Here is a 72,089-nt window from a genome sequence, read left to right on the forward strand (position 1 = left end):
GGGACTTAACTTTGAGTGCACCTTCCTTTGTGTGAAATTTCTGGAACCATCGTCTGGGGTGGAAAGGCTGAGCACTGCGCATAACATGAGGTTACCCTCTGTTTCGAACCATTTATATCATGAGAGAGACTCTACGCATGGCTAGCCAAGCCCTTCTTGAGGGCCAACAAAAAACACTAGTGCATCAAGGAGACCTTCTCGGTAACCAGCAGAGTTTCTCTTGTCTACAAGACAGCCCAAACATCAATTCTTTGTTTCACTGATTGCTGATATAAATGCCCGGTCAGCATTAGAATGTTAGCATTGAAGTAACAGGAGTTTTGGTTTAAGTGCGTGTTGATCTTGTGTGTTTGCGGTAATGCACAGATATTGTTCAAATGCGTTAGTATAACGTGCAATGCGTGGCACTTGGCAGGGCTGAGTCATATTCCGCGGTGACTAGACTTGGACTTTCATTTCCTCTCTGTTGGTCGTCACTTCATTTTGTAAATGCGGACGCATTCTTGGTTGACTTGGTCACTACCTCTGTGCTCTGTTAGCATTGTTCCTTTTCTCCTGATCACTCTAGGTGGTTGTGTCTAGAAGGGGCAGCTGAACTTGCCCCCACTGACTCAATTGCCAACCAGCACCAAGCCATCAACAGTAATCTCTGAATCATGCACGTGATGGGCCTTTCTTGCACAGGTACTGTTATTCTCCCTAGCTCCTCAGCTAGCATCCTCATCCAGCTGTGGTGGGGACCACAATTCTATTTGGGGAATCACGCCCCATGTGGCTCTTCCAAGCATGACATCAGCTGGAGATCGATGAGTGTTGCTAGTAGGTGTGCATCTGTATGCTCCTTCTTGACGTCCTCCAGCTGTTCGGTGCCTATTCTGACGACTTTGTTCTCATGAGTCTCTCAACATCCCCATTGGTCTCTGGCCCACTGGGATGTGATCCTTTAATGTGTCATGTTCTGGGATTCGAGAAAAGTTTAAAATCACTCCCCTGGAGTGGTGGACCATTGTTCATTTTCAATGTCCTTGGGAGCCCAAATATGGCAAAGATCTTGTCTGAGCAACAATTCATCTGTTCAAAATTGGTGTTGGCCACTATCTCTACCACAGGGAATTTAGGGAATGCACTGAAGACCATAAACATTCGGCGCTCATGAGGTAACAACCCAAATGCTACACTGATGTGATGCCACTGGGTTCCCTGGTGATGACAGGTGTGGGCCTCTCAGGTCTGCTGGTAAGTTTTCACCAGGGACTCCTTGCTACCATCTCCTCAAAGTGTATTTCCATTCTCTTTTAGCCTGGTTTTGGTTTTAGTCGCGCTTTGATGTCATGTGTGAGTTAGGCATAGTATTTGTGGTATGAGGGCGCAGGGTATGACTAACAAATTCCCACGAAAACAACTCCATCATCCATGGTGCTGAGTTTATCCCACACACAACACAGAGCCTTCAGCCTTCTGTTGCTTTCTCAGACACACTCACAGACACTACGCAGAAAATCTCTCCATTGGCTGGAATGTGCTGCTGTACATGTCTGTTGAAGAGAGGAGTCAGCCCTCATTGGTTCTGCAATGTTATCTAGTTTAATTGCCGAGGAAGTTTATCGAGACAACCCACTCTAAGTATTTACTCACTCCGGAACTTACATCTTTGATTACCATGTTAGAAGTTTGGGGGTGTCAGGAGAGGTAGCCGGCGGAGTTGGTGCAGACATGTTTATACCCAAGTGTGAATTGGTATTTTTGTAATTTGAGCACCCACTTTCTATCCATGGTGGAGGGTGTGGTGCAGTCCCAGCAAATAAAGGGATCAGTGGTTTGTGGTCTCTCGTGACTCTAAAGTACTATCTGTACAGTTAAGGGTAAAAATTGGTGCAATACATTTTATTGTGAGTCCCATTTACTCAATGTAAGCATTGTATCTGTGAGGGCTCTGCTTGTTAAAGCAATTGGCTTCCATTTACTGCTCTGGTCTGCTGCATTAAGACAGCTCTGAGCTCTATGGGGCTGGTGTTGACAATGAGTTCTGAACCCTTAGTGGGGTTAAAGTATGTCATTATGGTGTCTTGCAACAGGGCATTTTTAATGTTTTGGAAGGTGTCTTGCTCTTTCTTTCCCCAGGTTCAGGTTGTTGATGATGTTTTAGTAAGTTCTTGAAATGGACCAGCCAGTGTTGCCTGGTTGGCGATGAACTTCCCACAAAATGTAGTTTTGCCCGGGGCACTCCTGACCTCTAATAGAGATAGCAAGGGTTTAGCTTCTCTAATGCCTGACACTTTTGCTGTGTCCACTCGTATTCCTTCTCCATGGAAAATGTAACCGTGGAACTCTACTTTCTGCTGTAAGAAGTGGCATTTAGCTTTATTGAGGATGAGCCCCATGGCGCTAATTCTTTGGAGGGTGGCTTTCAGTCTGTTATTGTGATCTTGGACGGTGGGCACATAAATCAAAAAGTTGTTGATGTTTATGAAACTTTCCAACCAGGACAGAACTTCTTGAATCACATTTTGGAAAATTCCTGCTGCTCATGATACACCGATGTTAGGGCAGTAGAACTGCCAGAGGCCAACATGTGTTGAAAATGTTGTAATGAAATGGCATCCTTCACTGAGCTCTGCGTCCACCACTGGTTGAAGGCGAAAGGGGATACTATGATGCTGAAGAACAACAGGTTTGAGTTTTGGGTCAATGGAGAGTGACAAAGGAGGTATCTTTAGTCTGCCAAGCCCTGTGAATAGGTGAAGGAACTTCAATGCTACTTCATCTATGCTCCTCGAGTGGATCACGGTTGCAAATTGGCCATGTTTGAGCTTCTCGGTGATGGAACAGCTCAGCAGAGTTTCCATCCCTCCTGTGCAGAGTAGAACTTAGCTTCACATATCGAGCCAGCGTGAGAAATGGGGCACTCGAACACACCTTCCAGAGGAAGTGGTGAGGTCCCTTTGTTGGCAAATATTTTGCCTTGAGTGAGCAGTAACGAGGGCTGGGGTTGTAGTGTTTCAATCTGTAGTTTGCTAATTATGTTAACTAGTGCTGTTAGTGAGGTTACTGTCATCCTGGCTACTTGAATTTCGCATTTTGGTCTTGATCCTGCACACCATTCTTTGGTCTTTACTGTGCATGAGATGAGGAATATTTTCTCTTCTTCTTCCTTGTAAGCTATGTTGGCAAAGGTGGAGGACGAACCACGCAGGTGTTGCAGTGTCAATGTCAGTTCTGAGGGACCACTGTCCTTGGCACCATGTGGTGTGGACGGGTGGAGGCCTGTTCTGCAAACCTTTGCAAAATGGTTAAAGTGCTGACAATTTGGTCAGGTCTCACCCCTTGTGGGGCGTCCTTGGGGCAGGTGCATCGAGAATTCACACAGTCCAAAAGACCCCTAATCAGAAATTCAGCATTACTTGGCCTGGGTCGTGTACAAAGTATTTGTTTTCTAGCAATGGCTTCAGTTTTCATTGGCCTTGAGTCACAGACTTCCTGCTTGGTGGTGAGTTTGGTAAAGGCTAGTTCCATTTGCTTTGCTCAGTCGTTTGATAGTTTGTGTGAATATGCAAGTGTTAAGATTTCATCCAGGGTCTTGATAGTCTTCCTAGGAATATGATGTTTGAGAGAGGCAGTCCATCAGCCCTGGATTAGTTGCTCTGGCGCTTCTATTTGAGTGTCATCGTCGTCGGTGCAAGTGCTTGCCAGTTCATGCAGTCTAGCATAGACTGCGTTAATGGACTCCGCATTGTGTTGCCCTGCTTGGCGAAGTTTGATGCGCTCACAATCCAAATTCATCAGGGGATCAAAGTTTGTTTGGAGCGCTGAGAGCGCTATCATAGTCATCATCATCACCTGCGTTGGGTAGGTTCTTGAAGAATTTGAATATTTCCTCTTGGACACAATGTAACAGGACAGATTTCTTGACTTGGTGACCTGAATTAATTATTAAGGTGAGCAACTCATATGTGCCTTATACACAAAGCAAAGGGGTAACCCACTATCCCTCAGAACCTGGGCATGTACAAAATAAATAACAATTGGTTCTGTCGGGTAAGACAATTTCTTTATAATTCATGACATTTATGTAGATTAATAAATGTGAAAATGACACTAGAACACATATAGAGTGACAATGTGAATTGTGTTATCAAAATCATTTTTACTTTTGCTTGAAAGGATATTTTGGAGGGCTTTTTGGTTCCCACCACAAAACTACCAAAGAAACATGCTGTCTAATAATTATTGAATGAAACGGCGCAAGTGACAAATATTTACACTGAAAAAAGTGCCCAAGTGACAGAATCCGTGTATTGTATATGTAAGTGAAAAAATACACATTGGTAATACATTTACAAAGGGGAGAGGATTTGAGGCTAGGTCCTATTTCAACTGTATAATTCAAGTATCTCTGGCTCAAGAATTGATTACTTAGTAATTTGAAAGCTGCGAGACCTATTGAAGTATGGACATATAAAACCATCGAAGTTTCGACCCTGCCAGGAGCATTATAAAAGGATTGTCATGACGGGTCTTCTTCAGAACAATGGAGGTGAGCAGACAGCCGATTCCATGTATTAATGGATACCAATGAAAGTGCCAACGAATGTTCAGGTGGACATGGGTGTCCTGTCGGTAGGCCTAGACTGGTTGATTCCAACTAAACGTATTGGGAAAATGGATATTGTGATGAGGCTCCTGGTGGCACTGGGGAACCCAGGCGCTCCTAGGGGGCAAGACTTCAGCAAGGTTCAGGTAATAGTGTAAGGTTGATGAAATCAAAACCTCTTGTTATTAGAATGGGCAAAGTTGATTGAGTCACAAGCTAATCGTGAAAACAATCAATTACTCTTGAAGGCGAACCGCAAGACGGCAGAACTATGCTGTACATCGTAGGTTCTTAAAAATCTTTACTGGTTTCAAAAATACTGGTCAAACCTGCGAACGCTATTTTTAACCAGATATTTGTTCATCTGACCCCAGTTGTTCTAGTAAACCTTGTGAAATGTGAAATAAGTTTTGCACTACTTTTTTTATAAATAGCCATAGTGAAGGGCTTTCGATCTCTAAAATGATTGCGAGAGTGTTGAAGACAGAGATTCTCTGATCAGTTGCTAAATATTGTCAGATATGGACCAGCAACTTTACTAAATATGTTCCTTGTCAAATCTCTTTATCTCCATGTACCTCAGGGCTCACCTCAGTCAAAATAAAGTACTCACAGAAACCAGCTAAATGTGGGAATTATGTCCTCTACCTAAAACTGGTGAATGAGAGCATAGAAGGTGGTGCACCTCGAATATCAAATACAGAATATTGAGGCATACATATGCTGAGGACAAAATAAAAAATCCAAAATATTGAAAGATAACTAACTATAGATTTTCTATAGCTAACTTCACATATATATATGTGTATGGGGTGATGTATATATCTTCAAGGTATGTAAATATGGAGTTAGGGATAGTGAATCTATATTTCCTACATGCACTTACCTTTCAGTATTTTGTCCCTCCATATTCTGTCCATGATATTCTTGAATGTCAATCTGCTTGGGCTCAATATTCAGTAGAACAACCTCTGGAAAAAACTAGCGTAGAAATCTGGACTGTTGAAAATCACTCCTCTTCCTTATCGATGTGCTGTGCGTTCTTTTTTTTTTTTTTTTTTTTTTTTTTTAAATTTTTATTGAAACAATAAGTCAGTTACAAGCATGGGCCTACAACCACCAGGGCCGGCCGCTAGGTGCTGTGCGTTCTTGATGAGAACTCTAACTTACTCAGAGTTGAAGTAAAGGTCTTAGGTGGGGATTTATATATTCGCTGAAAAAAAACAAAGGTTATAGGGATGTTATAGTTAGAAATTAGCATTTAAAAAACCTTAGAGATTCACTGAAAAAAACAAAGGTTACAGGGACGCTATAGTTAGGCTCAGTTTCACTCACAAAACTAGAGAAATTCAGCAGTTATAGTTAGCTGAGCTAACTATAACTGGCACCCCCGCAATGCACTGCTTATGACCTCACATATTACATCACTCATGAGATAGTCAGTGACATCACAGGTGACATCTCAAATTATATCATTGATGACATCGCTATATATATATAAATCCCCCACATCCAGCGGGAGCAATATTCAGATTTGAAGCCTGGTGTCCCTGCTTACGCCAGTGCAGGCAGAGAAACCACTATCTCCCAGGATTGGCCACCCTGGGACACAGCAAGAGCCGGCCATGGGGGATCGGGTCCACATGACCATTAATGACTTCCAGATGGGGGCTGCATTCACCATTGAATGCACAGCTGGGCCCCAGAGGATAGGGTCCCCGGGGTCGAACGCAGCCCAGGGAGGTGGCTGACTGCCCCCCTTCTCCTTTGCTTTTATGGCCAGGGGATGGGGTCCACGGGCTGAAATTGGCCTGAGGATGGGGCCGTGCAGCCCACTCCCCAATAGTAATATGGCTGGGCCTCGGGGGATGGGGTCCCTGAGGCTAAAATTGGCCCAGAAGGGGGGAGGGCCACGTGCCTCCCTCCCTCTCACTTTATATTAAGGCCGGGCTCTGGGAATTGGGGTCCCCTCCCCATATGAATATCAGCCAGGCTCAGGGGAGGGGTCGGTGTTATGAGGAAAGCAAAATTGTAGCATTGCAGCTTGAGTTTACAGAGACAAAGCATCCATGTCAAGTCTTGACAAATCTGCCCCCAAAAAGGCCCACAATTATGGCATGGAACCAGAAACTTGAATTTTGATGCTTATTTTCACATGTCATTCCCCATTGCATATGGGGTTTGTATTGGGTAATGTAAAATCCTGTCACATAAATGACTGATGGTAACATCAGAGAGACCTTCATGACCAGGAACTAATAAAAGGAGCAACAAGCTGCTGCAAGTGAGACTGCAGCAGGTTGCAGTTTGTATTGGCATGAATGTCTTCCTCATTTTTTAAGGGCAGTGGCAAAGGACACACATAGCTGTGGAAGTGCCTTGTAAGTGCTTGCTAGTGAAAGCACCAGGCAGTCCTTGATTTCAGAGATGTCACTCTGGAGAGTCACTTGAAGGTAACTAGAAGTAGTATGAATGCAATATGTTTGAACAACCCACACATGATCCTCACAGTGGCAGTATCAGGGAGACACATCATTGGATTTGAAAGACCCCATACTATGGAACTCCTGAGCCCCTTCTTGAAAGTAAAATCCATCAAGCGCTAATTCAGAAGAATCCTGAAAAACAAACTTGTTAGGCTGGTGTTTATCTGAAATTCTGTGGTGGCAAGAGCAGCAATTGACGACTGTCGTAGAGAGGCTCACACAGCCGGTTGGACTACACATAATCCTTTGCGGTGGCTCACATACACCTTGACGCTTACTTCATTACTTAGGGACTGTAAGACAACGTGTGATTACAAAGCTCCACTAACCGCTCAAGGTGACAAATCTCCTTTCCGCATGGTTACCTCTCCAGACTTCCACATGTTAAGGGACTTGGTGATAACAATACAGAACGCATTAATTTGTTCACAAACACCTTGTGAGTTGCCACACTCCCCGGGGCTCGCGAATCATGAACAGCAGCATTAATAATTTGTTCATAACTGATTTAACTCAAACGAATCCAGGTGTGAATAACAAGAAGTGATTTCATCTGCATGATTAAAATTGATATTGTTCCATTGAGGTATCTTTTGTCAGTGCAACATTATGCTGTGTGTGAGGTGTTCCACAGCCCAGCTGCTGCAAAGCGTTCATCTTACCAAGAACTCCACAAAGTTCAATGTTAGTCTAAGGATTTTAAACTTTTTTGATGGCCAAAGAATAGAGGAGAGTTTCATTGGCGGTAAGCATACTTCTGGTATTTCCATCAACCCAAAGCAGTGCCCCTGCCATCAGTGTGTTGTATTAGAATAACCTTGTCAAGATTGTTCCTGACATAAATATTGTGTCCTACATATTGTTTACAAAAATATCAGTGTTAAAGGTATGTAGAAAGAGACCATAGTTTTGTAAATTATATTTATGAGTGATAGTCAACATTCTGACACAACCACATGCAGCTTCTGTGCTGCACCCAGGTTTTGTGGGATGATAGTGATACCCAAACCAGAGCAAGGAAAACTGCAGAAACCCCATGAGGGATGGCTGTATGGCCTCCTGAGAGAGTTGTGTTAGAGGGCAAAGTTTTACCCGAAATCTGAGTAATGTAAAAGTCATTCAATTGTATGAATCATCCTGGGAGATTCAAGCATTGTAGCAGACCGGACATCTTAAGGGGAAGTTCAAGTTTCTGCACAATGGACAATAAAACCCTAAGGCTGTGTTCATCGACCTCAATACAATAAATGGCCAAATCCAGCCGGCTGTCCCAGATATGCACCATGAATAGGTTCAAAAGCATTATCAAATGACATTTCCAGTGATGATTGCATATGTGTTGGTCATTCTAAAAAGTCAACTTGATTTTAGTTTTCCTGGGTCGAGTGACTCAGACTAGGAAAAAAAGTCCAGAACGTGAACCTGAAAGCTGGGGGTTATGAAGGCAACGAAAAAATTGATCATGGTAGGTTGCTCAGCAGGTTAAGATATCTGCTTTAATGATTTCAGTGTAACCTATAGGTCACAGATACAGAACTTAGGGGCATATTAACAAGGAACAGGGAAAATTAACGCTAAGGGCGCTTAGCGTTAATTTTTTTACCGCCCGCTATCGCTGGATAATATCGCCTGGTTATCGCATTATTAACAACGCTAACCGCCTAGGCGATAAAAAATCCAGCGATAGCGGCATTTTGGGAGGTTATCGCTGGTAATCCAGCGATAAAACTACAAGGATAGGGATATCCTTGTTGATAGCGCATGGTGGACTTAGCCATGTAATCAACCTCCCATTGGATTACATGGCTATGTCTGATAATTAGCAGACATAAAAAAGCAGCGTTAACCGTGGTTAGCGCTGCTTTTTTTTGTCTCTAACAGGGTTAGCGTGAAGTTTGATAATAGGAGAAATGTTGCTTAGCAGCATTTTTCCTATTATTTTTCCTATTATTTCGCAAGGTCCGATTCTCTGAGACCTCTTGGCCCCATATTTCAATCCATGGTGGGGCATCCTTCTCGGCCAGGCTGCCGAGTTAAATAAATCCCAAATTTGCCCTGAACTGCACCTACATGGGGAAACTTTTTCGCAAACAATAAACTACGGGTTCCAGCATGCCTGAATAATGACTCACCTGTGAGGGCCACGTGGGCAAGACTTGAGCATGCAGTAAATGGCGCCCTAGCGAGTTTGTCAGTTGGAACAAGTGCCATCCTCTGATGAAGGAGCCTCCCGGCTTTGAAACGCGTTAGGAACTTTGCTGTTGGTGTGTAAATGCCGGTTCTGAAAGTAAAAGCTTTTTCAGAAAGCACTCTTCTGAGTGGGCGTCCTTGCTTCAGGGCAAATTTGGGATTTATTTAACTCGGCAGCCTGGCCGAGAAGGATGCCCCACCATGGATTGAAATATGGGGCCAAGAGGTCTCAGAGAATCGGACCTTGCGGCGCAGCTGAGGAGAATGAAAGGGAATTGGCGTTTTCACTCCAGTCCACTTGGAAATTATTTTTAAAGAAAAGACACTGTTTTCGAACTGCACCTACATGGGGAAACTTTTTCGCAAACAATAAACTACGGGTTCCAGCATGCCTGAATAATGACTCACCTGTGAGGGCCACGTGGGCAAGACATGAGCATGCAGTAAATGGCGCCCTTGCGAGTTTGTCAGTTGGAACAAGTGCCATCCTCTGATGAAGGAGCCTCCCGGCTTTGAAACGCGTTAGGAACTTTGCTGTTGGTGTGTAAATGCCGGTTCTGAAAGTAAAAGCTTTTTCAGAAAGCACTCTTCTGCGTGGGCGTCCTTGCTTCAGGGCAAATTTGGGAGATATATATATATATATATATATGTGTGTGTGTGTGTATATATATATATATAGAAACACACCTGATCCTTAGTCTGCTAGCAGCTTCCTTTCCGCCGACTCAGCCACCAAGGAACCACGAACCACAGATTTAAAGCAGCAATATGTTTATTTCAGCTGTTGAGTCCTTTGAAGACGCGTTTCGGGCGTCACTCGCCCTTGTTCACATCAACGAGGGGAGGTAAAATTGCCATTTTTAAATTGTGATGCTACACCCATGTGACCACACATCGTGAATAGACATAAACAAAATACTACACACATTCGATTGTTAGGTATATACCTAAAAGGATACATCAGTCTTTTTGCTATATTATTACTTCCTTCTGTTACATTACAGAGGGTGCCCTTTGATTTAACATAGTTGCTGTTTTCATTTAACATCTTCTAAAAACGAAATTAGTGCATGTCAAACATTAAATGCATAAAGTGTCCTTAGGAATTCCTATTGGATTTCTTCTCAACATCGTTAACATCAGGTCCAGAGATGAATCTCATAAAGAAACATAGCTATGTAGACGGCAAATTGTTACAGCCCATGAATCCAATTTCATCTGTAACAAGGCAAAAATAAAACATATATAAATATATTAAAAATATTAAAAACTATTCAATAATATTATTAATAATACTTATGTGCAAAAAATGCTGTCAAGCCCGTCTTCAACCTATAGACAAGGACCCGGTAATATTGATATATCTGCATGAATGCAAGCTACCGAGCCAGATGTGCAAAAGTACTTTATGAAAGCAGAACTGTGACATATTTTAGCAGATGTGACCCATTTCTGCGCTCTTAATTTGACACAACACAGGACAGCAACCTCCCTTGCTGGATTGCGTTGTAGCAAAGTTTAGTAAATTATGCCCTCAATGCTGGTTGCTTTGTCCACGCTTTCGGTGAGTTGTATTTAATGCTTGGCTTAACACTTTAAGTCAGACGTACATATGGCATTTCGCCTAGGCATGCTGCAATTTCTGGAAACCACTGATGCTTTGGGGGGTGGCAGCAGATATTCTAGGGCCTTCTTGAGGTGCAGAATAATGGATATCTCATTGGCATCCTCTGCCGTTTATTGGGACATTATAGTAAAGAAATGATCTTTCTATTATTTCACAGATTAACTTTGACACTGAGGATAAATTACCCTACCATCTTTGAAGAACTCCCTCAACTCAGAATTTGATCTAATTTTGTCAAAGTAGCTTTTTGCTAATCCCCTACCACGCATGTTCCAAAAAAAGTCTGTCTCTCTGTCTCTCTCTGTCTCTCTCTCTCTCTATATATATATATATATATGTATATATTCAGCAAAACTTCCTCCCAAGTAGGAAAGTCGACGCCATGTCTTGTGCCTCAATATTTCTTTTATTAGGTCAGCTTGAAACGTTGGACGCGTTTCGCTTGTCCCGCAAGCTTGTTCACCAACATTTCACATAAAGTTTTCCACCATTTTAAGTACTTCATGCATGCGTAGTGCGTATAGAACTACTAGATCATAGAGAGTGACAACAGACTCGTAGTTCCTAGTATGACAAGACTACTCGTGAACTCAGAAAAAATATATATACACATTTCATCTTAATACACTGGATATGTCATTATCACTGAATTGAAAACAATTCTGTAAAGAAATTATTTACAATAAAACTGTATAATACAGAATCAGAGGAACAGAATAGGCTAATATAAATATAAGCGCTATTCCTCAGCGCACGTGCTGTATATATATTTTTTCTGAGGTCACGAGTAGTCTTGTCATACTAGGAACTACGAGTCTGTTGTTACTCTCTATGATCTAGTAGTTCTATACGCACTACGCATGCACGAAGCACTTAAAATGGTGGAAAACTTTATGTGAAATGTTGGTGAACAAGCTTGCGGGACAAGCGAAACGCGTCCAACGTTTTAAGCTGACCTAATAAAAGAAATATTGAGGCACAAGACATGGCGTCGACTTTCCTACTTGGGAGGAAGTTTTGCTGAATGTTACCGGACCGTGCTCGGGAGGTCCGTTCGTCGACGCGCCCCCTGGTTTGGAGGCGGTAGGCATACCTGAGCAAACGGAGGAGCAATATATATATATATATATATATATATATATATATATATATATATATATGTGTGTGTGTGTGTGTGTGTGTGTGTGTATATATATATATATATATACATATATATGTATATGTATATATATATATATATATATTATATTTTCACAAAAAAAACAAAGGTTAAAGTGACGGTATAGTTAGATGAATCTGTCAGTTACAACATAAACATTTTGAACTAAAAAAACACAGATATTCACCAGTTCTAGTTAGCAAAGCTAACTATAACTTGCACTCCGCCATGCACTGCTTATGACCTCACATATTACATTCCTCATGGCATGTTCTATGACATCATTTATGACATCACTGAAGACATCCAAAGGGCCATTAAAGGCTCAGGGAGTGCGGCCTCCTTGCAATTATTAAACACTTTGGGCCACGGAGAATGGGGTCCCCGGGGGTGAATACAGCTCAAGGAGGGGGTCTGTGCACCCCTCTAATTATTAAATAGATTGGACCCTTGGGGATTGGGGTCCTCAGGGCCTTTTTAAGGCTCAGGGAGGAGGGCTGTCGTCCCACTCCCCTTAATCAAAACATTGTTCCCCAGGTAATGGTGTCCTCAGGCCGAAAACAGCTCGGGGAGAGGGGGGCCACGTGCCCGCCTCCGGTTATTAAATAGAGAGGCACCTGGGGTGTGGGGTTCCTGGGACAGAAAATGTCTTCCCAGGGCCCCAAATGGGCATGAGGAGGGAGCTCTACTCACATCCCCTTCCCATACACTTAAAAAAAAGCAGGTGCCATTCTTTTTGTTTTTGCTATGATCCCGCTGGAGTCCCACGGGACCTTGGCAAAAACTCACCGATTTCTATTTTAATTTGGCCTCGGGCGGTCTCTTTGGGTTCCCCCCTACCTTGCCCCCTTATATTATAATTTTCTTTTAGGTTCAGGACAGGGTACTATGTCCTTGAGTCCTCTAATGGCAGCATTTTTCTCTCGTTGCTGGCAGCCAATCATCCTGCTCACTCCTGCTAGAGTCTGACTCCCACAAGATGTCCAAAGGTGAAAAAAAGGTTAGAATCTTGGGTTTGACTGTGTCAAATGCTGCTGATAGGTCAAGTAGGATTAATAGACAGGATTCATTTTGATCGAGTAAGCATAATACGTCGTCAATATCATGAACCATGGCAGTTTCAGTACTGTGACCCGGTCTAAAACCAGATTGGCAATGGTCAAAGAGTTGGTATTGAGCAATGTGATTGCAGAGATGCTGATGGAGACATTTTTCAAAGAGCTTGGCTAAGGTTGGGATGATAGATATAGGGTGGTAGTTGTTGGGATCAGAGAAGTCAGCATCGGGCTTTTTTAAGGTGGGGTGACTTGACCACTTTTTAGACAGTCAGGAATTAAACCTTGCGTAAGAGAGGCATTGATAATACTGGTCCATAATGGTAGCAGAGGTATGTAGTCTCATTGAGGAGTTTGGGCGAGAGGGTCCTTGAAGTGGTTGGAGTATTTTATGGAAGACAGTAGGTTTAAGATGTCAAGTTCATCAAATGTCTGAAAGATGGACCAAGAGGTATTGTTTTTAGGTTTGAGGAGATGGGTGCCAGGACAAACGTCGTAGGAAATGGAGGCACGCTATGGAGGGGTTTCAGTCGATAAGAGGTTCACAACATTTGGGAAGGAGACAAATGTTTTACAATTTGTAGTGTTGTGATGTCTGACGTGGTGGAATTGTGTTTCCTATTAATTTGGTTTTGACCAGCTCAAAGAATTTTTTGGGATGTTTGATGGTCGTGCCCACCTGTTGACGGCAATAAGATTATTTGGCACTTCTAAGGAACCTATTATTAGTGCTCCGTTTATTCCGCAAAAATTTAAGGCTCATCAGAGAGGGGGTCAGTCTCCAAGCTCATTCTGCAAGTCTAAGGTCACGTCATCCCTCATTGAGGCTACAGTTGAACCAGGGGTTGGATCTTCTTATCGGGACTCTCTTTAATTGTTTGAGGGCAATGGAGACATGGATGTTGGATAGAGAGCTACAATAGTGCTTAGTGCAGTCTTGAACATTAACCATGTCGAAGGGAGGGGACATGAGATTGTGGCTAATGGTGGATAGCATGCCAGGATTGAGGTTGAGGTTGTCTTTGGCCCAATGTTATATTTTTACAGGTTGACCTTTGAGGATGGTTGCTTTTTCAACAATGGAGTAGGTGATGCAGTGGTGGCTAGTCCAGTCACAGGGCTGTTGCAGGCTGGGGTCAGGTTGAGGTCATGGATAAAGGCTTTAAAACAGTTCACTAGCGGATCATTTGTGTCATTCCAATGAATGTTGAAATCACCTAGGAAAATCTGGTTTTTGTGTGGGATATTGTTTTTTTTTTTTTTTTTTTTTTTTTGAAAACCTTTATTGACAGTTCAATCAAGAACAAGTATGGGCCTACAACCCCCCGGGGCCGGCCGCTAAGCAATCAGAGCAAAAAAAGGCAAGTGTAAACACAGGCAGCACTTCGGGGAGCAGAATCGTAATGCTAATACTGTGAACAAAGTAGGTAGGGCACCAGGAGAAAAAGGTTTTCATTTTATAATGAAACAAGGCAGAAGGATCAGGTGCCAGACAATTTTCAAACAGCAATTACAGGTATGCAGAGTAATAAACGTAAGCGATTTAAAGCAATCCATTAGGTCAATGGCGCAAACACAAGAACATCAGGATGGGGAAAAATGTCATAAGCAGTTGCGCCTGCAGTCCCACGCCAGAACTCCCGGAGAGCACCCCGGAAATTGTGGTACACACGGAGCGGCAACGAGTCATAGCAAAGGAGGTGTATCACGCTGATCCCAGAAAAGAAAAACAAAAAGAATCAGAGAAGAAAAAGGAGGCCATGGAAAAAGAGATAAAAGACTAAAGAATCCCCTCCCCCAACCCCCCACCCTGCACCTCTGCAGATGAGTACGGCCCCCCCCCCAGCAGTGTGCCTGTCGCCCTGGAACCAGACCCGAAATATAGGAGAATAGGGAAAAAGAAGTAGGAAAAGAACCCCACCAGACGGGGGGGGTAGAGAAAGTATTAATAAACTGGAGGAGGGCCTTCAAAACATACCCCCGGCTTCTCCCTCCCGCACGGTAAGTTTCCCCCAAAGTGAACAATAAACGGCACAAAATCTATCTTCTCAAGGAAAAATGGGGAGCATTATGCACCTATTATGCTGTTAGCTATGCCAGGAGAGCACGCAACCCCTGAGCCCGCCCGTCCACTAGATGACCACCCCTGAAGGATCAGCCTCATCCCTGACCACTCTTTGGGAGTCTGCCCATGCCTACCCCTCGACCCAGCACCATATCCGATGTTCCAAGGTAGAGGATTGTCCAAAAACGTCCGAGAAGCGACGCACACAGGTGGGGTGGAAGTCTCTGAGCATCAACACAGTCCGCAGCGTGGAGAAACAGGCTTCCCAGTGCTGCACAAGGATATGCACTGCACTCCAGGTCCAGGAAGGCAGAAGCAGCCAAAGCAGACAATAGTTGCTGGAGTTGTCTCTGGGTCGCAGGAGGGCACGTACGGGACGAGGCTACCACATCCCACTCAGGTCTAATGCCTCCGGGGCAGATCAGGTCCTCAGCTGGACGAACACACTGTAGCATACTGGCCGGAGCGTCCAGCCGTGCACTAACCTCAGGGGTGGCCGCCAAAGTGTCCTCCTGTGCGCAGTGTGGGTAGTCCCTGTGTACGTGCGGACAGGCGGGCCGCCACTGCCCCAACGCCGACGCCACACCGTCAAGCTTACTCCCCAAGACCCCGGCACCATGAATCAAGGAGGAGTGAAGAGCACCAAGGGCCTCGAGGAGGTCGCCGTACCCCAGCACAGCTCTCTGCGATCGCGCTGCCACACTCCCGAAAGTCGCACTCTCACAATCCCGCTGCGGCCCAGCGGACAGGATGGTAGGCTTCATCGCAACAAGATGGCCGCCAAGTATGCCCGACCCTCACCGGGGCCGGGACCCCGGGACAAGCGTCTCGATGTCCACGTCGCTGGTGACCGGGTTCCGGGGGCAGGCGAAAAGTTATCCGTTGCGTGGTCACGGGCAACAGTCGTCCCCACTACGGACCAGCTCCCGTAAAAATTCGGGGGCGGCCCGCAATGATCAGGGCAGGATACGGGCGGCGGCCGGGCAGCTCACCATCAAAGGCAGGGGCAGCCACCGGAGGGTCTGAGAATTGCACCCCCGGGCATGCACTCGGTCCGCTACGCTTGACAGTAGAGACGACCACGACGAAATGTAGGCCGAGTTTGGCACCGCTCCGGTGGACCGACTCCACCCAGTCACAACAGGCCGCTGTTGTTGAACTGCCACCCGGCCACGGCGTCCACTCGAGGTCCCGGCTCCAGGGCCGCACAGGCCGCAAAGTTCAAATGCACATTTCTCCAGCGATACCGCAGCCAGAAACCTCGGAGTCACACAGTCGGGTGCCTCTCTCCTTCAGAAACACGACCGCGTAGCACAGGTTAAGGATCTCGTGCAGGATATCCGTGCGGGATGCGGAGGTTCACGGAGCCGGGAGTCTACGCTGCCGTCCCGGTCGCCATCTTGGCTCCTCCTCTCGTGTGGGATATTGTTGATAGAGATGATCTCCATGATTTGTTCGATGAAAATATAATTAGTACCGGGGGGAGGTAGATCGTGTTTCGAATGCAGGTAGTGTTGTCTTTGTTTGAGATGTTGATCCTCAGATATTCACAGGAGGATGTTGGTATAGAATATGTCTATTTTACCGATATGTTGGTCCGATATAGACAAGCTAGACCACCCCCATGAAGATTTGCACGGTCTTGACAGATGATACCATAGCTGGGTGGAACTAGGATGTCTAGAATAGTAGATGAGGGTTCATTTAATCAGGTCCTGTGAGGATTAGGAGAACAAGGTCCAAGCTGAGTATCAGGTCTGTAATGTAGTCAGTGGGTTTCACTGTTGACCGGCTGTTGAGTAGTGAGCATTGTGTGTGCAGTTTAAACTGCCATTTCGATCTGGCGCGATAAACCTTTTGCCAGACATAAACCTTCCATTTTCATAAATATGTCACCCATAGGGTAGGCCCAAAACAGACAAGTGCAGTGTGCAGTGTATTTAAAAAGTTGTACATGTACTGTTACCTTTTACATGTCATGGTAGTGAAAAACTGTTAAATTAGTTTTTCACTACTGCTAGGCCTGCCTCTTGCACATTTGGTTACATTTAATAAGAGATAGATTTCAATTGGGAGCAGGTAGGAATGTCGAGTTTGGTGTCTATGGAATTGTAATTTAAAACCTTTTTTTTAGTGGTAAAGTCGGAATTCAAATCACAGTTCTGAAAATGGCACATTTAGAAAGTTGGCATTTTCTTGTATTAAACATTTAGTGCCTGCTGCCCGTACCCCAGGTCACATGACTAGGTGTAGCTGGCAATTGGTCTTTCTGTGTTGCTACCAGATGGTGAGACAAAGGGAAAAAAGGAGAGGTGTTGGCAGGATTGTCAACCTCTGACTTGATGAGGGGGAGGAGATGTCACATTCAGCACTTGAACATCACAAAGGCTTTGCCTGGGCATAATCACAAAGGGTTTTACACTAGTCTTTGTGACCCCAGACAAGCTGGGGCAAGAGCAGTGAGGCAGGAAATTCAAACCACCTCTGGGGATGGAAACCTCCAGAACCTTCTCCTAATTCAAAGCTGACACTAGGTGTAATTATGAACCCTCAGACCCAACTTTTCAATACACCTCTGGACCTGTGGAAGGACTGTTGTGCTGCTCTGCAAGAAGGACTGCTGCTCTGCTGCCCCAGTGAAAGAACTGGGCCTGCATATTGATTCTAAGACCACCAGAATGATTTCAAGGGCCAATCGGCTGGACTCCTGATCAAAGCCTCTGGAACAGAAAAGGCTCCAACCATCTTGAGCATAGCACCTGGATTGCACTTGCTGTCCAAGTGGTGCCACACCAGTCCTGGAGCCTTTGAGGCAGGAATGAAGGTGCTCTGCCAGCCGAGCTGTGGTCCTGTAAGCAGAACCGACATAGCACAACACATCTTCTTTCAGCTGTCACAGAACCGCAGTAGTGCGATGCATCCCCAAACCTGAACCTCACATTGTAGCCTGCAGTCTCCTTGGAACAGCCGCTGCGGGACGCATCCTCGATGCAGGTCTTTGCATCACAAGCCCCTCATCAATGGCATCCTCGATAACGAGGTAGGACTCTGCATTGCAGGCCCGCAGCTTCCTCAGAACCACTGGGTCGCAAAGCATCTTCAATGCAGTAGTTCACATCGCAAGCCCCTCATCGATGGCATCCTCGATGATGACTCAACACTCCACATCACAGCCCCACAGCTTCTCTGGAACTGCCACTGTGTGACGCATCCTCAACACGTGATCTCGCCACGCTCCGCAAACCAGAATTTAAGTACCTGATTCAGAGGTCCAAACTAGGTCCCTGTATCTGGCCCTCTATCCATTGTGGTCGGCCTAAATTTGTGACTTTGTTTCGGTACGGTGCAACCAGATAACCACAACTTTGTGCTTCAAGGCACTATTTTTACTTAAAACATTGAAATTGCATATCTCTGGTACTACTGATTGGATTTTTGTCATCTTGATCTTGAATAATTTATTGCATTTTACTAAATTGTTGTGGAAATATTCTTGTGTTTTGCTTTCACTTTATTACTGTTCGAGGTGCCCCATAAATACTTTACACATTGCCTCTAAGTTAAGCATGAGTGCTTTGTGACAAGCTACCAGAGGGTTGATCACAGGTTACTTTGGGCTTTGCTTGCATTTCTCCCTGACAGAGTTTGTGATTGCTGCTTATGTAGGGTTTTAGCCTCCACAACCAGTAACACAATTTCCGACACAGTGGTAGCTGGAAACATTGTTATTGATGTGGGAAACAAAGTCATTAAGAGCTCTGGTAAGTAAATTCCTTATTTATTTATTTTTTCTGCACATTTGGGCAGCATGACTGGTGGGATCTAGGTGCAGATGGATTTGTGTTTACTGTCTTTGACGAGTAACAGCGCACATGCTGCACACATCTGCCATTCACGTTTGCTGCGCTGGTATGATGGAAAAATGCTTACATAGTTGATGTGAGGTCTGCATATCATGTGCTCTTCACAAATAGAATGTCAACTGACCCGAGATGGCAGTCAATAATAACAGATAGTCACAAATAGGAATCCTTGAAAAACATTGTTTAACTTTAAATTGGAACACAATTCAGAGCAGATGTCTAAAGTAACCCCAAGCTTACCAAAAAACTATAGACCATCACACTAGAGACAGAGTGCAAAGCGTCTGTTTGATAGATTGCGAAAAATGTAACAAAATGCAGAAACCAATTAACTAACTAAATTCAGGGAAATCAATTACCAAGATGCCTGGGGGGGCAGAAGTCACATCTCATGTCCTTTGACCCAATGACATCCAAGAAAGTGGTGTCACTTGAACTTTGGCCCCTTGTCTGTTTCTCAATTATCTATAATTGTTATTACATCTCACTCACCTATCTTTCTCATCTGTTGTAGTCACTCATCCTGTCTCCTTCTCATCCTGTCTCCTCTTCTGTGTCTTTTCTTCCACCCTGACCTCCTGATAATATCTCATGAGTTCCTCCTCTTATCTGATTTTCTCACCTGTTTGGTCTATGTTTCATCTCTCTTTCACCTGCCTCTCAACAACTCTCTTACTCCCTTGTCAGGATTTTTTTCTCCTGTGTCTGTCTCACTATCACCATCGCCCCTATATAGCCCACGTTTCCTCCTCCACACCTTCATTTGTTTTTTTCCAACCTGAATCTGTGTTTCTCTCTAATCTATGATCCAGCAATCTGGGACTAACAAATTTCCATTACCTGGGCCCAATTTTATTACCCAATAAGCCCCTTCACGCTGGGGGAGTGAAGTACGAAAATTACCAATTTACTTACCAGACGGAAAACCACTAAAAAGGGAGAAAGTGAGATAAAGGGGCAGGGAGTGTAAGGGAGTGGATTAAAGTTATAGCAAATACGCAGTCGATGTATTCGGCACCCGGACATTTATTAGCACCGGACGGGGACTTCTGAGAAGAGCTGAGGGCACTGGGAATATATATAATAAAGATCAGAGACAAGAAGACACCTCTCAAAAGAATTTAAAACAACAATTTTTTCAACTCAAAAAGCTTTAAAAAAAAAAAGAAATATCCAAAAGTTGGGAAGTGATAACATTAGAAAAATACATCGAACATGACAGAATTCCTAGAGGCCTCAGAATATTCACTCTACCAAATCATCCAGATAACAAGCCAGAAATGCTTGAGGAGTGGGCCAGGAATAGTATGCAATGTTAAAAAAACACGGTTCTCATAATCATTAAATATGCCAAAAAAGACATTGAGGATTTGCACAAAGAGATAAGAGAAATAGAGACATTAATTTCAGCTCTCAATAAAGAAGAGGGATGTACATTACTGAGGAAAGAAATGGAAAATAACTTGGATAGATATGAGGAAGAAGTGGAACTGCGCAAACAGCGCAAGTTTAAGCGCGATGAATATGACTACGAGACAGGAGCAATACTGACATTTGCAAAACGTTTTGATAAGCTCAAACAACAATTACACACAGGAAAATTGACAATCGCAGAAACGGCTAAAATTGCTGTAAGTGAATCAGAATCTGATCTAAGTGAAGAAGAAAGGAGTGTGCGAGTGGGGGTCGCACTACTTTCTTAGAAGAAATGCAGTTGATCTACATAGATCAGAGAACGCCGAGGGAGAGAGGCAGGGGGCGAGGAAGAGGAAGAACTAAGAATCTGACAGAACCAAACAACGGAGAAAGACACGAAGAGGAGCAAGTAAAAACAAGAGGCTATCCTCTTCGCAACAGACTGAAGAAATAAATAAAAAAGCCAAAATACACCAATCTGAAAACCTCATTGTAAATCTATCAGACTTTCCTTTGACACAAGATGAAGAAAGTGTATTAAACAAAGGCCTTAGCTTCTGCCCAGAAAAACATCATGATTTTGTAGAGACCAGAATCGATCTCTACAGATGCGTAAGAAAATTGAAACTTGCCAAGTTCTTCTCCAAATCTGAGAATAGAGGAAATTTGAGTACAACTGAATCACAAAGTGTAATGAATTTGAACATTGAGGACATCACAAGTCTCGCAACATCCTACGATTTGATGTTTAATACAAACAATTAAGAAATGACTGAATCTCAAATACTGGAAGATCTGCAAATTCCCACGGACAAACATGTCAACTCTGGCCTAAAACGCAAATCCAAGTTTTGCTCTGCTCTCAGTCCCGTTAATAAAATCGATTTATTACATGGCCTGGTAATTGCTGAACTGGAAACCATTGCTAATACAACAGACAAAAAAGAAAATCTATCGAAGGAAGAAAGAGCTGCACTGGAGACCTTAAATAGGAAGGAAGAAATAACATTCAAACTGGCCGACAAGGGCGGGAATGTAGTGATACTTAACACCACTGACTACATTCAGGAAGCAACACGTCAACTAAGTGAAACCAAAAATTATGTAATGCTAGAAAGGAACCCGATGAATGACCTTACAATCGAACTTGAAACCAAAATAAGGGCATGGAAGAACGAAGGTTTCTTAAATGATGATGAAGCACGCTTCCTTAACAATGATAGCCCTACAATGCCAACCATATACCTCCTGCCGAAGATACATAAAACTTTAATAAACCCTCCAGGACGACCAATTTTCTCGAGTTGCAACTCCTTTTACAAGAATCTATCAATCTATGTCAACCACTTTCTTGCCCCAATGGTGACAAACCTCAGTTCGTATATTAAAGACACAGGCGACTTCTTCAGAACATTAAACAGCACAGGATGGCAAAAAGGGATCCTCCTAGTCACAATTGATGTAGTGGCACTATATACATCCATAAGCCACGATGTAGGAATGAATGTAGTTAGCTACTTTTTAAAGCAAAGAAACATCCAAGAGTTAAAGCACACAAAGATGCTTTTGGAGATGATCAAAATATGTTTTGAAAATAATGATTTTCTCTTCAACCACAAAGTGTACGCCCAAAAATGCGGGACCGCTATGGAGATTTCATTTTCTCCCAGTTACGCCAATTTAACAATGGGGTGGTGGGAGAAATTCATAGCGTGGAGTGAGAAAAATTAAACATACACAAAAAAGATAGAACTCTGGTTGAGAATGAGATACATAGATGATCTCTTCGTGATATGGAACAGCAGCGTGGAAGAATTACAAGAATACTTTGAGATCCTGAACAACAACTCTTTGGGGTTAAGATTCACGTACAACACAAGCAGAAAACAAATTCAGTTCTTGGATGTAACAGTATACATCAACAATGAACAAATACATACGAAAGTATACCGCAAGCCAACATCGACAAATAGCATATTGCATGGGACAAGCTTCCATCCTGAACAACTAAAGAAAATCATTCCATTCGGAGAATTCGTCAGAATGCGAAGAAACTGCTCAGAGGAGGCGGTGGTTGAAAAGATCTTTAAAGAAACGGAAGAAAGATTCATCAAAAGACAATACAAATACAGGGATGTAAAACAGGGACAAAAAAGAGCAAGAAAAATGTCCCGGGCATTCACATTGGTAAACAAAGAACAACTTGAAGGAAGAACTGAACAAAACAATGAAATCAGAATGATTATGACATTTAGCAAAGAAAGTAAAAAAATTTAAACATTTTAAAGAAATTCTGGAGTGTCCTACATAAAGATCCAGATACTGAGAAGAAAATAGGAACAAGACCCATGGTAACTTACCACAAGGTACCCTTGCTAAAAGACAGACTAGTGAGAAGTCATTTAGTCAGCGAGAAACCCAAGAACTGGCTAACCAAAAAACTAACTGGCTTTACTCATTGCAATAAATGCAAAGCCTGTAAGATTGGCCAAAATACAAGGGAGTTCAAGGACCCCAGAAACAAAACATTTACTATAGATTAAAGAATAACATGCGAAACCTCATATGTGGTCTACATGTTCGAATGCCAGTGTGGCCAACGATACATTGGGAGCGCTATTTGCCCTTTAAGAAAAAGAATTCTGGACATCTTAGGGCAATTCAGAATAAGGACATGAATTGTGCCATATCAAAGCATTTACATACAAAACACACTAACAACTGGCGGAACATCAAATATTTTCTTGCGAGAAATGCGCATGCACGGACGCCCGCGCATGCGCATTTGTCAGAAAAGTTGGAAACCAGGAAGAGGGAGCCCCGGAGACGCCACGCTTCAGGTAAGTGGTGTTTAATTTTCTTTATTATAAATTAATGTTATCTTTTATAAAGGAGGGCGGGCGGGAGGCGGGGGGTGGGCGGCAGGCAGCTACGGTTCGCCCTCGTGTGCGTAGGCGCTGCTTGCTTCGCCTACTTCGAAAACTGTGAAGCAGGCAGCGCTACGTACACTACGTGGGCGAAGCGTAGTTGTCAGCCCAGGGTTAGTGCCGAATACATAGACTGTGTATTCTGAATAACTTTAATGCACTCCCAGACACTCCCTGTCCCTTTATCTCACTTTCTCTGATTTTAGTGGTTTTACGTCTTTTTTTTACGGTTTCTTTCCCTCTCTATATATATTTGCAAGTGAAGCACTGCAAACTACATTACCATAAGAGTAAAATAAGAGTAAATGCCTACACAGGTGGCTACTCCTGAGAAATCAATGACAGTGGTTTTGAGGATTTGGAAATGTACTAAAAAAGTAGACACAGGCCAAAATGTGTAAATGTTCGATTATCAGCCCAGAAGTCTGAACTCAGGCCCTTAATCAGGCAACTGGATTAATTTGACTCTGTTCCTATGGGATTTTCTGCATTGGCTGATTTACCATATAATCCAGCATTTGTGTCATAATCTGCAGATTTTACCAAAAATGTGTGCCAAAACTGCAGCCTCACAGTGGTATGTCCTTTGCAAAATTTTACTGGTCACTTTTCAGTTGCTGAATGCTGTGTTTATATGTTAAACTGAAGTGAGGTAAGACCTTGGCCCAGACAATATTAGCATGTGAAACAACGACATAAGAGTTAAGTAAAAAAGCCACACATGGGCTACATTATGCTACGTAGGGGCATATTTGCAAGGGGTTATTTCCACCAGAACGTCACTTTTTTGACGTTCTGGTGGCGATAACCCCTGCACCTTATTTGCAAGGAAGCGTTAGCCACTTAACGTGGCTTAACGCCACCTTGTAAATAAGGCCCTATTCACCAACGCTTAGGGCCGGATTACGATGCGGGTGGAAACGGTTCTGACCATTGGTTGGAGCTATTCTGACCACATTGGAATTGCCCGTTTGGATTCCTTTCTGACCGACCCATTTTGATGGGGTCGCTCAAAAGGGAATCCAAATAAATATTCAGAATGGCCTCCGACAGGACCGGAGAGCCTTTCCGCCATTCGGAAAGCCTGCAGTAAGGGATTATGATGGCAGCTTCCCACTGCCTTTCAGTGCGGGACTTTCTGACACAGAAAGGCATTAGAAATCTGTCTTTTGGTGTCCCCAGCAGGGCCCCCATGGGTGCAAGGCCGCCCTGTTGATCCCTGAACCTGGTGGCAGGCACCTTGAGGTGCCTGCCACTGGGTGCAGGGATAAACTGCACCTCTGCTCTTTGCAATGAGAGCATGTATTCCGTTCGGAATGCATGCTCCCATTGTAATGAATAGGACTGCAACCAAACGGGGTTTGTTCACATCCTACTTCCTGAGCTGGCATTCTGCAGCACACATAGAAAGAGCAAATCATCATCAGTGATTGTTCATGTGCAGGAAGAGACACCTTCCAACACATGAATAATCATTCCATGAAACATAGGCACCCTTGCACCTTGGTGCAAGGGTTCCTGAGTTGGCGCTAGGCAGCTAAATTTAGTGCCAGCACTAGGGGAAACACAGGGGTGTACCATATTATTGTAAATTCAGTGCATCCCAGCATTTTCAGAAGGTCAGACAGCGGCGTTACCAATTATGGTATAACACCACGCTCCGCCATTCTGTTGTAAATATGCCCCAAATTTGCTCTTTGCTACAGCATAATGTGGTCAACCTCTGTAGAATATTTACACTGGCGCTGCCGTTAATGTTTCCATCGAATTGACAAGTGCCAATGGAAGCAGAGCCTTCGATGACCTCCCATCTATGATGCTCTTTTAGCCCACTCCCACCTGGGCTAGGCTGGAGAACCTCAACCCAGCCCGCAATCCTCGTCGCTTCAAGCAATCTCTCTCTTTTTGTCCATGATTCTCTGTCTTTTCCCTCTCTGAATTCTTTCTCTCTACCTCTCCCTCCGCTCCCCCTCTTTCTCTCTTTCTTGAAGCCTCCCTGTGCCTACTGCAATCAACCGCTGGGAGCTGGGGAAAGTGACAGTGGCACCAGGCAAGTTCTGGGCTTTCATATTCAGCCTCCATGGGCTCCCGCCCACCGGGGAGTGGTGTGAAATTATAATTCTACAGATGGAAATAGATAAATTGACAGCTTACCTAAGATTGTATATAGTTCATATTTCAAAACAGCTCTGGAGGTGGGTGAGATATCTACACTCTTCACCCCTACTTCCGTATCTCTAACCCGTGCAACTGCTTCGGAGTCCTACCCAGAGACTTACTAAAATGAACATTTTAGAAAGATCGGAATTAAATAGTCTACCCTTGTAAAATATTATCTATAACAGATTCTATTTCATTGGCTACAGCCACTGCAGAGTTAAAAAGCAGATGTCCAAAAAAAACAGATGTCCGCGGTCAAATAAAAGATGTTCTTCCTTAAGGCAGAATATGAAACAAGTCCCCTTGTTTTAAAGTTCTTTGTTTGCCTTCTGGCACAGACAGTTTTCAACAGTATTTTTTCTTTTTTACTATAGGTACTTTCTGTAGTTTGGGCTGAGCTCCAAGGAGTTGCAGATCACTTTACAGAGAAGGTCTTCGTACCAGCGGGATTATTGGCAGCGGCTGCTCCTCCGCAATGACGGAGGGTTCTCACCCCACTGGCTCAGAGCCAGCAGCTGACAGATAAAAGGATATTTTATTATCATTTTATTTTTCAGCCGTTGGCTGAGTCAGCGTGTGTAGGGAGGGGCGGGGCCAGGCCATGGGAGGGAGGAAGAATGAAGTGGTATGTGCACTTCTAAGTGCGCTTGTCTGTTTGGCCGGCCGTCTTAGGCTGGTCAAACAGACATGTGCAGTTAGGTTTTCTCCAACCCAGCTGTATTGCACAGCCCGGTTGGAGAAACAGCACAGACTCCATGTGCCTGAGTGAGCTTGAAACCAGCCTGCTTAGGCCAATCCCTGAACTGCTCTCTATTGGTAGTAGCATGAGAGCAGCGCAGGGATTGCACAGAGAGTCTCTGATGCTGTCCTAGTGTCTGCTGGGACCCGGAAGCAGCAGAACACCAAGGCGCAAGGTGGACTGAAGCTTCAGATAAGTCATTATTTTAATATTACCCCTTCACTCCCACTCTCGCGTCCCCGTCCCCCCACCCGCCTCACCACTATTTTGTGTGTCAGACAGCTCTGATTATTGGGTGCAATACATTAAATAATAAAGCATACAGAGTCCAGTAAAGACCAGATTACAGAGATCAGGATGTGATGGGTGTCGGAGTCACTCAATTGTGTCAGAAGTATCAACAACACAAATCATTGAAGCATTTCTAATTTACAATTCTAATGGAATGGTATTACACTTTAGGTACCCAATTAATACGTACCTAGTTACATGACAATGTAATAACTGGACATCTAAAGGGTAATCCTATTCCCCTAGGATTCCAAATTAGAAATTCTCCAGGGATTTTGTTCAGGATCCTAAACATATCAAGAGGATTTTAGTATTATTTCAAACATATACTCAAGGCACTAGATGATGCTAGGCATTGATACTGCACTTTGCATAGCAGAGAAACTAGCAAAATAAATTGTGTATCTTGAAAAAGAAATTGTATCAGAAAAAAGTTTATGCAATGCAAAATAAGTCAAACTAATTTAGAAAAAAGTTATAAGAGTATTTAAATCTATTAACCAGAGCCAGAAACTACTTGAATTTGAGAACATTATTGCTTGTGTTACAAAAATGTGACATACCCACCTAGGGACGCTGGTGGATTTTGAAAGTGGTGGGTGTAAATTTTTGACCCGAGTATATACTGAGCAAGCCAATGAGCCTGAACAGAAAAAGAAGGGTGCAGCAGGGGTTCTCCCCCCACAAGAAAAGTTTGGGAAAAAAGTATATTCTAATAGTTGAATTGAGTTATAAAGAAATACACTTTTTTCAGATTTGAAGAAACCTTATCTAGGATCAATCCCAGCTTCCCTGTTTAACCAAACTGTGTGATCCTAAGCAAATACCTTTTTTGTTCATTATCACATGAGTGTATCTTCAAAAACGAGAGTTCATGATGTGTACTGTTCAAAAATCCCTCTCTTGTTGTTTGATGTATTAAACTATGACGTTTTGTGATCCAGTTTTATTAAGAATTTAGATCACATATAAGCTACATACCTTTTAGTTTACTAATCGTATTGTCATCAGGGTGGGGACAGAAATGTTTCTCAGTTCACTTTTTACAGCTCTCACTGTCAGTTAATGTTTCTCAATGTGCAGATATAATCCGATGTACTAAGGTGACACACATTGCCATGATAATGAAATAAACTAGCTTGAATTTTGAAGAAACTGTTAAAGAGACAGACACTGGGAAATATTTCATAGAAGTTTAATGACTTCAAGACGCACCGCCAACTTTCTCTGCCAGCATGTCAGTTCTCCAGTCTCCAACTGCCTCACACGAGACATTACCATGGAGACAGAACCCACAGGCACGAGCTGGTAAACATGGCACGATAAGTCATTACAACACATCCCCCTTACTGAACATACAAAAAGCTAAAAAGGAAGAAAAGATGAACAAGGGAGAAGGGAAGGTAAGTTAAGGAGGAGGAAGAAAGTGTATCCTTAGAAAGAAAAACAAAACAACAATGCTTCAATACATCACATTTACTTGACAAAGCTTTAGTTAATCACATAGTCTTTGAAATATTCAGGAGAACGGCGAGATCTGGAAGAAAAACTTTGTGCATGAGAACTTGGAAAATAATCTCTTACAGACAATCTGGGTCCAGGCAGATTAACACCAGGACATGAAGGATGCAACGATTTGTCACCTCGAAATCTTACAAGGCGAGACATACTCCACATACTACCATTGTGGACCATCACCACATTCCTTTTTATGGAGGTTATAACAAAAGGACCCATAAACTCATTGACCCCTTTCCTGTGCCACCTTGGTTTCTTTATGAGCACCCAGTCTCCAACACTCCGTTTCCTAGTCTACACTGATTTCTTAAAATCAAATCTATCCTTGTATTTTTTTTTTATAAGACTCAATTCTAGCATCAATCTCCTCTCTGTTCAAACCAACTCCCTCAATCAAAGGCAACCACCCCGGAAAACTCCATTGAGAGCAGTGCCGTGTGCCCACAAAGTGTCTCTCAGAGCATCCTTAAGGGGAACTCTCATCTCAATAGCTCTCTGTACACAAGCTTTGACCACCCTATTCATGCGCTCCGCAAGTCCATTGGCTTGCGGCGCATAGAGAGCTATTCTCTGATGAGTTATTCCAAAATACTTTAGAAACTCTTGCATCTCTTGTGAGGTGAATTGCACCCCATTGTCTGTGACGAGGAACCCCTCACTCATAAATTAATCTTTAAGAAAATCTATAACCACCCTGGTGCTCACAGTACTTACACATTTGGTGGAAACCCACTTTGACGAGTAATCCACCAAGAGAATCACAAATCTTTCAGAGGGTCCCAACAGCTCAAAAGTACCCATAACATCTAATCCCAACTTAATCCATGGCTCACGCAGAATTTCCACAGGAGACAGAGGGGCAGTGTTGGTGACCTGAGATTTATCATTGGTGGCACATTGATAGCACTCCTTGACCACTTTCTCCACCTGACAATCCATCCCAGGCCACCAATACCTCTCACGAAGTCTAGTCTTAGTAAGACTCCTTCCTAAATGTCCTTCATGAGCAAGGTTCGTAAGTTTTGGTCTCAGATCACCTGAGGGCACAACCCTTTCACCACGCATGAGTTGATTCTGACACAGAGTGAGTTCGTTCCTGACAGACCAGAAGGGCAAAAGATCAAAATCAAGTCTTTTGCTCTCAGGCCACCTCTTAATCACAAAATCAACAATAACTGGAAGAATTACATCATCAGACAAAGCCTTTTCCCACTCATCCTCCGTGATGGCAGGTTCCTTGACCCAACATACTCCAACAGGCTCAACATCATGAACATCACTGCTGTTCTCAATCGGCAATCTTGACAAACTATCTGCAGCTTTATTAGCTACACCAGGAAGTTACTGCACTTGAAAGTTAAACTCTTCTGAACCTTTGCTCCACTGTTTTAACCTGGGTGTCAACCTCTCACTCTCCAAGCAAGAAAACACTTGTACCAAAGGACGATGGTCAGATCTTACCAAGAAAGGTATGCCCCACAAGTAAAACTTGAAGTGTGTAATTGCCCACGTTATGGCTAGAGCTTCTCTCTCAATGCAAGAATATTGTTGCATAGCTTTCTTTAATGCCCTTGAGGCAAATGCAGTAACTTTCTCTTCACCTCCCTCCACTGAAGAAAGAACTGCGCCAAGTCCACATAGACTGGCATCAGTTGTTAGAACAGTTTTCTTTCTTGTGTCAAAATGACCAAGAGTGGGCATCATATCAATTGCATGCTTAACAGAGTTAAAAGCTACATTGCATTCTTCAGACCAGGCAAACTGTATACCCTTTTTTAACAGAGATCTAATGGGTTCAACAATGGTGGCTAAACCTTGAATAAACTTTGAATAGAACTCAGCAAGACCAAGAAAGGATCTCACTTGCTCCTTATCAGTGGGTGCAAGAGCATTGACAATACTTTTGGCCAAGTCCAGCTTGGGTTGAAGGCCCTCCCCAGAGATAACATGCCCTAATTATGTAACAGAAGGCACACCAATCATGCATTTCAATTTGTTCACAGTCAATCCTTTGTCAGACAATCTCTGCAGTCCACTTCTCAACATTTTGTCATTTTCAATGTCATCTTTACTATAGATCAAAATGTCATCTTGGAAGAACAAGATGTTAGACATGTCACCAAGAATCATTTTCATGATGCACTGGAAGCAGGCAGCCGCTGAGGCCAGCCCAACCAGCAATCTAACATAACAAAATGCTCTCAGAGGCGCCACAAAGGATGTTAAATGCTTAGGGGCAGATTTACAAACCCCTTGCGACACATTTACGCCGCCGTTGCGTCACTTCTGTGACGAAGCGGCGGCGTAAACCATGCGCCATGTTGCGCCTTATTTACAACATGACGCATCTAGGGAGATGCGTCACGTTGTAAAGCCCTGCGCTACACTAAACCTGCATCAGGTTTAATGTATGCAGGGTGGGCGTTCCGTCAGAAAAAAGCCTCGGAAAAGTGACGCAGTGAAATCTACAAGATTTCACTGAGTCACTTTTCCGATGCCGCTGCGTCAAAACCCTGCGCCTGCTTGAAGCAGGCGTAAGGAGTGACGCAGAATGTTAGGTGTGGGCAGCCCCTGAGAATTGCTGGAGTTGCCTCGCGCTTGCGACACTACTCCAGCAATGCGCCGCCCTTACGCCATCAGATACGTAACGCATCTGTTTATCCTTGCGCCACGATGCGCCGCATTGTAAATGCGGCGAATCTGTGGTGGCGCAAGGGTAGACTTGCGTGACGCATCTTACCTGGCGCATCCCAGTCCTTGTAAATCTGCCCCTTAGAGTCCAGATGCAAGGGCACTTGGTGATACGCCGAGGACAGATCCAATAAACTAAAAACCCCTGCACCATCTAGCATGGTAATGGACTCCTCAATGTTGGGGAGCTGTTGTCGGTCCACCCATATCCACCTGTTCAAACTCCTCAAGTCCACACACATTCTGATATTTTTCCCTCCATCCTTGGGGGCTAAAACCACTGGAGCCAACCATTCAGAGGACTCAATTTCCTCAATAATATTCAGAGATACTAGCCTTTTAGTTCATTCTTCAAGGGTTCCAACATCAGGTTGAGAACCTTTCTCACCTTGTGCACAGTTGGCACAGCATTGTTTTAAGACAATCCGATGTTCAAAGTCTTTAAGAAAACAAAGCTTATCAGTAAAGACTAGAGGAAACTCTTCAAAGAACATATTAGAGGTTCCTCAGTCATCAATTAACATGACTTGCTCGGATGGATTGCGTTCATTACGGTTGAGTATTATACCCAAATCTCTTTGGTGCCTCCAACCTAAAAGGTTGGCACCACGTTTGGTCACATAGATTTTTCCAATAGTTTCTCTGCCTTTAAAGTGTATTCTCATAACGGCATACCCAATCACATCTATATGTGAACCACCATAACTTACTGGGTTGATATCAGGAGCAAAAAGCTGTAAGTCAGGAAACTTTTTTTCCCATAATTGATTACCCAGCATAGTAAAAGGAGAACCTGAATCGGCTAGAACAACAAACAATTTCTCACCAATTACTAGTTCACATTCAGGCATACTTATGAGGTCAGCATCCACCACACCATCACCTCTCACGCTCAGTACTACCGTTCTCGGGTTGTCATTGGTACTCTCAACATTCTCTATCGTGCGTACTTTCCAACCAGATCTACACACCCTTGCATAGTGACCCTTAATCCCACACTTTTGACAGGTGGAATTTTTAGCATAGCAATTGGGGTTATTGGAGGTGTGATTAAGACTCCCACAACAATAGCATTTCATTCTTGAAAAGCCAGTGGAGACTTTGCTTCTAGTTCCATGAACAACCTTGGAGACATTTTCAAAAGAGTCCTGGTGAACTTCCTTTTGTGTTACTTCATGTATGCTACTATGAGTAGGAACATCTTCAGTTGCAGGATTATGAGTCTTCATTTCTTTAACGCAACGGAAAGTATTCTCTACCCCTTCGACAATAGCAATGGCTTCTTTAAGTGAGGGATTTCTTGATAGAAGCTTCTCTTGCACTCTTGGACTGTTGGTGCATCTGACTAACTGATCACGTATTAAAGAGTACGTCAGATCACCAAATTCGCAAGTGTTGGGCAAGTGTTTTTAAAGAAGCAATTAATTCCCAGCCCTTTCCTTGGGTTCTAGGATCCTCATAAAGAATTTGTGTCTCTCCAGGACAACGTTAACTCGTGGACCAAAATAAGTTTCCAACATTTTTATGGACATCTCAAAAACATCCTATGGTTCACCATCTCCTTCACCTATCGGTATTACATCAATGCTTTCATAGATATTGCACCCCTTGATTCCAAGGTTGTGAAGGAGCATTGCTTGTCTCCTATGTGCAGAGAATTTCTCACCTCCTATTGCGACTAAATAGGAATCAAATAGTAATTTGCACCTTTTCCAAGGTCATAACGGTTCACCTTTATCACATAAAAAGGCAGCACGTTGACTCATTGACGTGGCTGACATGCTGGCAGATTTGCAAGAAATGTAAACAGAGTAATCTTAAAAAAAAAAAAACACAAGTATTATCTATAAAGGAAGCAGTACCTGGAAATGTCTAAAAAGACTGAGAATCGTCCGTAAATGTAAACGAAGAAAAACTGAACTTCTACTTGCTCCGTAACAGATGTTGTGTAGAACTGTTGCTATCGTTTCAAAAATAACAATGGCAGTACGCTGAGTATGCATACTTAGCGTGATAATGTCAGTCATCAAATGCACAGAATACAGAAGGATTCTACAGTGGCTCGCGAACGATTTGCGGCTTCACAAGTGGTTTCACGAGCGCCTTCACAAGAGCAACACATGACCAGCTCGGATCTTGATTTGGATCCCCAAAGGAGAGAAAAACAAGGTAATACTGATTTACCTCCTGACCGTGCTTGATCAGTGCTCGTTCAATCCTCATAAATCTTGCAATGAACTGTAGTCCTCGGAGGCCACGAAACAAAGGTTGCTGCAAAACAGTCCAAAGTGGGTCTGAAAGGGGAATTGGTGGTGAGCTTGTCCCCTTCCAAGGGTTGGTCGTCGCCAGTGTTAAAGAGACAGACACTGGGAAATATTTCATAGAAGTTTCATGACTTCAAGACGCACCACCAACTTTCTCTGCCAGCCTGTCAGTTCTCCAGTCTCCAACTGTCTCACATGAGACATTACCATGGAGACAGACCCCACAGGCACGAGCTGGTAAACATGGCACGATAAGTCATTATAGCAGAAACCTTATCTAAGATCAGTCCCAGGTTCATTGTTTGACCAACCGCTGTGATCCTACGCAAATACCTAATTTCATCAAGCCTAATTTGCGTTTGCTATCGCATAAGATAGCACCTTCAAACACATCAGTTTATGATATACTCTGAAAAAAAAACATGTGTTTGATTTAATAGCCTTTTGTAAACACAACTTTAATAATAAGAATTTAGGGCACATAAAGGGTACATATCTTTTAGTTTAATACTAGTATTTTCCAACAAATTAAAGAATAATTAATTTAAAAAAATGATGGTATGGTCATCACAGCAGGGCAGGATTTTTTTCAGTTTACCTTTAAAAACGAGCACTTTTTATAAATATTCTTCAGTGTGCAGCTGTAGCCTGAGGTACTAAGGTGACACGCATATTAGTGTTAAATACACAGTTTTTTTAAGTCACCTTATCTTGGATCAATCCTGGCTTCCCTGTTTGAATAAATTGTGTGATCCTGCAATATTAAAACACCCTCCCCCTGCGTCATAGTTGTATTTACCCAGTGCATTCTCTGTCTGGAATTCGACACAGAACCAGCAGGTGCTTGAGTGTTAATTACATCCAGCAACCATGCCCATATCTACACATGTTGAATAAACACTTTAAAACAAGAAATAAGGGAACTTGTTTCATATTCTGCCTTTGAATAATCTACTTGCCTATGAAGCTGCACTGTGCTGCCCATCTTCCATGTCACATTATACTGTTCTCTGCCAGAGTAGAAGCACGTCAAATAAAACTGTGCGTGCAGTTGCTGCTGTGCAGATTGTCCCCATCATTAAACTTTACGTGCCGCCATCCATCTGTGCCGCGCTCCAACAACATCACGGGGCACAAATTAAAGGCGCTTTTCAGAGCAGCCGATATTCTGCTTAACTGCCACGGCTCACCCTCTTGTTTCCTTTACATCCCACCCCATCCCCTTCCCATCTTGCCTCAGAGTAGGGTGGGCTCAGTTAAACTTTGTGTCTGAGAAGTGATTGGCTAGGTCGGGGCACAAGTCGAGGGTATATGCGGGTAGATAGTGTCTACCCACTCTTTTCACAGGGTGGACGCCGCCTATCCTTCGAAGAAGTTGGGCCCCACAAAAATATGCTAAACTTGTCCCGATGTAATCTTCATACACCGAAAAATATTCAGCAGCTCTTGCACATTGTCTGCTTTTGTTCCGAGCAGCAACCTGCAGGTGGGTAGGGGGCTTACCAGATTCCAGCTGGGCCCACAACAAAGGCCGAAGTTAAGGGGCCATCAGGCCTCCTTTTGTTGGAGTTTCCTGCCTGGGACCGCATGCATGCCAATAGACCCAATTCGGGCGCGAGACTCTCGATTTGTGAAACCAAAAATGCATTCTTTTTGGTTGTTTCCCGTCTGAAATTGTTTCTCCTTCATTAGAAGTCAATGGGGAAATACATTCTCCCGATTCTTTTTGTTAAATCTCCCACTTTCCACTTCTAAAATGTTGGCATGGATGCTATCGGAAGACTCATACCTACATGCAATGGAGGGGAAACAAAGGCACATAGCTTATCACTTCATAGGTACTTAAAAGAGGTATGCTGTTGACTTTGCAAGCAGAAGTCAGGCCCCTTTGCAAGAAACCCGAAACCAACCCAAGTGTCCTCCAGAAGTACCGCCCCATTTTGCTGCTCCCTTTCCCCACCAAAGTCCTTGAGAAAGCCATTAACCAGCAGCTCACTATGGAGAGATACAACCTGCTGGACGCCTCACAATCTGGTTTTTGTGCTAACCACAGCACAGAGACTGCACTAATCACTGCCACTGACGACATACGCAACCTACTCAACAGGAGAGAATCAGCAGCCCTGATCCTCCTCGACCTCTCTGCAGCATTAGACACCGTATCCCACCATACACTCATCAAGAGACTGCACCATATCGGGATCCAGGGGGAAACACTCAGATGGATTGCATCAAACTCAAATAAACTGCCTACCTTCTTTCACCTCCGATCCCAAGAGCACCATCTGCGGCATCCCTCTAGGGTCACACCTCAGCCCCACCCTCTTCAACACCGACATGACACCACTAGCAGGCATCATAAGAATCCATGATCTCAACGTCATATCGTATTCCGGTGATACCCAGCTCATTCCCTCAGCAGATCCCACCACCATAAAGAACAACTTCCACAATTGCATGAAGAATGTCGCCGACTGGATGACGACCAACTGTCTAAAGCTCAACACTGACAAGACTGAAGTGCTGATCTTTGGTAACAACACCTCCCCTTGGAACGACATCTGGTGGCCCGCTGAACTCAGACCCACTCCCAACGTGACAGACCACGCCCAAAATGTCAGCATCGTCATTGACAGCAAACTCACCCTAAAATGTCATATCAACGCAGTCTCCTCCTGGTCCCACGCTCTCCGCATGCGCCACCGAATCTCCAAATATCTCCTCATTGGCACGAGAAAAAACGTCACTAAATCCTTAATCACCAGCCGGCTGGACTACTTCAACGCATTGTACGTAGGAACCACCACAAACTCATTAAAAGACTCCAGACCTTACAGATCTCAGCAGCCAGACTCATCCTCAACCTGCCCAAGCGGACCCCTATCACCCCTCACCTCAAGAGCCTGCCCTGGCTCCCTGCCCATAAAAGATGCCAATTAAAGATTTTGATGCACGCCTACAAAGCCCTCCTCAACCAAGGACCAGTATACATGAACTTCCACCAACCATCCAGAGATCTGCTCTTCTCCTCCCTCACCCTCACACAGACACCGTGCATATGCCGAAGCCACAGCAGAGGCCGTTCCTTCTCCTACCTCGCCACCAAGTCCTGGAATAGCCTCCCACTCCACCTCCAAACATCACCCTCACTGGTGGACTTCAGGAAGGGACTCAAGATTTGTTTTTTTCAGCTGATCCCAGCAACCTAGCACTTTCTACAAATACTGATTGATTGATTGACTTTGTTCAGTCCCTGTATATAAGAGATATGCATGCACCATAAGAACATCAGATATGTTGGTCTGTCCAAGTATTTACACAAGTAACAATTTAAATACCACTATTTTTTGTATTTATTTTATAGCGCTATAGCGCTACTCATCCCAATGCAGCGTGTCAAAACACTTTACATCACATGTACACATTATACATTGATAAAAAATCATATGTGTGTAAATCAATGTGTAAGATATGTTTCATAAAACAGTGAGGGTTACAAGGAGTATGTCTTTCATAGCTCACTGTGTTGTATTAAAAGTATTAAAAGGAATACAACTTATGAACTACAAGTAACAAAATGATCTCTGTGTTAAAAGTAGTAACCCATTTACATAAAATAAAAATCTGTCATCTGCGTGGTACGAAGGGCCTGATTTAGATGTTGGTGGGCACACTGCCAGCCTAGGCAGTCTGGAAAACCCTGACAAACAGACGGCATCCCAAACGCCGTATTACAATATCAGCGTGGGGCTGGCCATGAATCCAGTTGTCAGGGTATGGGCAGAATTTGGTCCCTTGCTCACGTTGCCACTGGATTCAAGATAGCCTGGTTGATGAGGGGTGTTACCCCAAAACCGGTCCCAGGATGCTTGTCTCCCGTCCAGGGAAGACCTGGCTTGGCAGTTCGGGCTGGACTATTCCATGAGGAAAATTGTCAAGGCTGATTTGCATATGGCTGGGTCTGGACTGGGATGGCGAAGTGAGCTAATGAACGACCCATAACCCATTAATTAATTAACCCATATCTAATAGTGACTGGGGATGAGAGTCTGAAAAGTTTCAGCGCTCTGTCCATCATCTCCTTGTGTTTGCTTTGATTCAAAACTGGGCCTAGACAAAACACTGATCTATCCAGCAAATACGTTAACTTCTAGAGCTATCTTACTATTATTACTATTCCCTGAGATTTCGTTGGCACACAAAGATCTCTGCAGCAGGTGCCTTAACCTCATAAAATATTTTAAAATGTAGATGGTGCAATCAAATAAGCAGAACAGATTTACTTCCATGGTACTCCTTGTTGACAATTTCGTTGTGGCCATGACCTCCTGTGAGGTCATGGGTTGTGAAGCAACTTGCTTGTGGTGCCACGTGTGATGCAAAGCGCCTTGATGTCACACAATGTGATGTAATGTGCCATGATGCCACTTGCATACTGCCTAACTTAGTTAGTCCCCCCACTTTTTTTTTGGACCTGTGCCCTGAGGTGGGTGGGTTTAAAGCTATTTGAAGTGTGGCCCTAGACACTGAAGTTCTTGAGCTTAAAGTGCCAGGGTGTTGCCTCCACTGGTGACTCTACTGTGCGCCAGCAAGGAGTAGGCTCCGTGGCGTGGAAGGCGTCACAGGAAAGGGCTTAGTCTTCGCCAGCCCTGAACAATCGGTGTGATGGTTGGCACAGGTGCTTTCATAGACCTGCACCAGCCATCACACAGATTGACTGACTCGGGATTTAGGACTGCCTAGTTCACGGAAAGAGTCAGCCTATTTTATTTACTAGTAGTCACTATCAATGGAAAAAATAAAGTGGGCGGAGCCCCACACTCAGCCAACTCCCCCCATACCCATATCTTTCAGGTGAATTTTACCAGTTTCCCACACAGAGACTGCAAGATAAACAAAGGAGGTTGATACCTTCTCTGTTTCTTCAGGCCTAAGTGATTCCGACTATGGAAAATATCCCTGTCTTAAGAAAGTTGTGCTTTATTACCTCCATACCTACCTCACACTTCTTTGAGACTCCCCTACTTCCTTTTGTAGGTCAGTGAGTGACAAGGCAGAGGTGAAAGACGAGGTCGCAGAAGAGGGGGGCAGCAACAGGACAGTTACCAACATGGAGAATTGCAAACTTGAAATGTGCACCAGTGGGAAAGGTAAATAGTAGGATAGCCCCCCTAAACCATCCTGTTTTGATGTCAATATTCAGTGTATAACTAGACATCAACTCACGCCTACTCAGATCTCTGTACAGGCCTATCATTTACATGTGGGCATCTAGGCAGATATATGTATATATTATCTTACCTAAGATACACAAGGACCCCAGTAATCCTCCCGAGTCCCATATATCAATAATACCTTGACTTTCTCATTAAACTGTGTGTTGCACATACATAAGCATTCATCAGAGAGAGTATAGACTTCATCAGTAGTATTGAAAACGTTTCACAACCAACTTTAAGCCACATTTTTTCCAATCTCTTTATATGAAGAACATCATGAAAGGAAGGAGGTCTTCTGATCCAAATATTCTAATATAGCTGTATCGGTTGATAATTAGGATGGGTATAAATATACCATTGAGGGCATGCCCTCCAGCCCTCACAGTGAAATTAGATAGTATGGGGCCGATTCACAGAACTAACTTAAGACAAAATCCTAAACTTACTACTTTTGGTATTCACAGAAGGCATTTAGTAGTAGTAAAGTTAGGATTTTGTCTCAAGTTTGACTTAAGACAAACTTAAGACAAACTTAAGACAGACTTAAGACAGACTTAAGACAGACTTAAAATAGACTTAAGACAAATTTAAGACAGACTTAAGACAGACTTAAGACAAACTTAAGACAAAATCCTACCTTAAGTCTGTCTTAAGTCTGTCTTAAGTCTGTCTTAAGTCTGTCTTAAGTTTGTCTTAAGTTTGTTTTAAGTTTATTTTAAGTCTGTCTTAAGTCTGTCTTATGTCAAACTTAAGACAAAATCCTATCTTTACTACTACTAAATGCCTTCTGTGAATACCAAAAGTAGTAAGTTTAGGATGTTGTCTTAAGTTAGTTCTGTGAATCGGGCCCTCAATTTCGGGAGTAGAGGATGTAAAAAGTTTTGTGTGACTCTTATTCTTATTGACTCATACAATTTCACTGGCACGAAGTTCACCACAAGCAAGATACCAATAAATTAAAGTAAATATTGAAGATAAAGTGATGATTTGTTTTACTCTAGTATTTTTGCATCAGACAACTAGTGACGATGTGCTTTACTACGTCATAACGCGCATGCCTGTGGCCTTCACAAGGCTGTAAAATACCAGCAATACATAAATAAATATAAGAAGATATAAAGGTTGTTTTTTAGACTCATGCAAATGCATATTAGGTGAGACATTCAGTGTGGTCATTGAGTGGTGGCAGTTTGTTTTGGGGGGAGGAGTTGGTTGGTGGTATGAAGTATATTTAAGAACAGTATATAAAGCGTATTCCAGTGGTACTGCTAAGATGGAGACAAATTGGGTATTTTGGCTTTTTATTTCTGATATTACAGATGGAAATGTGTTGCCTCTGTTTGACATGTACCACAAATTCTTCCTCCTACTGATATAAGACAGTTTAAGTAATAGTCACCGTTGATTTTCCCTTGTTATTCTTTCTTAAACATTATAACCTAGCTTTAATTATTTTGACAGATTGAGGGGCAGATTTACAAGCCCCTTGCATCACTTTTACCATGGTAAAAGTGACGCAAAAGTGGCGCAAGGGGCTTGTAAATCTGCCCCTGAGTGTTTTTGTTCTATCATCGTTACTCAATTAACACTTTGCTTCCTTTTTTTAAAAACATAGGTATGCGAATTACAAATGTTTCCTCTTCCACACTTTACACCCCAACGAAGCGTAATTTGTCCCACAAATCTATTTTTCAGGTTTGCTTATCTCTTATACTTCTTATCCTGATGATGACACTTTGAAATCACTTTATTAGTGATGAAACGCTGATGAACCCCTCAGTTCTGGACTGCATAATTGATACCCATGAATAAGAGTGTTAGTAGGGAAGTGGCTAGCATCAACCCACCTACTATTCTCGAAATACAGAAGACATTGAATTTCTTTCCTTTTCTGATGTGCTTTCACTTTTTTAACTTGGTTGCAGATGAATATCAGTTGAGCCTTGCACCATCACTTGTATATGATTGATGTATTTTTAATTTTAAATATATATCCTTGAATTATTGCTGGTGTGTTTGTGTGGTATATGCCTTTCATATCATATAAGTATTTTGACTAACAATTTGTTACAAAGATGAATTGTAGGAACTCCAGACGTAGCCATGAGGTATAAAAATCAGTAGAGGTTTATTTAAGCTTAGATGAAGGATGGTAGATCATCAGTTAAGTAATTCAGGACCCACCAGAAGCAGCATCCTTGCTGCTCTGCCCATAGGGCCCGATTCACAGAACTAACTTAAGACAAAATCCTAAACTTACTACTTTTGGTATTTACAGAAGTTAGGATTTTGTCTTAAGTTTGTCTTAAGACAAACTTAAGACAGACTTATTACAGACTTAAGTTAGGATTTTGTCTTAAGTTTGTCTTAAGTCTGTCTTAAGTCTGTCCTAAGTTTGTCTTAAGTTTGTCTTAAGTCTGTCTTAAGTCTGTCTTAAGTTTGTCTTAAGACAAACTTAAGACAAAATCCTATCTTCTGTGAATACCAAAAGTAGTAAGTTTAGGATTTTGTCTTAAGTTAGTTCTTGAATCAACCCTTTGTCTCCAACTGTCTCTCTCACACACAACCAGGCACTCCAACATTTTGCTCACTCATCAACATTCTAACATTCCACATACACATCACATTCATACTGGCTGAGTAGCTGGGAAAGGAAATCAAGGTATGACACAATTCATGTGCTCTATATTTCTTACATCACTTAAGTAGTTATCCCAAAAGGATGAAGTTGTTTCTGTTCTCGAGAAATGTATCTGTTTTGCCTTTCCCAATTAGCCGTCAGGCACATATGATCTGAATAAACTGAAAGAGGAGAAGCAATTCATTTCCCTACTTGGAGTTCACAACAAACAAGGTTCATCTATACGATGTGTATATTAGGATGGGGCATGCAAAAGCAGATCACCTGCATTTTCCTCTCAATGTGCACTCTCTCATCAGTTGTCTGCAGGGGATGTCTTGCCTAGGTGTTTTTGCCTGGCAACAAATTTTCTTCTTCCAGAGTTTGTTTCTAGCTGACCCCATTCCATGTTGATCTTCACCTTTTACTTACTAACCTTGCCCCACAGGGTCTCGTAGAAGATCAAGATGGCGCGAGCAGATGGCTGCCAAGACCCTGTTTGAGCTTCCACTGCTAATAAAGGTTTCCTGCACTGCGGACAATCTTCTGGAGTTCATATAGGGTGGTAGTAGTGAATATGTTTATGTGTGATTCAGATAGACCAACATGATAAGCAGAATGTGGAAATAGAACATACCTTATGCTAACTACATTCAATTCAGGAAGGGCCTACAAACACAACTTTTTCTAACTTTTAACCTGAGCACTGCAGTGAAGCATAGTGGTCTGACCTCAGGTGCGCATCGCTCTGAAGTAACCGAGACGTGACACGCCACACTGCGCAAAACTCCCCATTAAATAAAGAAATCTTGGTAGAATATGGGCCATTAATGCACAGCATAATTTCTTCAGTGTGCTTTAAATGCATCATTAAATCTCTGCAAATGGCTCAGTTATTGATGGATGCATGCAGCCTCTTCCCCCTTCAGCTCCATGGACGATGAATGGTCAGATGGTTTCTGGAACCCGCTCCTTTGCTTTTTGCATCTTGGTTTGGTGGCCAATTCTAAATGTGTGCCTTTGAATTATCTGTCTCTTCCTCCCTGCACCTCGATCGATTTTGGAAAAGGAGTAAACGTGTCATTTCGATGGCCTTTGGGATGATTTACACAGCTGTACTTTCTGCAGTGTATCTTCATCATGAGAGATAAAGTATTCATTCCTTTCATAAATGTCAGGGGGTGGGCTGACAGCCGCAGGGGCTAGAGGCAGAGAGGAGGGGCCCAGGGCTGCAGGATCTTAAAATGCTAATGACATAGAACAGTCCATGAAATATCTGTGACTGGCTTGCACGTGGCTAGTGCAAAATTTAGGATGCTAAGACGATATCAATTATTTATAACAGGGCAGTCCAACCTGATCAAGGAGGGCCAGAACCGTGCCATGTTTTTAGAATAATCATTGGTTTGTGAATGATTCCCATTTGGTTGCATTGCATGCAGATGTATCTTTGGTGAATGGCATAGAATGTGGCATGGATGGATCAAAGGCTTTGGCTGGCCCTGGTTTATAAAAATGATGTCTGTCTAGTCAGCCACTAAAACGAGCTGGTTTCAGTCCTTGGGCCAAATTACAGATGCTCCCCGGAAGCACTTCAAGAGTTTGTATCTGCCATTTGTCCTCCTAGGGTAACCTCCATATTGCAGAAGGCCCACAAATGTAACTAGGGCCCCTTCTGTATTTTTCAATGTTTAGGTGTGCATTTTGTGATCCCACCGTGTGGAAGGTGTGGAATCTTATGCTAATGCCTGGATGCCTTTTTTTGCCTATGGGACTGCGCCGTATTAAGACACAGAGGTATATCGAGGCCTTCGGGAGATGTGCTATGCACCACATAGTAGTGCTGGCCTTAGTGAAGGGGTAAACATGGCTCCAGGGGCTCATCTCTCCCCTATGGAGCCTTATACGGGCTAGCCCGTAACTTCTGTTGAAAGCCAGGCAGCGGTCTGCCTGTACTGACACGATTCTCTGTATCACACTCTTACGCTCCTTCATTGAATGACTACATATCTTTCAAAAACTCCCTAAAACAACTCTCCAGACAATAATGATTCATCAATGCTACTTCGGAACTCCAAGTACCTGCAGGTTGTCCTCCTGCATCCTTTCCTACACTCTCAAGCCCATGAGATCTCTACCACATGACCCCACGGTCTCTCCTACTTTCTATAAATAGAATGCCATCCACCGACCATATCTCGCATTCACTGCCACTATGTCCCGACTCTCCTCCCGTTCTCCGTCCTCTCTACCACTACTCTCTCCTTCTTTAAACACATTGCCACAATGATACCTGCAATGTTCACTATGATCAAAGTTCAACTTGCACAATTCACCTCCTCTCCATCCAGGCTCCTCCCTCCTGTAAACAGATTGCTACAAGGATAATTGCTTGTTTACTATTGTCAACATTTATCTTGGCAACAGAAACGGGTTCTGTTTTCAAATATATGTCCAGCGCCTAGGAGCTGGACCCCTGGCATTTGCTGCGCATCATTATTATTAACTATTAATTAAATTAAATATTAATGAATACATTAATTAGTATTAGTTTTACTGTTACTACTACTACTACTAATAATAATACGAATAAGAACAATGCCATTCATTATTGAATAATAATAATAATAATCATAAGAACAAGAAGAATATGAATGATAACAATATTAAACAATAATAATAATAACCATAATCATAATAACACCTGAGCTAGCTCAGCGAGTAGTGCCAGCCCCTGGAAAGAGGATGCCGAGCCGTACCCGGGACCTGATCGGGGCCAGACACACCCAATAAGGGTCTTCGCTCGTGCAAACCCGGACCACTCCAAGAATGCAGGTAAGTTTATGGGGGTTCCTCAGGCAAAACTGGGGTGCAGTATATTTGACATGCTTTGTGCTTTTGCTATTCCTTGTGGTTGATATTTACTGTATGAGGCACATGGCGATTGTTTCTGCTGTCTCCATGTTATTCCTTCATTACTTGTATGCAGGATTTATTTTGTTCACATATCATAATTGGTGGCTCCCATGCTGCCACTTGAGTAAATACAGATTTTACCCAGCAAGAGCTCATTTCTTCCAGCTTCTCTATCGGCCAAATTTAGAAAGGTGCATTTACATGAGTACATTTCTCTTGTCTGAATTTACTCTTGCACCTTGGTGTAAATCCAAAATTTTTTGCAAGTCACCTTTTCTCAGTTTAGATTTAAACCTAATTTACAGGTCTCAATCCCCAGAAATCAGCGGATGAAGGCATCGAATACTGAATTCACAAGTGCAATGTTGCTACTACTAACTTTTCACACATAGACGATGATCTGACTATTATAAAGTATAGAGAAACATAACAAACTGTATTAATTTTATAACAAATGTTGAGAATATTTTACAGTAAAATACAAATTTAAATAATTATTATCAATCTACAACTGATTAAATAATTGTTTACTGCACATTAATTCATTAAATATGTAAAATATGTTTAGTTAGTTTATAATATTATTTTTTAAACAAAATTTATAAAAAAAACAATTCTCAATAGTAATTATATATTTAGTACATTTAAGTAAAAGTTATTTTCAATTATTTTCAAACAATTTAAAATTGTAATTACATTTTTTTTTAAATAAATGTCATTATTTTTTAACTGTTTGCTTTTTTAGATTTAAATGTAATATAAGTATTTAACTCTAACATTCAAAAAAATTATGTCAACATTATTTCTTATGATATCCTTTAAAGTTCCTCTCTATGTTATTTTCTATAGGAGTGTGTTGCAGTACATATGAGTGGCCATGTGTGGCTCTATACTTACTTCAAGGCTGCCCTAAAGCACATTTACGACTGTTTTGTGGCCTTTTAGACTGTAGTAACTTCAGAAGTGTAGTTTTTGAATAGTAATGGGCTTTTTGTGGGTGAGTGTTTTTTTTCTGGATATCCTTCCCTAAACTCGTTCTTGTCTCTCTTTGAGTCCCTTCTATTTTGTTGCAAGTAATCCCATTTATTAGCCACTCCTCATGGTTCCTTTCACATTTACAACAAAACACATATGGACATATGCAGAGATTTCTGCCACTTTTATGCAGAGCTTCAGTCAGAAAAGATAGTATAAGTGGAGGCAGAGACCTCCACATGTAGGTTGGAGAACAACATTTTGCAGTAAGTGAGTAGTGCTAATGTAGTGCTACTTCACTTACTACAGAATGCGGTATGTGAATAGGCCCTTTTGTCTCTATCTCTGCTCTACTAAGGTATAAGAATTAAGGCATAATAACACAAGAGGAAGCCACCCCTCAACAGAACCTGCTCAACTGGACCCTGCTCCCCATGGACGACACCCTCAAGACCATCAACAGCATTCATTCCGGAACCCCTTCGGACCCCTGCCTGCACCTCATCTTCCACAGAGCCGCCACCACCATCGCCCCCGAACTATGCCACACCATCAACTGTTCCATCGAGACCACCACCTTCCCCAACAACTGGAAACACGCCAAGACCAACCCCCTGCTAAAGAAAACATCCGCCGACCCGACAAACCTCAAGAACTTCAGACCCATCTCCCTGACCCCATCTCAGCCTAGGTCATTAAGAAGGCCATCAACGCCCAGCTCTTCGAGTTCCACGAAGCCAAGCATGTCCTGGACTCCTCTCAATCCGGCTTCCAAATGCAACCACAGCACAGAGATCGCCCTCCTCTTCCTCACCAACGACATCCACTCCCTCCTCAACTGGGGAGAAACAGCAGCCCTCATCCTCCTCGACCTCTTGGCTGCCTTTGACACCATCTCTCACCGCACCCTAATTATCCGAATTCATGATTCCAGCATCAGAAACAAAACCCTGGACTGGATCCGCTCCTTCCTCACCAGTAGAACACAGTGAGTCAGACTTCTTCCGCTCCTCTTGGAACCCACAGAGTTCAGCCTACGGAGTACCTCTGGTGTCCTCCCTGATCCCTACGCTCTTCAACATCTACATGGCCCCACTCGCAGCCATCATCAGAAGCCACAGACTCAACGTTGTTTCCTACGCCAATGACACCCAGCTGATCCTCTCCCTCACCAGCAAGCCCACCGTTGCCAGAGACAAATTTCACAATGGGATGAAGGCCGTTGAAACCTGGATGAGAGACAACTGCCTCAAGCCCAACTCGGACAGGACCGAAGTCCTCATCCTGGGGCCCATCACCTCCGCTTGGGAAGACTCCTGGTGGCCTGTTGAGTCAGGAACACCCCCCACACCCACTGACCAAGCACAAAACCTCGGCTGCATACTGGACTCATCACTCACCATGAACCACCAGATTGACGCTGTCTCCTCCTCATGTTTCCACACTCTTCACCTGCTTCGGAAGACCTTCAGATGGATCCCCACTGAGGCCAGGAAGACGGTCACCCACGTACTCATCAGCAGCAGTCTCGACTACAGCAAAGCACTTCACACAGGTGCCACCCAGAAACGTCTTCGCAAACTTCAGAATGCTGCAGCCAGACTGGTCCTCAACATCCCTTGCTGCAGCCACAACTCCGAACACCTACGAGAACATCAATGGCTCCCAGTCAACAAAATAATCACCTTCAAACTCCTCACTCACATCTACAAAGCCCTCCATGACGCCGGACCAGCACACCTGAACCACCACCTCACATTCCACGTACTCACCTCCCAACTGGCCCTCGCCACTGTGCCTCAGATCAGCAAGACCAGAAACGGAGGAAGACCCTTCTCCTACCTCGCTGCAAAACCTGGAACACCATGCCCCTACACCTCAGGCAATCCCCGTCGCTGACACAATTTAAGAAGAAGCTCAAGACCTGGCTCTTCAAATCAAGCTCAGCACCCAATTGGACCTACAACACCCCCTCCCTCCCAGCACCTTGAGACTGTCACGACTGAGTAGCCAACCTTTGGCAAGTATTGATTATTTGATTGATTCCTCTTGTTTCAGCTTCATGATAAAGTGTGGGAAAATAATATACACATAAGATTAAAATGCAGAAAACTACATATCTCTAAAACATTTCTATCAACTGCAAAAAACAAAATGAAACAAAACATGAAAAACCATATACCAAAACAGACATAATGTACCAGACAATTTAAAAGAGGAATAACAAGTTGAGTGCCAAAAGTGCTGAGTGAGCGCACAACCACCATGAAGCTAGTACAACCATACAACCATTAGAGAGCCATTTCTTTATTTATGCAGTTGCGTGTGGTGCCCATAGACACCAACATCTATCTCTCACTGTTTTGCCGCAGGTCTGCTGTAGAAAACAGGTAAAAAAGGATGCAGACATTTTAAAAAAAGTACCAATCACAAAGAGACAGGCTATATTGTGAAATCAATAACCAATAACCAGGGTCGGCACATCAATACAGCAAGATAATGCCATATAGGTGCCACGTGTAGGATGCAGCAGAGATGCAAGATGACAGCTGGGACCGGAGCTCCAAAAACTGCACTGTCACAAGGAGAGGCACAATTAACTGAAATTACATTTTCCTTGAGCTGTCGACAGCCATTTTACCATTTGTACCATCTGACCATAAAAGACTCTGACTTTGCAAAACTTTATTGTTGAGGAAGCTGCTTGGCTCTAGTTTATCTGAAACAAAAACATTGGCCAACAACAAAAGTATTTTTTGGGTCTCAAAAAGCACACATTGCCGTAGTAGTCCCTGCTCCTTGTGAAAGGGCAGAATATTGTCCCTCACAGTGAAGTTAGCCAATGGCTGAAGTGGGCTGACTCACTGTTCCATGCTATATGCTGTAAAGGGTGGACAGAAAATGTGAATGACACTGTAACAAACCAATGGATGAAGAGAGATGGTTGAAAGCCCCTACAAGTAAGTAAACTATACATATAATTTTAGCAAATCAAATGGTCTTGGCTAGTGCTAGACATAAAAAGATCAAGGGGAACATTATTAGAGATTGTGAGATGCTTATTTAATCTCACCACATTCCAACAATTAGTTCTTATAGACTTGAGCCCACATTTACCAAACTTAAGCATGAGCTCTAGCACATCATAATAGTGTTTCATTGGATGCAGACTGGCAAACAATTGCGTCAATCAGTTTTCACATGTAAACGATTTGTTTGCACTGAAAGTTTATGAGACTGCAGTGTTGAAACTGTATTGTTTTGCCTAGAGTGAAACTGTTTCAAGAGCACTCGCTCACCTTTGCACAACACTAAATTGCATTGGTGTTGTGCAAAAAAGACTTTCTTAATGACAATGGACAACATCAACATGGGATATGTAATAAATATGATATTGCACAATTAGTTGCTGCTCACGCAGTGCAGCACTGTATAGTTCATCGCAGCTTTGCATTGAGCAAATCTAAATCTTGGCGACGATTAGACATTGCAGCGCATTTTTCAGTGACCCTCAGTGGGTACAAATGAACACATTTCATGCATCAGCAAAATGATATTTGTGAAATAAAGGAAACTCACAATTTAACAGATGAGAGCTACAGTGAGTTAATGATGAGTTCATTATGAGTGTATTGCTACTCCTCAACCACTGTCAATCCGGCTTTCATTCGGGTCATTGCACCGAAACTGCCATGGTCTACATTGTCGACAATGCCCTGCGTTCACTCGACCATAATTAATCTTGCTTCCTGATCTTGCAGGATCTGTCTGCAGCCTTTGACGCCATCAACCATGCTGCCCTTGTTGTTCTTCTAGAACATAGGATGGGCCTCTCCGGCACCGTGCTAAAATGGTTCTCCTTTTTACACAACAGATTGCAGCCCTTCCTAATCAATCACATTCCTTCTGAGCAGTCTCCGCTATCGTTTGGTGTCCCCGAAGGTTCTATCTTCTCCCCGACATGGTTCAAACTGTAAATGCAGCCCCTTACTGAAGTCCTCAAATACTCCCATATCTCCTACCATATGTATGCTGACGACACCCAACTGTTCATAAGAATAACCTCCACCCGAACAAAAACTTAAAAATGGCTAACTTGTGACCACATCAGACTCAATGCACTTAAAACTGAATTCTTACTGTTACTCCACCCACTACCACCCCTAACATCAACGACTGGCTCCCTCTTCTCTCTGCCTTGAATCGCACTCCACACATCGTCGACTCTGCTAAATCCCTAGATATAACACTAGACAAGGACTTCTCCATGCAAAAACACATCACCGCCATCACCAGAGGAGCCAACCATCAACTGTATATCCTTAGAAATCTAAAACCTTTCCTCCCCGCAGCTGACCTCACAATCGCGACTCATGCACCTGTGCTCTCAAAACTAGAAAACAGTAGCACTACCCTTGTGTGCTTCCTGAAAACCTCACTTGCACCTCTGAAGGCTACCCTTAATGCTGCATGTAGACTCATCATGGGTTAAAAAAAGTGATCACATCACCCCTGACCTTCTTGTACTGAATTGGCTTCCCTTCTAGGACAGGATACATTTCAAAGTTGCCTGCATGACCCACAAAGCGCTGCACAACAATACCCTCCTCTAGCTGTCCCAGAAACTGACCCTATTGGGAGGACATTGATCCTCCAGAAGCACAAGCTCTTTACTTCTCAAGCCGCAAAAATTTAAGAAAAAGAAAACCTACAACTGTTCCTTTTCTGAAAATGGCGCCAAACATTTGGAACTCTCTACCCACGGAGATCAGATGCAACCCATCCACATCCCTCTTCCGGAAAGAAGTAAAATAAATTCTATCCAACAAATTCCTCTCTCACTCGGACTAGGTCACCGGTACCCCTACTCCACACCCCTCTCGTAACCTGTGCATCAGTACCCCGGAGATACTATGGCTCTCCTCTCCCACCTTGTAACTTGCTTCCTCTTCGACCTCAGAACCAAGCGTTCACACATTTTACTGTATATTGTTCTGTTCACATCTTTTGTATTCTGCTACTTTGTATTTTTTTTTTTTTTTCAAAAACCTTTATTCTTTTAAATCAGTGACACAGCTATTCAGCCGACAACCCGGAGGCACGGCAGCTTTAGAAACACAACACATGTGAGCGTCCACATTTCACTGACAGGAGAATCAAAGGTTCTGTTTTAAATAAACACAAACCCGAACCTAAACACAAGCAAGGCGATAAGTACTGAAAGCACAAAAAGGGTTCCCATCAGGGGGAGCGAGCCCCATGTCGTCCATCAGACACAGGTCTATAATAAGGGAAAGGAGGGGAAGTCAGAGACTCAAGAAGACAAACACATACCAGCAAGGAGTACAAAGCCGGAAAGAAAGCTAAGGGGAGAGCTGCTCCTCAGGCGGGTCCGGGGGCAGGCATATGCCCCCTCTGTACTGGTTCCATCGCGCCCATACAGAGTGCCATTTCCGAGGGCGCCCTCGAGCACAATACACTGTCTTCTCCCTGAACATGCTCCAGTCCATGTTTTCCATCCACGCTGTCAATGTAGGAGGCCTAGTAGAGCCCCACAGGCGAGCGATGTCGCGCTTGGCTACCATGTTCCCTAGGGTCACCCACTGAGTCTATGCCGCGTCGTGGTCAGTAGGACCCCAAACATTCAGGAGACAACACCGCGCCTCTGGCTGCATGACAATGCCTGTCACCTCCCCCATCACATCGTGGATTCGCTTCCAAAACTCCATAATCACACCGCATTCCCAAATAATATGTAGGAAGGTGCCCACCATACCACAGCCTCTCTTACATAAGCCCTCCTCAGAGAAACCCATATGAACCAGCCTGGGCCCCGTCACATAGACCCTATGGAGTATTTTAAGCTGCACCAGCCGCAGGCGCGCGGGGATCGCGACCTCTTTGGGAGAAGAAACTGCATACTGCCAATCCTCATCATCTAGTTCGAGGCCATCCCTGGTCCATTGATCGCGCAACCCTAGAAGAAGATCCGCCCGAACATTAATTAGTTTCTTATAAATGAGCGAGATTGTACTCTCTGGCATATGGCCATCCAGGATCCGGTCCTCTAACGGAGAGGACTCAGGCACCTTCTCCCCCTCTACAAGGACTGACCGCAAGGCGTGGCACACTTGAGCGTATCGGAAGAACTCCGTGCTCCCTAGCTCATATTCCTTCTACAGCTCCTCGAATGACTTTACCCTACCCTTAACCAAAAGGTCTCCAACCCTGGATATACCGATCAGGTCCCATTTCTCAAACCCTTTTGTATGCCAGAGCTTTCTCAGAATATCGGAGTCAAACAGAGGGGTGGCAAGGGTAAGCTTACCCCTCCAGCCCAGTGAATCCGTCGCCACCTTCCATACATGCACGGCCACCCTGGTGGGCCCCGTAAGGTTTAAGTCCGACGACTTCGAGTACAACGCTCTGTGGTAATTGCCCCCACGCAGCAACCATCGGTCCATGGCGTAGCCGGGGCTCAGCGCCGGACCATATACACCATGGTTAATCGCGCTCAACTGAGTGGCCCAATAATAACGTCGAATGTCTGGAAGCGCGATACCCCCGTCGTACCACGGAAGCGTCAACTTAACAATCGCTATGCGCGGGCGCCCTTCCCACAATAGCGCGCGCTGGTGGCTTGCGACCTCACGGAAATAACTGGCCGGGACCAAGTCAAGGGTATTCTGCAGGGCATAGAGGAAACGGGGAAGAGACATCATTTTAAACAGGGCGGCACGGCCAAGGAGGGAAAGCGGCAACCGCCGCCAGCCCGCCACGTCCCATCGCAGGCGTGCCAAGGGAGGGAGCAAGTTCTTCTCGTATCTTAAAATGGGGTCGGTGGAAATATAGATCCCCAAATACAAAAAGCCCTGCCGGGCTATCTGGATCGAGCAGTTGCGCGGGACAGGCGGGACATCCCCACACAGGACATACAAGTATGACTTCCCCCAATTAATGACAAGACCAGAGTTCCTACCGAAAGAAGTCAAGACGTCGCAAACCACTATCAGAGATTTCTTAGGCGAGGCGAGGTATAGCAGAATATCGTCTGCGTAAAGTGAAATACGGTCTTCGTGGTCAGGCGACCAACGAATCCCACGTATATCCGGGTGCCATCGTATCCACGCCGCCAGCGGCTCAAGAGCAAGGGCGAACAACAACGGCGACAGGGGACAGGCCTGCCGGGTGCCTCTCCCGAGCTCGAACGGTGCCGACGCCCGCCCGTTCACCACGACGCTAGCAAGAGGCCCCTCATAGAGCAACCTCACCCAGCCTACAAATCCAGGCCCAAAGCCGAACTTGGCTAGCACAGCCCACAGGTATGCCCACTCCACCGTGTCGAAGGCCATCGTGGCATCGAGGGACGCCACAATAGCCGGCTCTCGCATCGTGCCCGTCCTAGCGATCACTCCATGAAGGCGTCTAAGATTCAGTGCAGTGTTACGGTGCGGGATGAAGCCCGACTGATCCGGGTGGATCAAGTCGCCAAGCACCCGGACCAGGCGGTTAGCAAGGATCTTAGCAAGGATTTTCGGCTCGGCGTTGAGAAGTGATATCGGCTGATAGGAGCCACACTTGTCCCGGGGCTTACCGTCTTTATGTATTACCACAATCGTCGCCAGCCGTTGATCGAGCGGAAGAAACCCATTCACCCGCGCCTCCACGAACATGGCGCGCAGGTGAGGAGCCAACTTATCCGGACGAAGCTTATACAGCTCAATCGGCAAACCATTTGGGCCCGAGGCCTTACCGGAGCGCAACGCACGGATAGCACACGCCACTTCGTCGACAGTTATATCTCCATCGAGGTCATCCCTATCAATGGCAGAGAGGCAGGGCAGAGCGATATCACACAGAAGGTCACACGAGTCCTCAGTCGGCCTATCCGAAACCGAGGTGTATACCGTACGAAAATAGTCCGAGAAACCCTGAACTATACCGTCGGGGTCAGTGACAACCTCTCCCCCATCCATCGACAACTCCGGCACCACTCGATTAACACGCTCTTTTTTATCCAACCACGCCAGCAATTTCCCAGCCTTATCGCCAACATCGTACAATCGACCCTGCTGCTCCCTATTGAGGGTCTTGGCAGCGTTCGTCACCAGATCCCTATATTCCAATTGCTTCAAGCTCAAATTATGCAGTGTGGCCGTTGCAACATCCTCTTCCAAGGCCACTTCTAAAGCCGCTATCTCGTCCTCTACTTGTGTCACCTCGGCGTCTCTCCGCCGCTTGGCGGCCACTACCAAGGAAAGGGCCTCCCCTCTCAATACAGTCTTAAAAGCTTCCCACAAGGACACAGCTGATTCAACTGAACCCTGATTATCTTGAAAATAGTGATCAACTGTCTTCAGCAACGCACTGCGCAGCTTGGGGTCACGAAAGTACCAGGGGTTAATGGGAGCCACCCTGCCCCCCACCACCCGGCCAATATCCAGACGGGCCCACACCGGCGAGTGATCAGATATGCCCCGTGCCATGTGCCTAGCCTCAGATACCAATGAGGCGTGCGCAGCCAGAGTGAGCAAGTAATCAATCCGAAAGAGACTCCCGTGGGCCCCGGAATGAAAGGTATATTGTCTCTGAGTGGGGTGCCGTAGCCTCCAACAGTCTACCAGGCCAAAAGTATCTATAAAGTCAGGAAGCCACTTCTGAGCACCCCCGGTGTCCCTGGGCGGGTACCTATCGAGCATTCCAGATCCAACCGCATTGAAGTCTCCTCCCACCACTAACATCCCTTCGGGGAGTTCCAACAAGGCCTTGCCCAGATCAGCAAACGTGGAGGCCTGTAGGGCAGGGGGGACATAAACAGAAACCAATACCAACGTTCTGCCCTCCCACCTCCCCGCCACAGCCACAAAGCGCCCCCTATCATCAGTGATGGTGGAGTCAACCTCAAATGGTAGGGAAGCTCTAACAAGTATGCCCGCACCCCTGGAGCCTGAGGAGAACCCCGAGTGAGCAATGAATTTATAACCCTTTCTGTTAAGTGCATAACATGTATTCCCTATAAGGTGGGTCTCCTGCAGGAGGACCACATCTGGCGAGGTCCGTTTCAAGAATTGCAGGACTATCCCCCGTTTAATACGATCCCCTAAGCCATTAACATTCCAGCTAATTATGTTTAAGCCCCTATCCCCCATCCCCAAACACAAAGAGACCTCCACCCCCCCCGGAGAACCACGATCGGACAATACTGACAACAATTGCTACGCCTTGCGAGAAAAAAACAGCCCCCAACAACAACCCCAACATCCCGAATCCCCCCCCTCCCTGCACCCCTGCGTCAGCTTACAAAGCCCCCCCAACTTGCAGTGTGCCTGTCGCCCTATCAAAAACAAATCTACAAAAAGTACCCCAAGGGAGGAAAGAGCTCCTATCTTCCCCCCGCCGCCCTCCCATTACTGCAGTAGGGTGCGAGTCACTGTCCGGGGCTGAGTCAAAACAGACCGACACCGGGGGTATCACTTCTGTCCATCCCGGTCGCCTTCCGCTCCATCCACGCGGTCCCGGCCGGGCTGTCGCCGAGGGAGCGCATCCAACCAGTCCCCTGCCATGTCCGGTGATTCGAAGAAGAAAGTCCGATCCTCATACACCACACGTAGCTTGGCGGGGAAAAGCATGGCATACTTCAGGTCCATCTCCCTAAGCCGCCGCTTCACCCCCAGGAAACTCTGCCTCTGTTTCTGCACCATCTGGGTGAAGTCAGGATAAAAGCTCACAGAGGCATTCTGAAAAGGCACCGGGCCTGTCACCCTCAATGCTTGCAGGATAGCGTCTCGATCCCGAAAGTTAAAGATCCGGGCGACAATCGGCCGCGGGGGGGCTCCCACCTTAGGCCGTCCGCCAGGCACTCGGTGAGCCCGCTCAACCGCAAAAAACCTGCCGAGGCCCTTAGGCGCAAGATGATTCACCACCAAGTCCTCGACGAGTAAATCCACGGAGAGCTCCTCCGAAGTTTCCGGGACCCCAATAAGGCGCACATTATTGCGCCGGGCCCGACCTTCAAAGTCTTCGAGCCGGCGGGCGGAGAGGTCATTCGCGGTTCGTAACTTAGGAACCTCAGCCTGGAGTTCCGAGACATCGTCCGCGAGGCCAGTAGTCTTGAGGTCCAGGGATTTGACCCGCTCATTGGTTTTGCCCAGGTCCGCGCGAATCAAGTTGACATCAACCAAAATCATGTCCACCTTGTGCGCCAGGGTCTCGAACTGTCGCCCAATCGAAGATTGCATCCCATCTATCGCCCCCTTGATATCCTGCAATGATAACTCCGAGGCTGGGGATGAATCGGCCTTCCGTGCTTCCAGCGACTGTCCCGATCCACCAGGCGACCCCTTCTGCTGGGCATAGCGATCCATATTGTTGGATTGGGTATAGCCTCCCCGCCTGGTAGTCTTAGACTTCGGCTTGTCTGCCTCTGATTTGGTCGACATCTCGAACAGCAGGGCGGTCAGTCGCAAAAAGACGTCCCTCACTCAGCCAGAGGAAACAGGGTCAACTAGGACTTCAGCAGCCAGCCAGGGTCGAGTGGAGGTCTTCCAGATAACAGGGGATCGGCACGAAGCACTCCCAACCCAGAGCAAGCAAAGGGCGAGAAAGTGAAAGTGAAAGTGCAGCGGCACCCGTCCGCCAGTTCACACCTCCCAAGGCCGCTGTTGTTCAATTAGTGGCCGGGCATCCTGCCAACGCAAGCCCCTGGCAGCCTTCGGAGGTAGGCCGCAATCTTCCGCCATGCACAACTTCGGTCCCCGGTGGGCGATCTTAGCCCAGACAACGTCAATCGCCCCAGCTGTGACTCATCTGCAGGATTCCGTGCATGAAAATCAGGATTTAGGACAGGATGATTGCAGGAGGGCGCGAGGGTCGCGGGAGCTCAAGGCTCACGCGGCCATCTTGGTCAAGCGCTAGGCTCCTCCCCCTACTTTGTATTTTTGATTATGTAACCAGAGTAATTGCTGCTATTTTGTTTACATTTCCAACTGTACATCGTTTACTCTTTTTTAATGTTACTATGAATTTGTATTTACTCTTTATTTCCTTCAGGTCATGTTTGTGCTGTATAAAACTCCTCAAATAAATAAATAAATTACCCATATTATAAAATAAGCTCTGCTGCGCATCAAAGCCAGCGCCTGACCTGCAAATCAGCTGCCACAGCACAGCTTATAAGCCCTAAACAGTTTAGAAGCCACAATCAGTCCCAGCTCAGTGGTGTAAAAACACCACTTCCAATCAAGATTTACCCCATTTGCTCACACCACCGCACCAGTGTTTATAGACATAGGGCTCACTCATAAAGGTATTTGTTATATGACATTAATTTTGTCACAGTGCTCACCTCCACATCCACTGAGTGTTGGTGGGTTGTGATAGCCCCATGCACCATTTGTAGTTTTCATGCCAGGAAAGTAGCTGAGATGAGTCGAATTAAGCGTAGCGACACGGAGAGGAAGCAGAACTTAAGTGCGAGCACTCCGCATTGCAGAGCGCGCTAAAATCGCCTACAAGACCGAAGCGCAGGCACTCCTGTTGAAGCCCGCTGCCGTCCTGTCTTTCAATCCTGTGGTCAAGCACACGTCACGCCTAAAGGAGCATGCTCCATTATATCACTGACCATGCCCAGCTTGTTGGAGACTGAGCAGAACAGTAGTTTAATGGTGAGCTCTCAGTGCAGTCATCTAGTGGAAACTAATACCAGGACAAGAACCATTTACAGGAAAGTGCATTTGCTGTATGCTATAAGTTCACACCGTAGTTTTGGTTATTGACATTCACAAGGAGCAAGGCATCAAACACTAAGGGGCAGATTTACAAGCCCCTTGTGTCATTTTTGTGCCGCTGTTGCGTCACTTTTCGTGACGCAGCAGCAGCGTAAAAATGCGGCCCATTTACAACGTGACGCATCTAGGGAGATGCGTCATGGTGTAAAGCCCTGCGTCACTTACACCTGCGTCAGGTATGACGTATGCAGGGTGGGCGTTCCAACGCAAAAAAAGCCTGGTAGAAGTGACGCAGTGAAATCTACAAGATTTCACTGCGCCACTTCTAGGACGCCACTGCATCAAATTCTTACGCCTGCTTGAAGCAGGCATAAGGAGTGACGCAGCACAATGAGGATAGGCCTCCCCCTGCATTTCTGGAGTTGCGTCGTGCTTGCGGCACCACTCCAGCAATGCGTGACTTTTGCGTCAACAGATGCATCAGAAATTCTGACGCATCTGTCAATCCTTGCGCCATGGTGCGCCGTATTGTAAATACGGCGCATCCATAGTGGCGCAAGGGTTTCTAATGGTGGCGCAGGGAAAGTGACGCATCTTTACAGATGCGTCACTTTCTTGTAAATCTGCCCCTCAGTGTTTACATCCAACACGCTAATAGTGTGCTATCACACCAAGATTTAACATTGTGAACAATACATAAACAGTAATATTTGAAGCACATAATGCAATACATTTTGATTCTTCCTCCAACAATATTTCTTGCCTAGCCAGTAACGCCACCCATTGCATGGGAACAATGGCTAGACATGTTTGAAAATGATTTGTAGACATTAGATGGTATGATATGGCCAGAATGTTCAGCCATTAGTGATAATGGGGTGACCCTGTGTCCCTTAGAACCTGGGTATTTATGAAATATAGAGCAAGTGGTTCTGTAGGGAAGTTACAATTACTTTGATCAGTGCATATAATACAATTTAAAATTTCAATTCCAAGTAGTCGACAAGTGAATTTTTTAACAAAAGGAGAGAAAAGGAAAACACCCCAGAAGGGCAAAGAAATTGGTCAAAGATAAAGTTATTTGCTACATTGTTATTTACAACAAATAATGAATATGGCTAAGGAAACATTGCATTACGGCGATACAGTAGTGACTGTAGTGCAGGATAAGTGACATGTGGTGATACTTGAGGTCAACTGTGCTATACAACTATGACAGACATGAGTGGCACAAATGTAGTGTATTCAAAAGCTTATTTCTTCCTGTCCATTAGTTTTCACATGAATACAAGACCCAAGTATGATTTTGCGTTCCGGTCAAGGAGACCGTATGGACTAGTGTGACAATAACATTGACGTTTCGACCCTTGAGGATAGTGCAGCTTAAGAAGCGTCAGAGGCGGGTCTTCTTCAGGACTGTGAGGGAGGGGATGTGGACAGCCTGTGGTATTAATTGGATACAAGAAATCAGGTGTGTTACAATAGTCCATTGGACTATTGTGTGTTTTGCAGTAGCGAAGGTAATGCTTACCGCAAGGAATAGATGCCTATGATCCTATTGGTTTATTAAATAGAGATCCGGGTATTACAATGGAAAGGGGGACAAAAGATTATTGTGATGTTTATGATGAAATTCTGGAAGGAGCATTCAAAGTAGGAAGGCGTGTGAGCACCTACTCAAGAAATAAATTGTAAATTGGCCTTACCAGAGACCCTGCTGTGTAGTCAGGGTATCCAAATCTATGCGATGAAATTCAAAAATCGAACGAAGACCTACACCGGGCGGTTGAGGTCTACAAAGGAAAGAATGTGAAATGTATCTAAGATGCGGCATAGTATTAAGAAATGATACTCTAGTTGTGAGTGACTGTTTGAATTAAACAAAAATTACTAATGTGCAACGGTATTAATTAACCATATTGCATTGAACTTATGCACAACGTTATGAGGCATACCTGTAAAGAGGACGATTCAGTCGTGACACAGAGGTTCAACCAGCCAGTTGGAGTCATGCCGAATCTGCTCAGTCAACGGTGCCGCTAAAAGCGATCATTAACTGTGGGTATCAAAAAAGGTTTTAGTAAATACTGAGTCCGGTAGTGTTGAAACAGTAAAGCGTACTCATAAGAGGAATGGTCTCTTACCTTTGGAGACGTGTCGTGCTCCGTCTACCTCTGCTTCAGTCAAGTGTGGCCACGCTGGAAACTGTCAGTATTTGACAGCTCTCTGACGTCGGCCGGCACGTGAAACCACGTGAACGTGGCAGTGCAGCAGCTAATTCAGGCTGGAGTGAGCGAGTGATGTCACAGCTGACTCACTGGCTCCAATGTGAGAGTCAGATTCCGGAGCGGACTCGTCGGTGTTTGGAATCCCGGGTTAAGGGGAAATATTTCATGGTAATGGGACTCACATCTTAGGGAATAGTATTCTCTTGAGAAGGTACCCATAGTGCATTTGGAGCACGTATCCATCCAAAAATCCATATAACCCAGCCCAATTTAAACATGTACAAAATAATGTTACATCTGTTACATATTGAAAGCACATATCAGGTATATGCCCTGTCTAAGGTAATTTCATGCAAATAGATATTGTTATATTTGTTACAACGTGTTTATATCTAGCGTGTACATAGTCACATATTGTAACATACATATGGGAAGAATTTAGCATTATGGTGCTTCCTTTTGTATTACAGTCCCTTGCTGGCATGACATGGTGGATGAAACCTCACGAGAACATGTACATTGTAGTGATTACATACCGACAGTATATGTCAGGTCTATGCCTTACAAAAAGGAAACTGTTATATTTGATAAAATGTTTTTATGTCTAGCGTGTACATAGTCACTGATTGTGTCATACATATGTGAAGCCAAGGGTGCATCCTACTGTCTTACAGTCCCATGCTAAAGTGACATGCTGTATGGAAAAGTACGGGAACGCAGACAGCGCAGAAAGAGTATCTTACAAGCGATATAAGCCTATATGCTTTGTCCAGGTATATTCATTTAGCCATGTGCAGTGACTCATTTACAGCCTAACCATCTGAGAGTAAGTATCTTCTTGTTCGTTGAGTCCCTGATTGACCGAGTCCAGAGTATGGATCCACCTGCATTCTTTGAAGTTCAGGGCAGAGAGTATGTTTATTTTCTTTATTTTATTTACTTGAATTTTATATAGCGCTGGCTAGACCCGGAGGTATCAGAGCGTTACAAGTTACACATTGTTACAGAAGGTACATCAATTACAAGTTACATCCGTTGGTTCAAGGCGTGTAGAGGGTAAGGGGGTAATGTAAAAGGGTGACGGGGAGGGAGATTAAGTGGAGAATTGGCACAAGGAAAAACAATGCAGGCAGGGGGAGAGAGAGGAAAGGAATGGGGGAGGCAAGCAAAGAATGAAGGAGGGAAGAGGTGGGGGGGTAGGAGACACAGCGAGGAAACGAGGAAGTAACTGTGTCTGATGTCTGGCTGGGTGGGAGACGGCTCCATGCGCTAAAGGGATCATTCCCAGTCTTCCATTTTGTGTGATTCCCTTGTCGCGGTGGACTCTCTCAGCGGGGTCGCTGACCCTCCAGGGCATAGATGCTGGATCCCTCCCCAACAAGGGAAGAGGAGTGCTTTGGTCATGGGCACACTTAGAAGAATGAAGGAGGGAGGAGGAAGGGGAGGGCGTAGAAACCCAGTGTGAACACAGTGTCCGACTTCCGGCAGGGTAGAAGACGGTTCCCAGTGGTAAGGGGATCAATCCCAGTCCTCCACTATGTGAGGCTCCCTTGTCACTGTGGACTCTCTCAGAAAGGTCTCTGAGGCTCCAGGGCAAAAATGCTGGATCCATCCCCAACAAGGGGAGTAGGAGTGCTTTGGACAAGGGCACACTAGAGGGGGCCATTGTAGGGAGTTGGGTTGGTAGGGTTACATAGGTTACAAGTTACACATTGTTACGGAAGGTACGTCAATTACGAGTTACAGCCATTGGTTCAAGGCGTGTAGAAGGGTAAGGGGATAATGTAAAAGGGCGACGGGGAGGGAGATTGAGCAGACCATAGGCACAAGGATAAACAAAGCAGGCAGGGGAAAAGAGATTCAGGGGAGAGAGGAAAGGAATAGGGGAGGCAAACAAAGAATGAAGGAGGGAAGAGGTGGTGGAGTGTGTAGGAGACACAGCGAGGAGACGAGGAAATCCAGGCTAGACCCGGAGGTATCAGAGCGCTTTACATGAGTATGTTGCCTCCCCTTGGATGTGGGGTGATTTTTTCCAAAACCCACCACTGGAGGTTGTCCGCCGTATATCTTTCAGCTGAGTAGTGGTCCACCAGTGGAGCTCCCTGCACCTTGCCTCTGATCCTACTGCAATGTTGCAGCATCCTGGTTTTAACTTTTTGTGTGGTTTGTCCTGCGTATACTTTCAGGCAGGGGCATCTGATGTCGTAGATCACGTTCTGGCTGTTGCAGTTGTTGTGTTAGGTAGTACGTCCGGCCATGATGGGTGAATGTGGTCCCCACCAAGGCGAGGTTGCACGCTTTGCAGTTGCTGCATTTATGATGGCCTAATACTAGTGGTAGATTAAGTTGTTGTCTGATGTCAGGCGTCTTTGGTGTTTCAAGAAAAGAGCTCACTGCGTAGTCCTTGATGTTCTTGGCACGTTTGATGCCAAACATGGGTTCTTCTTTTATGTTGATCTCTGTTCCCACAAGATTCTAGTATTTGTTTAATTACTTTTGTGATGTCATGACTTCTTGTGTTAAAAGTTGTGATGCATACCAATTTGTCCATCTTCTTATCCTTAGGTTGCACTTCGAGGTGAGATTCGCGAGGGCGTTACCATGCCCTCTTCCTCACTCTGTTGAGCAACCCCTTTGGGTACCCTCTGTCCCTCAGTTTTGTGATGAGGATGCCTGTTTCCTTAAGGAAATCGCCCCATCTGGAGCAATTGCACCATAGCCTTAAAAATTGGCCATATAGCAAATTGTCCCTTGGGTTTCCGGGGTGATGGGAGTCATATTTCAAGAGGGTATTCCTGTTTGATGGTTTTCTGTATAGGTTCGTCACAATTCTCACGTCTTCAATTTCCAGTGTGATGTCCAAAAAACAGATGGTCTCATTGCTGTATGACATCGTGAACTGTATGTCTGGAGATCGTCCATTCAGCCATGTTTTGAACTGTCAGGTGATGTTCGGTGCCTGTCCATATCATCAGCATGTCATCAATGTATTGCTTCCAAATAGCGATGTTGTCAATGAAGGGATTCGAATGGTCGTAGATGTTGATATCTTCAAAGTGGTCCATGAATAAATTGGCTAGACTGGGAGCGAACCCAGCCCCCATTGCAACACCCTTGCATTGGTAGTAGAAGGTGTCCTGGAAAATAAAGTAATGCTTCGTCATCGCTACGTGCATTAATTCTAAAAGAAAGTCAGTCGGAATCCAGTGTGGTGTAGGGCGTTTGTCAAGTACCTTGCTGATAACTTCAATCGTTTCATGCTGTGGTATACTTGTATATAATGAAGAGACGTCCAACGTAACCAGATACTGGGACATTTTATCAAATGGTTGGTTCTCCACCAGTTGAATGGTATGCATGGTATCCCGAAGGAATGAACGGGTATCCAAAACACATGGCTGCAGAAAACTGTCTATGAATTGGTTGAGTGGCTCTAGAATAGAGCCACACCCCGAGACGATGGGTCTTCCTGGTGAATGCTGCAAGTCTTTATGAATCTTCGGGATGGTATATATCGTAGGTATCCTTGGATTGGATTTATTCAGAAAGTTGTACTCAGGTTCTGTGAGAAAACCTTCAGCCAGGCCCTTATCAGTGAGGTCTTCGATAAGTTTGGATACATCCTGATTGGGGTCTTTGTTAATTCTTTGGTAACTGTCCACACAGCTCAATTGTTGGTTGATTTCCATGACATAGTCGTGAGTATTTTGGATAACCACTGCTGCCCCTTTATCCGCTGTCTTTATCACAATAGACTTGTTGCTGCTAAGGGATTGCAGTGCCTGTCTCTCTTCCTTAGAGATGTTGTGTTTGATGTACTATTTTGTTGTTGAGAAGATCCACTACCTCCGTCATCACAATTTTTTCATAGGCTAGGATTTTTTCACTCATCAGGTAAGTAGGTGGGGTGAATGTGGAGGCAGGTCGAAAATTGGTTGATGCAGATCGTTGGGACTACTGATCGTTTTTCACAAAGAAGTGTTTTAAATGGATTTTACGGAAAAACTGTTGTAACTCCAGCTTGATGTTAAATGTATTCAGAGGAGTCATGGGAATGAATGATAGACCCTTAGACAGGATGTCATGCTCAACTGTGGTGAGGCTATACTCTGAAATGTTGATGATGGGATCAGCTTGTGTGAATTCCACATCCGTGGTGGGTGATATTACCAACGGTAGGTCTGTTACCGCGTCTGGATCTCACCGTGGTTCACTTGGCATTGAAATCTGACCCTCGAATTCCACCGTTGGATGTTCCTCCCCCGGTTCCATCTCACCGGTCTGTCCCAATTCGGTTCTCTGGTGGTCCATGTAGGATCCCCTAAAAAAAAAGGGAAGCTCCGTGTGTATCCTGGTATCTTGGTCATTGTTGATAGGGTTGGTTGCTGGTGCTCGTGCTAGGCCTTTCCGAATCACTATCAGATCCACTCCCAAAGGATGAACTGGAGAAAGTGGAAAATGTCCACGATCCCTGTCTGTTGCGGTTGGCGTAAAAGCCTTGCGAGTCTTGTTTGTAATAGTCGTCACTGAGGTAGGGGTGAGTTAGTTTTTTGTTGTACGACCTGATGTCCTTGGTCAGTTTTTCCAGTTTTTTGTTCAGTGTAGTTGTGTTGAATTCAGTGATTGCCTTTTCTGCACGTTCTAGGGCCTCCTTGGCATTGTTGAGGGCCGTATCTTCTAAGGATTTCTTTCTTTAAATCCGCTATTTCTTGGGAAAGCTTCTTGACTTATTCAAGGGCTTTCTCTACTCCCAACACCATCCAGTGTCTGGAGCAATTATTAGCCACAAAACTGAATCTCTCTCGAAACTTGCGTATATCAATAAAGATTTCTGGCTCGTTCCTAACTTGCAAGCCTTCTGGAATGATATTTGCGTGTAAAGATTTTGTTAGCAGATGGCCATGTAGGCGGGTACGGATCAGCTTCTTGTCCAGTCTCTCTAATCTGGAAAGCTTGTCTTAAAGTTTGGTATCAATGGGTGCTAATCCTGTTCCTTGGAAGTTAAATTCACTTTGCTCTTGTATTAGTTTATTTATATAATCCTCACAGTAGGAGAGCGTCTCCCTTTCTGACATAATCTGTTATTTCGGATGTTCGGCCAAGCAGGAAAAAGACAATATTATTATATACTCGTGGGAGGAAGGTCGACAGGTTTATAAATACTTTCAACCAGCGATGGAACAAGACGGACACCTAATCAATGACACCTACAAAGAAGCAAAAACAAGAATTGAACTAAAGATTTTCTTGCACAACAAACATAATCATGACAAGATATAAGTTTTTTGCACAGCCTCCGAAGTCAGGAGAATCTGTTGATGAGTTTGTAACCAGATCGCGCGAATTATCTGTTAGAACACAGTTTGGGTCAATGGCGGATGAATTGATTCGAGGTCAGTTGATAGTGCAGTGCAGAAGCAGCAGCAAAAGAAGAAAGAGGGGTTTTGAGCTGCAAAAATCCTTTGTTAAAGTGAAAGCGCAAAAATAGTAGAAGAGTCAGAATTCTGTTTTGGGGAAATGGAAAGGAGGGGTCTTAAGGGAGGCAAAGAGGCAGCAAGTGTAAGCAATGATGAAAGCCTCTAAAGATGACAGCAAAATGTGGAAGAATCCCTCTGTGGATAAACAAAGAAGTAGAGTGTGTGGCAGGTAAAGAATCCAGCAATAGTTGCACTTCAGATGCAAAGAACTGGTACACATTAGGTTAAAAATGTAGGAAGTGTGGGCAAAAAAGACATTTCATTAGGATGTTTAGAGGCATGAACAATGGAAAGGTTGCAAAAATGCCAGAGGAAAGATCAACAGCGTCAGTGTCCTTACAGTCAGGCAGAAATCTGTGTGTAGGAGAAGGTAACAATAATTTAGGCAGAAGAAATAGTGGTAAAGCAGAATTCAATATTAGTAATAAGAAAGTATGATTGATGGTTGGTTCCAGTTCAATGTATAGCATAACACCAAAAAGTATGTTTCAATTTCTGAGGCCACAGTTTAGGCTGTTAGCCAAAGATATAGGGCCAGATGTGTGCAAGCGTTTTCCCGTTTGCGAATGGGGAAAAACCTTTATCATCCCAAAAGGCATACGCAAAATAGGGAATCGCAATTCTTGCGATTGCCTATTTTGTGAATACATTTAGAGAATAGCAATTTGTGATTCTCTAAATGTAATGCAGGAAGTGCTCTTCAAATTGCGCTCCTGCTTTAAGGAATTTTAATTTACCACCAACTTCAAGTTGTTGGTAAATTGCAAATCCTCAGAAAAATGCACATTTTTTGCATTTTTCTAAGTGCCATGTGGCACACATGCACGCCCCTAGGGCACACATGCATATTTCAGGGGTGCAACAGGGTGTCCTTTTGGCACCCATGCACCCTTGACATTGCAAGCGCAATTTGCGAGTACCTATTGGGCTCTCGCAAATTGCGCATGAAATTCCCATTCATTTCTATGTGCCTCTAGGTCCATAGAAATTAACTGGGAGCCATTCCTTATTTGCGAGTGCAATTTGCGAGTCGCAAATAAGGAATGTGTAGGACTCATAATTTTATTTGCGAATCCTACATACATTGCATTTTGCGAGTCCATAATAGCGAATCGGTAAAATTCCTTATTAGGGACTCACAAAATACAATGTTAATACATCTGGCCCATAGACCCGGGAACGGTATCAGGATCAACAGACAGACATAACATGCTAGATGCACACCGATATTGGCTTTAAGTACTGACAGGTAAAAGGTAAAGTGTATGTTATACAGAGCGACAAAAATGAAACTGAATGTGATTTAATACCTCGTGATTTAAACAACATCGATATTAATTCTGCATTTTGAATAGAGGGATTTCTGCTTTCTTTCCTCTGCTACACTTACTGCTAATGTTTGCTGTCTAATGACCTTGATGTTTATTGTTTCCCTCTCTGTCTACCATCCTATGTTGCTTTTATTGATTTTATGGCAGAAGAGGAGGTGCTTATTATATGCAAGTTTCCATTAATTGCTACTCTCAGCAGCTACACATCACAGAAGACGTGGTGATATTATCCCAACTATGGATTAAGCTCCCAAGATGCAGCCTATTTTGTTTAGGCTCTTGGCGAGCTAATTATATATTTCTTGCTCTGCTGTTGTTTGCAGGTTATTTTGCCACCTTCAATGTTTTGTCGTTTTTAGCGTACTTATAATTACCACGTAGCTTGATTTAACGTGTAGCCCCAGTCTTATTATTTCTTGCCCTTGTTCTTCCTTAGTACGTTTTCTTGGTATAGTACAAGTTTCATATCTCTCACTTACTTGTATTATTGTAGTTGTTCACTAATCAATGCATCCAGCATCTTCTCTTCACAAGTTTTCCTTTCCCCAATGCTGCAGCTGCCAGCATGCAGCAACCCCCTCCCTGAGCCCAATGATCCAAGGCACTTCCTCCTTTCTTCAGCAGGGACCCAAGGGAAGGTGTAGACTGCACACTCAGACAATGCCTGGATCACCATCTGGATGTCCTGGTTGCCTGCGTGAGGCTTCTTGACTTGACTTGTTGGAGCAAGCCCCCACCTCCCCCGATATGATAAATGCACCAACACTGAGGCTCTTGGCTCAGAGAGCAGTGTGCTTCCTAGGAGATGTTTTAGGCAAAAAGCATAAACTACGGCTGACCACAAGTTAAGCACTTCGAATCCCAATATTCGAGATAAAAATTCAGTTCCTGTGCACAAATCTTCCGGAGTACGCCGTAGGTCGACTCCACTGTAGACCAGTTATATGAAGGAAAAGCAAAAGAGGAAGGTGCACCAGTAAGAAGTCCAGGTCCAAACAAAATCTTTGATATATCCTTTTAATTTTCTTGTAAAAGAGACTCACAGCCAACGCGTTTCGTTCCACACTGGAACTTCTTCAAGGCAAAACAGGGTTCTGTATGGCAAAAAAACGTGCTACGGGATGCAACGTAATGGTGTCCCGCATACATGAATAAATATTCACAGTCAGGGTTCTGATGATAAGTAAAAGTAAAAGATGAGAAAAGGATATATCAAAGATTTTGTTTGGACCTGGACTTCTTACTGGTGCACCTTCCTCTTTTGCTTTTGCTTCCTAGGAGATGACAATGCCACCATCGCCTAACAATGACTTTGTTCTTTTTTTCTGTGGTTGAGTAGTAACATTGGAGGCCTCCTCTTTTGTGATCTATTCCATAGAGAAATAACCAAGGGGCATATCAAAAACAACCGGCGATAATTATCTCTAAGCGCACTTAGCGTGAGGATAATTATCGCCGGCTAGCGTGAATTTTTATCGCTGAGATAGCGTGCTATTAGCAACGCTTATCTCAATAGCGATAAAAATCCTCACGCTAACAGGCTAACGTGAGATTATCGCTGGAAACCCAGCGATAATCTCACGTTACCTTGTTGATAGGGACAGGCAAACTTAGCCATGATATCCTCCTTCCATAGGATATCATGGCTAAGTCAGAAAAATACCAGACGTAAAAAAGCAGCGTTAACCGCGGTTAGCGCTGCTTTTTTTGTCTCTAACAGGGTTAGCGATATTCTTGATAATAGGAGAAATGTCGCTTAGCAACATTTCTCCTATTATTTTACTCTGGAACGCCCCCTTTGCATCTCATTAGAGATGCAAGGGGAAGCGTAGAGTAAAAGGGTGCTAACATGCAAATTTGCATGTTAGCACCCTGTTGTTGATAGGGCGCTAGTTTTATCTCTCTTTTTTTGGCTTTTAGAGCCAAAAAAGCAGAGATAAAGCCCTTGTTGATATGCCCCCAAATGTGTCCAAATACCTTAACTTCTCTTGACAAGGCCCAGTCATTCAGTCTTCTATTGGAGATGTGGTTTTCAAGTGTTTGCATCTGACAAGGACACATTGCCCACAGAAGCAGTAACCACAGCTGAATCGACATCTACAGACATCGAGGAAGTGCCGGGTCTGCAGCTCTCAATCCATCCAGAGATTCCCTGGAAGAAGAGATGGATCTCAAGGGTTCAGAGGTAAATGCTCAACACTCCCTGTCTTCAGGTAATGCCTCAACCTGTTCCTGCTTTCCCAGGTCGGGCACCAATCAGGCTGTTTGAATCAAAGTGCTAAAAGGTGAGATGTGGCCCATAGTTGCTGTAAGTTATAAAAGGGTTTTCACAGAGACTTTGAGGCTCTTCCATATTAACAATACGGGACTTCCAATCACATTTCCACCTCTGAAGAGGGTGGTTTTGCAGTTAGGAAGATGTGGAATTGGCCAGAAAAGGAACCATCCTACTGGCTCCACCCTCCGGAGGCTTTGTTAAGACGTGGCGATATAGTTGCTACCTTTTCTGTCCATCATCCATCCATTGTGCTTGGTGTAGCGTCTTCTTCTTCATCTTGTCACCCACAGGATTCATCTAGTGATCCACAGAGCGGATATCCTCTTAAAGACCCAATGCCAGCTCCACCTTGTGGATTGTGATCAATCTTTTAAATTATCTTTACTCATTTTCACTGCTCTGTGACTTGATTAGTTGTATTCAGTTTTTACCATTCTCAAGTACCTCGTCTTGGACCTTTAGGCTATTTCTTTTTTTATTAGTATTGCTATTTGGCTAAATGATGCCTACATACTGCACGCATGTCCTCTGGAGAAAATCTTGCTGCAAAGTGATAATAGGTTTTCTATATTGCCTTTCATACTGCACTCCTGCAGGTTCTATGCCCAGAAAACAGTCAATGTTAGTATAACCTAATGCTTGGTCCTCAATTTACTGATATTCGCGGTTTGTCAAACTCACGGCTGGCCAATCACAATTTCCTTATGTGTAAACATTCAACTTTTTGAGCTGTCCCTCTGGCTCCGGCCAAACAACCAAGGCTGATCTAAGGTTTGCGTACAGAAACCAAGTTAACTCAGTGGATCATGGTGTGTCAGCCCAATCAGATGTCACTCACAGCTCCCTTCAAGATTTTGGCCTCTTCTCAAATGACATTGCTTTCTGGTTCTCAACAGTGTGTGAAACCCCCGAGGCTTGATGTGGTGGTACGGTTATTGGCACCTTGTGTCTGTTGTCATGCCTGCTTTCTTGATATTCACGTATCTAGTGTGAGGTTGAAAGCGTACTCCAGCATGTATGGTCTCTGAAGTCACAAGACGCCTCATTTCCTGCTGAAAGTTTCCCTTGACAAGTTTACTTTTTAGGACTGAATAAGATGTAATGTCTGTCAAAAGATACCTCAAACTATGGGCCTGATGACGAGTTTGGCAGTGCGGGGTGGCACGCCACCTCCCTGCTCCCGCTCCACCGCTAGGCCACCCGCCAGATTACGAGTTTTCTCTTTGTCTGGGGGTCAGTTCTTTGACGTTCTCATGGCATTGCCTTAGAAAAAGGCACCGCAATGGGAACGCCAAAGCCCTTTCCTGCACAGCATGGACTTTTAAGTCAATGCCATGCAGGAAAGGGTGTGTGTGCACACAGGGGGGGTGCCATTTGCATGGGCCCAGAGGCAACCCTTGTTTACTCACCACCAGAATTTTATGGCGAGAACACCGCCATGAAATCCTGGCAGCGAGGAAATCTTGTAATATGCTTAGTGATGCCGCAGCAGCACCACCAGCAGTTTCCTGGCTGTTACGTGGTCCCCTGGATATCCGACTGCTGTAGTAGTAATACAACATTCGGACCACTGGGGCGGCGGTCCTCGATGATCGCCACCGCACCTCCATCACGGGTTCAGCAGTGCGGTGGACTGCAGAACTAATAATCAGGCCCTATGTGTTTTCTTGAGTTGCAAAATATCCTATGTAGGGGTTTCAAGATAGTTTGTATTATTTTGCTTCCCGGGATTCCAAGACCCTAGTTGCATTTGCTTTCTGGAATTACAAGATACCCTGTGAGGGGTTGCAAGCTACATTGCCAAGCATGGTGTTTCAAAGTACCTCACTAAATTGCTTTGTTAGCTGACTTGTGCTTCTCATCAGGGTTGTTAGTGTGTTTTGATTTATCTGTCATGTTTTGTCATGTTGTGTGATATGTTTAATCTGTGGCTGAATCTAAGCTTGGGCGGAGTTCTCTGAGTTTTACTCTGCGGAACTCCGCGAACTGACAGAAAAACTCAGCAGCACTCCGCGATGTTCAACCAGCAGTGGAGTCTGTTAAGTTGTGCTGCTCACCCTGATTTTTAGCGCAGGGAGTTTGTCCCTCACTTTAAAATCAGCGTGAACTGCACTACACGTCGCACCAGAGGGCACTGCTGCTTTCTACCACTCAAGTGGACATTCTACTCGAGCGGCAGCTTTCTCAACGCAAATGCCAGATTTCTTAACACTAGCGGTCGCGACCTGCCGCGACCACCAGCGATGAGAAATCTCGCCAGGAGAAGGTTTAGCGTGTGATTTGTTCTCGTGAGCACTCAACAACTTACCAATAATGAGCCGCTCAAGAGAAAAAACTCAGCTGAACAATGTCAAACATTCACCCCAGTACAAAGATCTGGGCCTAAATCCATCGTTTTTTTGCTCACCATACCATTCCAGTTTAAACCCAGCCATATGCAAATCAGTCTCGACCACCGGAACTGTCAGGCCAGGCCCTTCCTGGACTCGAAACAAGCATCCTTGGGGCTTGTCTCAGGGTTTCACCCCTCTTAGCCAGGATAGCTGAACTCCAGTGGCATGGAGAGCACAGGACCTACGTCTGAGCATACCTGTCCCACTCGGGGCGACAAATGCAAAAAGGACAATTGATGGACAGAATGGAGAAGAATGTCATACATTCACCCCAGTACAGAGATCTAGACCTAAATCCTTTGTTTGTTTGCTCCCCATTCCATTCCAGTTTAAACCCAGCCATATGGAAATCAGTCTTGACCCTGTTCCCCATGGGAACAGTCCAGCTCACACTGCCAAGCGCAATGGATTTGCATGGCCTTGTAAATATGCTGCGGCAGTTTCCGCCACACATGCGTCAATAAAGTGCTGTGGCGTAAAAGTGCCACTAGGGCCTCGTAAATGAGGCTCAATCTGTATTTAAAGTTTCATTGTCTTACTTATTTTATACTTTACAATGTGTCACCCGTCAATTTCCTATTCTTCTTCCCAGCGTCCTATTTAGTATAACATTTATTTGACAGAGGATGTAAGTTGGTATTAATTTGGATTTTATAAACAGAAATAAATAAAATTCCTTCGCAGATTTAGACTGTGCTATAAATTCTTGTTTTTTATATTTAACGCTCTCCAGAAGGAGAGCTCCCTGTTCTTGGTCTTTGAGCAGGTGCAGGGTCAGTAACACTCTCATGAGGTGCGGATGCCTGCCTGTTCAGCTTGTACTCGTTAGCATGTGCTTGCTGATGGCTTGACAGACAGGCTGAGCTGCCTACGCCAATAAAGTGTGGGTTCCTCTTGGGTCTGAAGGAACAAACGAGGAAATTCTGCAGAGAAGGTAGATTACCGCCTGATGTCTGATTCAGCTCTTGAAGATCTGAGTAGCATCTCCCGTTGCCTGGGAAACAGCAGAGAGCCCGGCAGCTCTGCCGAGTACTGACTCTACGTCCTTGATGGTGCCATGGTCTACTGGCCTCAGCCAATTACGCTAAAGTAAAGCATGTGCAATAAACTCACGGATGGCATGGAGCAAAAGATGGTGAGAAACGCTGAACAACAAAGAGCTGGCGGTGCGCAGGAATGCTCGGGCCAAATGCAACCCCTCGTCAAGGGATGAGTGTCCTAATGTGACAGAAAGAGAGAGAGAGAGAGAGACGAGGGGAAGGAGAGGGTACACAAGAACGAAAAAGAGACAGAGAACGAAACAATGAATACAAATGGAGAGACATTGTGTGACAAAAAGCAGGAAAGAGACAAGAGACAGAGAGACGAAGGGAGGGGAAACATAGAAAGATCGAGAGAAAAGAAGAAAAACAAGTGTGAGACTTAGAAGAAAGAGAGATAGTGTGCACAAACAGAGAGCGAGAGCCAGAGAGAGATAAAAGAATGAGAAAGAGAGAGAAGATTAAGAACAATACCACAAATATATGTGCTGTACGCAATGATAAACCACAATTTTTCATTTAAAACACACAAATACGTCCTATTTTCTTTCTTTGTTAGACCTGGTGTCTTTTGACGTGGTTCCCCTGTCTTTTTTCTTCTGAGCTCTTGTTTTCGACTTTGCTGATCTTCGTTTTTGCCGGTATTAGTACTCTGAGCACTTTACCACTGCTGACCAGTGCTAAAGTGCATGAGCTCTGTGTCTTAAAAAGTATAGCATTTGGATTCTCCATGACTGGCGTATTTGATATTCCAGTAAGTCGCTAGTACAACGCACTACATGTGCCCAGGGTTTGTAAATCAAATGCTACTAGTGGGCTTGGTGCACAGATTGTGCCACCCACA

General features: G+C 44.4%; 1 long non-coding RNA gene across 1 annotated transcript; it reads right to left on the minus strand.

The window, feature by feature from the left end:
• Positions 1–10,063: 10,063 nt before the first annotated feature.
• Positions 10,064–58,708, minus strand: LOC146797408 (uncharacterized). Its single transcript, XR_014968988.1, has 4 exons — positions 58,643–58,708; positions 58,454–58,554; positions 58,205–58,291; positions 10,064–10,485 (listed from the first exon to the last, which is right to left on the minus strand). It is a non-coding gene; the product is annotated as an uncharacterized LOC146797408 (long non-coding RNA).
• Positions 58,709–72,089: the final 13,381 nt, after the last annotated feature.

Source organism: Triturus cristatus, chromosome 9 (genome assembly GCF_964204655.1).
Source record: "Triturus cristatus chromosome 9, aTriCri1.1, whole genome shotgun sequence".
Lineage (NCBI taxonomy): Eukaryota > Metazoa > Chordata > Amphibia > Caudata > Salamandridae > Triturus > Triturus cristatus.